We start from the raw sequence: 72,089 nt of genomic DNA on the forward strand, positions 1-72,089 counted from the left end.
AAGAAACTGAGTGAGAACTATAAAATACCTAAGACTCTAAAATGACAATGATTGCAAGATGCATCCAATATTTATATATCCCCAATAAAGAAAAAAATACTGCCAATTATAGTTGTAAGATCTTGCTGATTGTAAAGTATATCTTGTTTTTAGAAATGTTGAAATGTGAAAGACAGGGTGCATCTTAGAATAGATAAACTATGGTAACATTGAGTAAGCATCTATGATGGTTAGGCATTGGGGTTAGGCACTATTTATGTTATCTCAGTTAACCTCTACCTTCTGTATCCCTAATGATCAATATCTGCATAACTAAGACATATTCCATTTTTTGCTACATCACCAATAGACTGACCTCTTAGTTTAGGTTTCTCCTAAAGCAGAGCCCAAGTCAAGGACTTACAGAGGAAGGTAGGTATTTGTGAGGTGATCCCAGCAAGCAGGTATGAGGAGATAGGGAGAGTGCACAAGGAAAAGGAAACAGTCAATCAAGTGTGCATTGTCAAGGTCACTGCTTTAGGCTAAAGGGGCTCAACTCTGCAGGGACTATTGAAGCCTCCAGAATTGTCCACCTATAGGAGGGAAGGTTGGGGCATTTGCCTAATGGCTCCTGTTCTTCTGTGGTTGAGAGTTGTCCCTGGGGGCTTTGACTACTCTCTCTTTCTGGCTGAACATGAGTGTGGGCTGAGTGGGCTCCCGTGCTTTTCGAGAAAGTCTTGTGGAAGAACTGAGGCAGGGTACACTCGAAGTGACGCTATTCATCACAGCTGCAGGTGTGGGTGAGGGGATGAGATGCAGGGCAACAAGGGCATCTGCCGCACTCGTGAGAAAACACGGGTGTGGCTTAAACTTCTCCTTGTGCCTGGGCTAGTTATTGGGATACAATTCTATCACTTGCAACCTCGAGTTCTGATGGACCCAATTGTTTGATGAGTCAGAGGACTTGGGATTCCCAGTTTTAGTCTTGCCTCTGTGTGGTCTTGGGTAGGAATAATCACTTCCCTGGGCCTCAGCTTTCTCCTCTGCTGAATGAGGGAGGTGGACTTCAGGACTTCACGGGTTCTGAGGGGTCCCTTGGTCAATATTCTATCACTTGACTGCAAGTTTCTATTGGTCGTGACTATACTGATGATGAGTTTCAGCATCAGCTACCTTGCTACCCACCCTTTTCTCTTCTTAAATAGCTCCTTGAAGGCTATACAGACAGTAAGGGGTGAGACTAGTAGTTACGTGCAGGTTTGTCTGACTACACCAGATGACCCTGGTTCCACTTTGTAACACAGAACTCAAATCAAATTTTCATCTTTCTCGAATCCATTCATTCATTTAATGAAATTTTACCAAGTGCCTACCCTGTGTCAGCTACCATGCTAGACTCTTGGTATATGGCAGCAAAAGACAAAGTTCCTGTTCTTTTGGAATTTATATTCTAGTGGAGAGGGACATATAATAAGCAATTGGACAATTAAGTACTGAGGAGAAGGTATCAGAATAAGAATGAAGAATAAGGCAGGGTAAGGAGATAGAAAGTGATGGAGTGCTATTTTGTATAGGATGCAGGCTGGTGGCCAGCAAGGTCTTTGCCTATGACCTTCATTTGTATGGCAGATGTCTGAATGCCAACCTCTGAAGGTTGACAACACTTCCCTAATCCCTCCCACTGCTCCCCTCCATTTCTAGCTGGATCCTTGCGTGGAAGGTTGTATTTTCCAAAGATGGCTATAACAGTATCTCCTACTCCACATGCTCCTCTTAGAATGTGGCTTTGATGCTCCTGTCCTCAAGAGGTGGGACCTCTGCTCCTTCACTTTAAATATGGGTGGGTTTCTGACATAGAAAGAAGTATTATTTTGTGACTTCTGAGGCTAAGTCATAAAAAGTGATGCAACAAGCAGAGAATTGAACAGATATTTGCACACCTATATTCATAGCAGTATTATTCACAATAGTCAACAGGTGGAAGCACCCCAAATGTCCATCAACAGATGAATAGATAAAATATGGCATATACACACAATGGAATACTATTCAGCCTTCAAAAGGATATCCTGTCACGTGCTGCAGCATGGGTGAACCTCAGGGACCTTGTGCTGGATGAAGTGGATCAGTCACAGAAAGACAGATGCTGCATGATTCCGCTTCTATGAAGTATCTAAAGTAGTCAAATACATACAAACAGAAAGTAGAACAGTGGTTGCCAGGGGCTTGGGAGAGAGGAAAATGGGGAGTTGTTTAATGGGCATAGAGTTTCAGTTTTGCAAGATGTAAAATTTCTGGAGATTGGATGCCTAACAATGTCAATGTACATAACACTAGTGAATCATACACTAAAACATGGTTAAGATGGAAGATTTTGTGTTACTTTTTTTTTTTTTTTTTTTTTTTTGAGGTGAAGTCTCGCTCTGTCACCCAGCCTAGAGTGCAGAGGTGTGATCTCAGCTCACTGCAACTTCTGCCTCCTGGGTTCAAGCGATTCACCTGCATCAGCCTCCTGAGTAGCTGGGATTACAGGCCTCCACCACCATGCCTGGCTAGTTTTTGTATTTTTAGTAGAGACGGGGTTTCACCATGTTGGCCAGGCTGGCCTCGAACTCCTGACCTCAGGTGATCTGCCTACCTCGGCCTCCTAAAGTGCTGGGATTACAGGCATGAGCCACCATGCCCAGATAATGTTACAGGTTTTTAACCACATTAAAAAGAAAAAGGTGATACAACTTCCACTTTGCTTGCTGTAAAACCTGCACTTGAGTCCTGTGCCACCATGAAAGTGGTCCAACTACCCTGAGGCTGCCATGCTAGAAGGAAACCCAACTCACCTGTGCAGAGTGACCACAGGAAGCTGCCCTGAGATTACAGGAATAAAGAGATGTATGGCCAATCTCCAGCTTCTCCAGCTACCACCTGACTACGATCTCATGAGAAACCCTGAACCAGAACGACCCAGCCAAGTTCTTTCCAAATTCCTGATCCACAGAAACCTTGAGAGACAGTAAAAGTAAAAAGTTCATTGATGCTACTAAATTTCGTCATAATTTGTTCCACGGCAATAGCTAACTGGACACCTTGTCTCAGTCTCTCAGGTCAATTCTGACCACAGGGAGAAAGGATTTAAGTAGCTCTAGCCTATCCCTTTCCGTGGCTGATGGTCTGGCCCTGTAGATGCAAAGCTCCTTGAGAGAAGAGCTCTGTGTCATCACTGTAGTAGTTGTGGCCTCATCCTCCAGGAGTGCTTTCTATATTTCATTCTACAAATATTTACTAAGTGCCTAATAGACTTCATTGAGCTCTAGCACAGTCCACAGTCTCTAGAATATATTAAGCATATAAGATATGCTCCTTGTTTTCAAAGAATGTAATTTAATGGAAGAAACAAACATATAAGCAAATAATTCTTCCTAATTCTTTTCTTTCGTTGAAACACAATTAACACCGGGGCATAATTTAGCCTGGAGGAGAGTCAGGGCAGGGACCTCTGAGACAGTGACATGTAAGTTGCGACTAGAAGGATGAGAAGGCATTAGTAATATGCTTGATAAATGTGTTTACCTTGGCTTGCTCTGAGCTGCGGGTGTGGTCCAGGTCTGCTCCACAGGTCTCTCATCCTGTTTGAACTAGTGCTACCAGGGCAGACATTTCTCATGGTGCTGGCAGAAGCCCAAGAGGGCAAGCCCAACTGTGCAAACACATCACAGGCCTCTGCCTATCATGCCTACTAACATCCCAAAGGACCAAGAAAGGCACGTGGCAGAGCCCACCATCAACGGGGCAGCCGAGGACACTCCTCTCATAGAGGTAAGAGTAAGGGGTATGTCTACCCACTTTTTGGGGACAATACAGCGGTCACATGTCCTATATCCTCAGCTATTAAGACCTTTGCCTGGGCTCCTGCTTTTTAATCTATGCTATTGCTTTTGTAGATTGTGCTGACAACCACCAGGCTGTTCTCCCAGGCACTTCTAGCTGGGTCATGCCCCCTTGCCTACTCCCTGCAGCCCTTCACGTTGGCCCATGCCAATGCCTTGTTTGAGTCTCCATCCTTGTCAGTCTGCTCCATTTCACAACACTTAACTGTCTGTGCCAGCTGTATCCAGCTACGACAAGAAAATCTGATGAAAATGTAAGGTGCTGGCAAAAATCATTTTACGGAAATACATTAAAAAATCATCTAAGCTGATTACAGTATTGAAGAATTGAACTGGAGCAGGATCATAAAACTCACTTACAGGGATGCCATGAAAATTAGCTAGTCAGTGTTCATGGTTTGAACATAAAACGAAAATTGTTATTGATTTACATATAATGTCTTTGTTGGGTCTTCCAAAAGCCTCCTCAGCTAATACATAACAGAAATGGGGAAACCAAATGTTAAGTGTAGGATCCAACCATCTTGCCTTTAGTTTTGTTTGTTTTTGTTTTGCCAGTGGTGGTAAAGATAGCAACCCTCCTCTCAGCAGAGTGCTGGCTCTGGACCTAGACATTGTGAAGAATTGCAGTGTGGATTGCAAAACACCATCGCATTCATAAGTCATGGCTCATTAGATTTTTGGTGAAAAACTTCAAGGGGCATCTGTTTTCTCCCCTCTGTTCTTGCCCCACCCCTCATCACCAGGAGAGACTGTTTTATGGTAAATTATGGCCAGTTCTCCAGGCTGACTATTCAGGGCCTGCTTGACTTGGCAACCATTTTCCTCCTGCCAATGGGCATTCCTTCATTTCACAGCTTCTTAGCCCTAGCTGCTGAGAGTAGAGAAGTGGAAATGAAGAGGTGGGACTCAAGCCTGTTCATTATGCCTCTTGGTGGTGGTGCTAGTAAGAGGTTGGTGGGGAAAGGAGACTGGAACTACGGCCCTCATCAGCAGAGGCAAGGGAGGAGGGCTCCCGTGGCTGCTGTTCAGCTCTACGTCCTAGTGTAGGGGTGAAACCTCTTTCCCCTCAAGCCTGTCTTAGCAAGGCCAATTGCGAAGGGCTTTTTCGTGGGCTTTGGCTGTGTTCAGAGTTAGATGACATTGTGGTGTAATGATAATGGTCCTAGGTCACAAGAGGATGTTCTCAGTGAGTGGGCACCAGGCACCATGCAAAGTGAATTATTTTGCTCAATCCCCACAAAGACTCTAGAGTTGGGAACTATTATGGCCCTCCCTTTAAGGAGAAGGGGACGAACTTGCCCAAAGTCATGCCTCAGAGCAGCAGTAGAAACTGTGGAGAAGGAGCAAGCTGTTAGTTCTCCTGTCATCTCCCTGGCCCACCCCATGGACACACCTTCCTGTTCACAGCCCTCTTCCTCTTCTAGAGGCACTGAAGCATGTGTGGATGTCTCCGTCATACTCTCCTTCACCTTTGTGGAGGGATTCACCAGAGCTCCTGTCCAGCCCACTCCCCACCTGCTTGTGTGTGTGATTTCCATGTGTGCATTGTGGGAGCTGCCTACACAGCAGAGTCTCTGCCCAGCCTCGGGTCCTCTTCCCAGTTGTCAGGCAACTAAAGGTCCACGGGCGGTTGGTCACACTGACTGTGGATCCAGACTGCCTTGGGTTCTAATCCTGCTTCTATCACTTATCAACTCTGTGACCTTGGGAAGTCACTTAACTTCTCTACGCCTCAGTTACTTGAGGCTAATAATTGTGCTTACTGCCTAGAGCTGCTGTCGGGGTCCAGTGAGATCATGTGTGTACAGCGCCATCAATCACATGGTAAGTGCTCAGAAAACATGAGCTATTATTATGTCCTACTACATGTTGGTTACTGCCCTGGAACTAGAGGATCATAGAAAAGCCTGGGCTTGGAGAAATTTAGGAGTCTTCAACAACTCTGCACTGTTCTGGGTTTGGCTGCACCATCAATTTTCAGGCACATTACAGATTAAGTAGACTTTGGGGCACTGACCTAAGAGCCTCATCCCCATTTATATTACATAAAATGTACTCTGTGTTCCAATCAACTGACTTTCCAAAGAACCTTTGGACAAGTTACTGATAGAGCTGAGTAGACTGGAGGCAGAATAGAAGAGGTGCTCATTTCCTATACCAGGGATGAGGTTAGAAAGAGTCTTACACTGAGAAGGGGCTTCTCAGCCCATTGTCAATACCATAATAGTGGGTGCCACATGGGTTTAAGGAACATGAAGGAAGGGATATCAGTTCCTGGAATAGCACCCACTGGGCAGAAACACCAAACTGTGCTTGAGTTGTTTGCTCAGCTGTATTTCAGAGGCTGTACTCTACCTTGGTTATAGAAAGGTTAAGTCTCTGCTCCTATCCATTTTAAACACTGGCCATTGGCCAAGTTAAATGGTATAATAGTGCATCGGGGAGTCCTCTGTAGATACTGAGAGCAAGTCTTTTGGAATTAGGGAGCCCTGGGTCAAAGCCCAGGCTCTACCACTCTACCAGGCTATGTGATTTAAGAGCCTTCACTTCCCCTTTTGTAAAACACAGGTAAGAGTCATACCTACCTCTCAGGTTGTTAAAATGAGATAATGAATGTAAATCACTTTAAGTACAGTGTCTGGTATGCAGCAAGTACTTAAGTTACTGCAGCTTTTATTCTTTCACTTTTTGCCTCAGGTTGCAAGGTCTCTATTGATAGGACTTTTGGGAGAGAGGAACTGCGGACTGGGGAAGACAGGCAAAAGAATCCCTGCTCAGCCACCCTGCCCATTACTGTAGTTCCTGTGATCAGTGATGTGAAGCTACCGCAAATATAGCCAATGACTGAAAATAGAAGGTGATCTTTCAACTGTAGCCAGGTGGTTTTTAATACAGACACATGGCGGATAAGAGCTTAACAAGTTTCTGGGTTTATTACCAAACTCAGATCATTGTTTTAGTATTTTGCATTGGAATGGATGGAATGTATGCACCAGTGGTGGATATATGTTCTCCAAACTAGGGAAATATAGATATGACCAGTGATCTCTCCAGTTCTGAAGTAGTGAACAGATAGTTGTGCTGTGTGTTCAGCAAACTCTGTAGTATAGCATTGTCACAGTAATAAAGAAGTTCACTATTCCAGCAAAATAATCCAAACCCAGAAAGTTAATCCAACCCATTTAATAGTATGCACCCTAGTTGTTGTGCTGTATGGCAGTGAAACAAAATTGATAAACTATTTACAAATATGACCATATTTTCCTTAGTTCCTCCATTGAACAGTCATATTATCAGCCATTCTCTTTGCTAGTTCAGTGTGTTCATGGTCAGTATCACTGTTGACACATTTCCCCCATCCAAGCCATGCCTTCTGCTACCTACTGCCCTTCTTCTTTTCCCTCCAGGGGCATTCTTTTCCCCCAGGCCCCATAGATCCTTTAGTCTCAGCAGCCCACCAAGCTCAGCTATCTGGGTGTTGGGGAGCTCAAGTTTGCAGAAAATGGTCTTAAAATTAGCTAGAGTGGGCATCATGCTGGGAGTCAAAGGAAAAGTGGGAATGGGCCATGAACAGAGGTCTAGAGTGCTGGCTTCCTGCGCCTGACAGTCTTGGGATAAAGGAATGATGCATTAGTATCAAGAGAAAAAAGAAAAGGGAGATGTAACTCAGGAAGTCTATTTTCTCTAGAGACTCAGGAGCATTGAAATGAGCTTAGCAGATTTACGCTTAATGTCTCTATCTAAACTGGTTTTCTCATCTGCAGAGGAAGGGCAATCTCTACCTCATAGCATTGTTACAAGAATGAAATTAGAGAATGTGTAAATCACCCTACACAGTGACTGGCATGTGGTAAATGCCAATGATTGGCATCTATTTTTTAAAATAATGTGCTCTTGTCCTGCGGAATAGGGTACATAAACTCCTCAGTGGAAACTGAGACACTGGCTAAAAACAATACAATTATATCACTTTCTTGCCTTGATAAAAGACAGATACATAGAACATATTCCCTTACAGCTGAATTTCAAAATAAACTTCCAATCCATGGACTCTTTTCCCTGTTCCTGGAAAAATTATTTCCTGAGCATGCTCACGTGCTTACCAAATTACTCATTAATGAATGCTCTATTTATTGCATAGAGTCAGTAAAATGGTATTACATTTTAGTTAAATTTGATAGCTTGGAGTAATTTTGGAGGGGCCTGTCATTATCCTCTTTCATTGTTTCTGCAGGTGAGTCAGCTTTGAGGTGAGAGACAGGTGGCTTCTCTGCTATATGTAAACAAGTGACTCTCAAACATGTGCATCAGAATCACCTGGAGAGCTTATTGAACCACAAGATGGCAGAGTCCCACCCCTGACAGATTCTGGGGCCTGCATTTTGAGAAGCTCTGACTTACACCAACACTGATTTCTCTGCACTTTCAGCTGTGGCAGTGATGGGACTGGCAGCTCCCTGCTTGGCTTGACGACCTTTGTAGGTTTCTTTAGTTGGTTAAGCAGCAGTTTATAGCTACTTTATGTTAAGAGCAATACTTTTTCTGCCCCAAGGAAAGTTACTAACCTGGGAAGAGTGCAGGAAATAATTGGCCATTGACCATATTTAGGCGGCACACTCCAAAAATAGGTGTCTGTTTTCCACACTGATTAAGAGCTTGGGCTTTGGAGTTGGGAAGGCAAGCAGTGAGACTGCTTTGCCATTTTTCTAGCTGTGTGGCTCTCTACATTTTGTTTTCTCATCTGTAGAATGGGGAAAATATACTTTCTTGACAGGTTTCAAGAAGGTAAAGCACATAAAGTGCTCAATAAGTGTTAGCAACTTTTTCCAAGGGGATGTGAAAGCCCAATGATGCCTAAGACTGTGAGTACCACTGTTCATATATACTCATTAGAATCCACTAGAACGTCTGAGCACAAAGTTGGTCCTTTTGAGGTCTAAGTCAGCCCAGGTAGAGAGGGATTTCTAAAGAATTTCTCACAAAGTGTTATTCAGCCTTTTCTAGAAAGTTCAGACTGAAGAGCTTTATACTCTAAAATATAAAGAAAACAACCCCATCAACGAGCTGCTAGTAGAACTCTGCATGCTGTTCAAATTAATTCATAGTTAATTAAAACATGAACAACTTTGGCTTGTTTAGAACATGGTACGATGCAAGAGCTGCTCGGATCTTAGAGATCATCTGGTTCAATCCTTTTATTTTACAGATACAAAAATCTGTGGGGCTGAGAAATTAAGTGAATAATTTGCCTGAAGGTACACAGCCACAAATTTAATTTCTACTGGACTTGCTGGGTAAACGATCTCAGAAAGAATGGCTTGTGGACGATTGTAAAACCACAATCATTTCAGTCTTCTGTAACATGTAATTGATTTACATTCAAACAGCCTGGGTAGAAGGTAAATTCATTTAGTTTCCTAGGGTTATTATAAAACAAATTTATCTTGAGGCATTCATCAGGAAGTTACATGAAATAAAGCTGGTTATTTTATGAGTATATGATAGAAATTGTTTTATAATCACACCATGCAATTGGAAGCATATGCTTTGAAAAACTTCAGGTGAATATCATGGTGATATTCTATGATGTGGCAATAGTTGTGGCAATAATGGGGCTGGCAGCTCCATTATTGAAGCTTCAATTGTCCCATTTTTCCATGTGTAGAAGCAGACCCTGACTGTATTCTGAGAAAAATCTTGACCCTTTCCCCAAGTACTGTTTTTTTTTTTTTTTTTTCAGAGGTGCAGTGACTTTCTATATAGATTTCAGTTAATTTTTGGTGAAAAGAATTTAAACTCATTTTCTACATGACTGGTTAAAGTATAAGGATGTGTACTCCATATTCTTGAGATCTTAGCCTCCAGCCTTCAGCTGCCAAATGTCTATGAAAAGCTTTGTTATGAGAAATATATATGAAACTTTGCCCGAAAAGTGTGTAGTTCATTCATTACTTTAGAAATTCTAATAGTGACAATAATAATAGTTAGAAATTGTTAAGTATTTACTATATGCTAGTTACTGAGTCCAGCCCTTATGTGCGTTATTTCTTTTAATCCTCGCAACTGGTGTTTCACCAACTTTGGCATGCATCAAATCACACGAGGGCTTGTTAAAACACAAATTGCTTTGCCCCATCCTTAGGGTTTCTGATTCAGTAGCTGCCTGAGAGTGCATGTCTAATAAATTTCTAGGTGATGCTGATGCTGCTGGTCTGAGAAGTACTGTTTGCTACAAACCTAGGAGGTAAGCATTTTAATCTGTATTTTGCAGATGAAGAAACAGGTTAAGGTTGTATCACTTACTGAACACATAGCTAATAAGGTGGTAGAGTTGAGATTTGAAAATTTGCTTCTTTGATTCCAAAGTCTATAGTCAGATTCTGTGCTAGGTGGTTTTGCAAGAAAACATTCTGTCTGGGCAGAATAGTAATAGTAACATTTTATAGCTTAGGAATAGAGGAGGACTCTATTACTCCTAACACTGGGCTCCAAATATATTAAAGCATATAGATGTCATGAGATGGTACTAATCAATGCCAGAGTGTGGGATAAAGTAACACAGCCCTTAAAAGGGACTTTATCATGAAGGTAGAAATAGGCAGGTAAGCAGCTTCCTGACACCAAGGGGAGCTATGGGACAAAGGGGAGCCTTGGTTCCGGGACTGCAAAGTGTCCAGCAGTGGAATTTATCACCACACAATCTGGTGAGGGCTTTCTCCTGGGAGAATTGGCTGTGTGTGTGTAAATTTAAAGAGCCCTTGCCCTTAAGAGAGCTGTGCTTTCTGGGAAGTCTGCAATTGAGCGTTAATAGGGAAGAAACGGCTCTCATCATGCCACAGAGCTCTGACTTTCTGTTTGAGGCAGCAGTGAGCCAAGCACTGTGGGCTATAGGTAGCCTTGAAGGGGGCGGGTTAGAAGTCAGCAAGAAGCACAACGTCTGGGTAACACACTTGTCATCACGCGGTTGCCTAGGCAGTGGGCCCCTGTTGCATCAGTGAGGAAAACTCTGACATGTAACTGAGGTAAGATTTTGAATCCTGATGAGCAACCTTATTGCCTCCAGTTAAACTATATGAATTAAAACAGCATTCCATACCCACTTCTGTAGAATGCTCTATCAGATGCCAGTGGTGACCTTCCAAATTTACCAGCTAAACCTCAGATTCACTGGCAGTGACCGCAGAAAGTTTTTGAGGCAATTAGGTTAGGAGTGTGAGCTGGGATAGAAGGCCCTTCTTTACTAGCAGCTAGAAAGAAGAGGATTGACTTGTGGATGTGTCTCTGGAGATTCTAAAACATACGCAGAGGAGGGGAATCCTCCACTTGCTGATGATCTGACAGGCCAAGGCTCAGCAACATTGTGTTTCCGGGCGTCAATGTGAGTAATTTTGTGCCTATTTACACTCTCAGTTTGATGAAAACTTCAATGCAGCAGCCACATAAGATTGAATCGATGAATCAGTGCCAGCACTGATGGCCTCTTAACTCTGCTTTGGTGTTGGTGTCTCAGTGCTCTCTTGATGAGTGCTTCTTTATGAGTAGCTGTCTCCTGAGCAACCAGCATGTTTCTATATGTGAACCGTCAATCTGAAGCCGGATCATACATCCTTCTTTGGTTCTCAGAAATCTGGGCAGAGTTGTCATTCACAAATATCAATTGAGCAATATCTTCTATTATACATTTTGTCATGTAAATTTTTTGAAAGAAGGGAGAGGGAGAATGTATAGAAATGGGAAAAAAGCAATGTGGAAAAGAGGCAAGAAAAGGAGAAAGGAAGGCAATTTAGCCCATTTTACAGAAGACATCTGTATAGAAAAGCTCAACAATGGAAATACCCCAATCCAACCTTGAGGTGACTGACCCTAAATCTGAAGTAAAGATGTGGCCAGCAAAAGTCCAAGCTGTAACAAACTATTATTTTGCAAAGTACGAGTCAGTGATGAGCACTGTAAAATTAACCAGAGCCAATGAGGTAATAACCATGATGATAGATTCTGGGGATTACTCTCCAAGAAAAGTAGATATGTGCTTTCTGTAATATTGATGTCCGAAAGAGCCAATGTTTCTTAGGGCAAATATACATAATAGCACCAAATCTGAATCATTGATTTTTTTGTAAACACAATGCTGTAAGCAAGCTATGGGCTTGCCAAAACTCAGCTTTAGGTGTGCTAGGAGTCAGGGGACACAAAATTCTGTTCTGGAACTAAGTTGGCAAGTAATTGTGATCCAAGGCAATGCATGTCATAGTTGTGTGTGTGTATGCAATTCTGCCTGCAGAATCCAGAATCTCTTAATAGAGGAAGGAGTGTTTGAGTTTATTCTTGACAAATGAGGATCTTCAGGTGAAGCTGAACACAAGAAACTATATAGAAAAGGCAAGCAGGTGTCAAAATGCCTGGTTGTCGGGAACTGCCTACTACAGCTCAAGCTTCAGAGAACTTTACTAGAACATGAGACTAAGCAGAAACATGTGTCCCAAACCCTGGTGCATCAGACTCTCTGAAAAGTTGTTTATAATGGTAGTCCATCTCTTCTCACCTCCAATTAGTTGTTCATCTTGTTCTCATAAGCCTGAAGCCTTCTGTATAGCCTTCCTTACTGACAACCCCCTTAAGTTCTCTTACTACTAATTCTTTATTGGTTGAGTAGTTTGAGTTATAATCAACAAATAGATGTTAATTTAAATGTATTATGGTTCATCCAAGTATTAAAATGGGTTGGTCTCTGGGGTTTTGCTATGATTACTGCAGTTCAACCCTGGTCCATCTATCTTTTTGAATACTGCTAAGCAACTTTTATAATTCAGATACTTCTTTAAATAAATTTCCCTCACTATAGATGAATCAATTCTGTGATCTCCAGTCCTGAAGATGCGACTGAGACTTAGCTAATTAAAAATATCGTTACTGAGCTGAGTCGCCTGTCCTGTGTCAGGCTCTCATGTAGAGGTACAGCCCCCGGAAACACTAAGATCAGCTATGGGCCAAGGGTGGGGGAGTATCAGAAGGGGCAGTTTGGCAAGGCTCACCACTTAAAAAGACTGTGGTTACCACTTTCGTATACTGTTGTTAAGCATGGTAATGTTGAAATCTTCCACTATACATGTTGTCTGAGAGTTTTATTGGTTAGATTACTTGAATACCTGACTGGAAAAAATGAGCCGGATTCCCTAAGAATGAGGATTGTGTAGGTATAAGGATATACAAGACAATGCCCATTCACTGTGACAGCTTTCAAGGAAGATTTTCTTTGGCAATGGCAGTGATATTTACTCCAGAGGTTGACAATAGCAACTGCTCTAACATACTTATCTATAAATCCTAGTAAGCCATAATATTATCCACTAGGTGCCAGCCAGTCTCCATAATATGGTTAATCCTTTCAATGCTACAAGGTAGGTTTATATTATTCTCATTCTAGAGATGAGTAAGGAGGCTCAAAGTGGGAGAGGTTTAATGACTCACAAAAGGCCAGGCAAACAAGTGGGAGAGTCACTGTTCTGCCTACCTTCCAAAATCCTACTTTCCCCACTAGGGCTACATTCCCTAAATCCATAAACAGTAAACCTGCATTAAAGATACTTCAAGATTCAAGTCTAGTTAAGATTGTTCTTCTACTGTCTCTGCAAGCATCAGAAAGGTAATAATGCTTCCAGGAGACTGAATAAAAGCAAGAGGCAACTAGTACTATAAACATTTCCAAAGTAACACAAAATATATGATAAAGAGGGAAGAACAGTAAATGATGTCATAATTTAAGAAAAATTTAAGACTGGTCTTTTAATTTTGCAGGATCTTTTAATCTCCCTCTTACCCTTTATTTTTAAACCAAAGACTCCAAGAACATTCTAGTTGGAAGCCCTCCAAAAGAAACCATATTCTCTCATATACTGCTGATAAAAGTATAAATTGCTTAAAGTTTTCTAGGGGGCAACATGGCAGTAACAAAAGCTTTTAAAAACTGGCATACCCTCTTCACTAGCAATTCCACTTCAAAGTATCTTCAGAAAATATGAACACATACGAGATTTATCAAGACAATGTTCTTTAAAGCACTTTATTAATGAAAGTTGGAAACCTAAAAATTCAACAGTAGTTTAATAAAATGTGGCACATATGATGGAATATCATGCAGCCATTAAGAGATGTAGAAATATACTTGATACAGCAAGACAGTCATGGTATTGTTGAGTGAAAAAAAGTTACAAAACAGTATGTACACTTTGATCCCATTAAAAAAATCTATAAATGCACAGAAAAGTCTGGAAGGCCATATACTTAAATAACAGTGGTTCTCCCTGGATGATGGAATTATCAGTGATTTTTCTTTCTCACCGAATTTCTTTTTGCCAACATGGCTATGACTTGTATTATAAAAAAGCATTAACAATTCTTTAAAAAGTGTCCTTTGAAGTAAGAATGAGAGCAGAACTTAGCAATCTAAGAGGCACAGGGATGTACACATGGTTTCTGATACTGTTTTAACGGTTTGTTAAGGTGTTTTGATGTTAGTCACCAATTAAAAGGCACTGTGTTGAGTGAAAACGTGGACGGTGGTAGTGCTTACTTCACATTAAGCAATCCGTTTCTAGAAACCTTCCACAGCAAACAAGTACTGGCATTCTAAGCAATACTTCCCACTATGTATATCCTTATACCTTCATACCCACTTGTAATATAGCCCAGAAGTTTCCCCTACATGGACAGGGCAATGTTGTTGGTAAGGGTTACAGAAGGCAGAGCGGATTTTTCAAGTGATGTCAGAGAATAGGCCTAAAGGTGAAATGCATGTTCTCTTAGTTCTATTGCAGTGGTTCTCAAGCTTTAGAGTGCAACAGTATTACTCAAATAGCTTTTACAACAGATTGCTGGGCTCCACTCTCAGAGTTTGATTCAGTAGGTCTCTGAAAAGGCTTAAAAATTTGCATTTTTCTTTCATTCAACAAATATTTATTGAGTTCATATTATGTCCTAGGTCTTGTGCTAAGAGTTGGGAATGTAACTGGCATAAAAAGAATTATAGTTTTTATCTCAGGGAGCCTACATTCCAGAGTGACAGATATACACTAAAAAATAAATTATAAAAATAACTATAATTACAATGACTACTGCTAGATTAGAAGACTCAGTTTTTGTCTTAAAATATTTAAAAAGCTATCACATGGAAGACTAATTCCATGAGCCCTTGAAAACAAAAAATAAGTACAAAAAATAAGTACAAATGAAGGTAGAAAGTTCTTGAAAGTAATAATTAGCATTTTAAACAAGTCTCCAGGAGATGCCAATATTGCCGGTCTGGGGTCTCACACTTTGCGAATCACTGCTCTATCGAGTAGACTTTTTTTCTTTTTCTTTTTTCCTTGAGACAGAGTCTTACTCTATCACCTAGGTTGGAGTATAGTGGCACAATCTTGGCTCGCTGCAGCCTCTGCCTCTGGGGTTCAAATATTCTCCTGCTTCAGCCTCCCGAGCAGCTGGAATTACAGGTGCATGCCACCATGCCTGGCTAATTTTTGTATTTTTAGTAGAGACAGGGTTTCCCCATGTTGGCCAGGCTGGTCTCGAACTCCTGACCTCAAGTGATCCACTCGCCTCAGCCTCCAAAGTGCTGGGATTACAGGCATGAACCACTGCACCGAGCCATTAGACTTTCTAATGAGCATAATATGGGAGAAAAGGCACGGGTGGTTGTGGAACTTCCTCTCCAGCATTTGAGACTCACATGAGGTAAAAGCCACTTCATCTTATCCAGAAGTCCTGAGGCAAAGTTGGCTATAGGCTAAGCTATGAAGCTATCTCTCCATTACGGCACCTCATCGAAGCTTAAAGTGCTATATAGTAGGGCAATATTTCAAAATTTCAGGTGCTTGGGATATAGGGAAGGAATTTTTCCGGAATTCTGTCAGCACGGAGGTGAGTGGGGCTTCTATCGGTAAACAAGTCTGTGAGTTTTTGCCTTGCCCTCCATTGTCTTCTCTACTCCACAATTTACAACAGAAATGTTGTCCCAACACTAGCTTCCCAGTCTCACTCTGTTCTTTGTTCAGGGGGAGGATACCAAGAGACTATGAAGATGGCTCTACCCCACTGGTGATCCTGGCCTCAGGATTTCTCATGTGACGCAGACTGAGGAGGCACATTCCCATTTTTGAGACCCGATTTCTTGCAACATGAATTTTTCTGATTAGCACCATAAAAAGTTTTAACACCATGACCTTTTAGGTTAGATTACTTTGAGGAAAAAGGTAGACACAATCCAATCACTTTTTTTTCCATTTGTAGAAGAGCCTACAATTATTTTAGTTTTTCATTCATATGTGCATGCTTCACATGTCACTATACTTACAGATTAAGCTCAGTGTCACAGAACTTAAACAATTCTGAATTGCACCATGAATTAATAGGCTTTCCAAGCTTTTTCTTCCACGCCTAAGAAACTTCACAGGCCTTTACTTGAGTAAAAACTAAACTTTAAGCCAAAACCAAAATAAAACCCAACCAACCAAACCCCATTAAAATAAAAAGCAATAAACCTAAGAACAAGCACATACATTGCGGTGGTTCTGTGGTAGACAAATGTACCAGAAGCCTTTGAAGCTTAACATTATGGAGGGCTTCTGTACATTACTGGGTAACTAAAATCAACTTTCACTTGATGGAAAGCTGAAAGTTCTGAAAAACGATTTATACTGACTGTGGGAAGGTTAAACTTGGGGTCTGATTTAAAGAGGGTGGAGGATAGGACTGATAGTAAACAGAGCCCAGATGTAAAAGAGGTATCTCCAGTACACAGCGATATGCAAGACCTATAGACTTGGTATGTCAGAGTGCTACAGCGGCTAACAAGGGGAAACTGATATTTACAGGATGTGTTTACTATGTGCCAAGACTTTCCCTAAAAAGCACCTGAAATACAAGATAACATTTGCTATTTAATCCTCACAACCACTCTAGGGTGTCATAATTATTGTCCTCATTTTACTGGTAAGGAAAAGGTAGTAACACATCTGAGTTGAAGCTTAAAAAGCACAGTATGTGAGGAAGACTGGATTTGAACCCAGGACCATTTCACTCCATTACCGATATTCTTTCCCCTGTATTACTATATTTCCCATAAACCTAATTTACAGTTGCTGTTTAAGTCAACCTGAAGTTTTGGTATGATCTTTCAAAGCCTAAATCTGGACTTACAGAACATAATAGCTGGTACTCTAGGCTGCAGAACTTCCTTTCTCAAGGGAGAGAAAATTTCATTTACTTGGTTTTATAGAAAACTGACCAGCTTGAGCAGCTTTTGAGGGTTTAAGAATATGGCAATTCAGAGTGAGTCAAAACATCTTGTACAACTATAACACTGCAGAAGAATTTGTCTCATGGCACAGAAATAAAAGGGTAACAACTACTTTTAAAGTTTAGACTGTGAGTTAAATTGTCAACATGTTTACCAAGCCCTTATTAGGAGCTCTTAACACAAAATATTAAAATCGTGTTTAAGTATTCATTTTTTTTAAAGTACCAAGAAGTATCATTTTAACAGCTTAACATTCCCTCAATAAATGAACTATACTTTTGTACTTCATGCTTAAGTTAGAGTAAATTACTTTAGTTCACAGAATGTGCTATGCTGTCTTGGTTACACATCTCCTTATCTGGAACAGTTCTTCCCCAAACCATCTCCCACTCCCAAAACTGGAGTTATGTGACTCCCAAATACAGTACCCTGTATCTTCCCCATCACAACACTAATCCTATTATAGGACAATTGCTTGTTTAATTTTCTGAATCCTTTAATGGTCTTTAAGCTCTGCAGGGGCAAGAATTGTGTGCATATTGTTCAGGATAATATCCCCAGTTGACCAGCACAGTATCTGGCCCTCAACAAATGTTTGTTGAATGAATGAATGAGAACAGAAATTACCATGGAAACAATCTGCCAATTTGCTGATTTATAGCAATGGCCCAAACTGCAATTTTCTAGCTTCCAATGTGTCACTAATAATTTCATTAGTATGTGTTTCATAACCAGAGATCCTCATCAAGATAGCCTGTGTTCATTAATAAGTTTTCAATGTTTTAATAGTAAGCTCGGAGTGACCCAAAATTTATTTTGTTTGTATACAATTTATAATGTAGTTGCATTATTCCATATTTTTATACAAATTTGTTCAGAAAGAACAAATTCTCTTTACTGTACCACAGTATGTTATTAATGGATCCAATCCCAATTATGCATTAAATTGTGCCAATTGAATAATCTTAAAAACTTTGTTTAATGAAGTAAATTTGTCCTAGACTTTCTAGAACCTTAACTACAAATTTATCTGAGAAATATGGTATTGCTTTTCAAGAACTAGTTGTTCTTAAATTTAAAAGGAACCATTCTGTAGTGTTTAAAAAACCAAACAGCTCTCAAAATAACCCATCAAAACACAGTATTGAAATCATTTGATTTCTGCTGGAAAACCAGGTAAACATAGTATAACTGCATTTTTGTCTATGAAAGCATTCAGAAAATTCTACTTTTCACAAAAGAGGTTTATATCCTACAGCTCTTTTTAAGACCGAAAGTTTAAAATAAATTTTAATTTTATTCTTTGGCTATTAATTATACCTAATAAATGAGTCACTGATATCAATTCACAATAGATTTATTTTACGTAAAAGAAAAAGCTTGCTGTTAATGAAAAATCCAGTAGAAAACAGTTCTGCTTTAAGTTGAGGCTCAAAAGTAGAAGCTGCTTATTAGTGAAACCTCAATAAAAAGAGAATTTTGTAAGAAAACATTCTTGGCATGAAAGCTCTAACATAAATTCTGTAATGAAATATTTACCATGCAACTTTATCGGCAGAAAGGCCGGTTTCTGATGGCTGCTATTTTCAGTCTCTTAACACATTAACATGGAAGATACTTAACCTGCTTTATTTAGAGTTAATTGTATATAAATACAATGTCATGATGGGTAACCTTTCCATAGTCCACCTATTTAATTGAGCAGTTCTAAGTAGGTAATTGGCACCTTGCCCTTCTGGTTTCCCCTTTCCCCCATTAGCCAGTCTGAATCCATTCCAACAACACTGAACACAGTGATCACCTGCAAAATAAAATACTTCCAGTCATTAACTACATTAAAAAATAAACATGTAGAAAAACAATCAGATTTGTATTTAATCTGTTTAAATTATTCACCAAAAGGACTTCAAACATTATTATCAATTGTTCTGAAAAACAAAGGATTTACTTGTTGTTATTATTTTTTTGAGACAGGGTCTCACTCTGTTGTCCAGGCTGTAGTGCAGTAGCATGATCATGGCTCACTGCAGCCTTGACCTCCCGTGTTCAAACGATCCTCCCACCTTAGCCTCCTGAGTAGCTGGGACTACAGGCGCACACCACCATGCCCAGCTAATTTTTCATATTTTTTAGAGATGAGGTGTTGCTATGATGCCCAGGCTGGTCTCGAACTCCTGGCCTCAAGTGATCCCCCTGCCTTGGCCTTCCAAAAGTGCTGAGATTACAGGTGTAAGCCACCATGTCTGGCCTAGATAAAGGATTTTATTGGAGGGAGTTTTATACATCTTCAAGTTATTTGGCAGTTAAAAGTTTTAAATATTTCTATGATATTCTATTACATTAAAGAATATTAATTACAATTTTATGTTAATATAACTATCTGTAATCTATGAAACTGTTTTCAAATAACTAATGAGGAATTTGCACTGTTACAATATTAGAAGGTATGTCAATTCCTGATATATTTTCCTTCTCATACCCACAATACTCACCTCATCTGCCAGAAGTGATAATTCAGTACTGTTTGCTGCATCATAATCATAGAGAACCCTGGCCTTTCTGCTGCCACTACACTCCTTAAGGTCACTGAGGTTGGAAGGAGAGGTGATTACTAGGCCACTTGTTGAAGCCATGGCGGAAGAACCAATCGCATTTGGTAAAACTGATGGTACAGGTGCCACAGAAGTCTGATTATTGTTACTAAGATAATTGGATGGAAAACTGTTGAAAAGAAAACAGTGAATTATCTATTTCCAAGTGACTAAAGTTCCTTAATACCACCACTTGGTGGTGCTGTTTACTTTCTACCAAACTTCGCACTGGAAAAGATTTACAGATATTACTTTAATGACAGAGTGTATCTATCTTCCTTTTCCCTCTTGGGCCAATTATACTAGAGACAACTCAGGTGGTATTCAAATATAAATCCTTGAAAGTTTGTTTCAAAACTGTCCTTATAATATTAACTTAAAATTAATGGCTGTATTTTTTTCCCCAGGAAAAACAGATGGTTTATTATGGTTTATTTTGAAAGCACTGCCCAAAAGCTTCCATTAGAATATTTTCTTAATTTTTTCTTTATGAATTATTAAATAAAAATATTGATGAAAAACTACTTAAATATTAGATACTACAAGTATGAGGCTTTTTCAACTTAATTCTTTGAGAAATATGTGAATAACTAAACCCTTTTTTCATAAACTGGTCCAATCACATTTTCCTATTCAAATAAAATATTTATTGTCATTTATATGTAAATATTATTTATTTGTATCTACATGTTCAGCATGACTATGAGAAGCAGAAGACATAAAGAGGAAATGATACTATTCCCTTAAGGACATACACACAATGAGAAGGTAGATATTCAAATAATATGACTGCTAATTATCTCAATGAAATCGAAGACTCAATGGTAGAATAGGACACATTTTACAAGTTCATTTGTTCTATTTTTTAGAAAAATTTTCTATTAGAAATCAGTGATTTTTGTGATTAATGTGCTCATAAATAATTTGAAAATAATTAGAATTTTCAGTTTATTTTAAGGCTAGTTTCCCCAATAATACTAAATAGAAAACAGTTCAAAATAGCTGGTCTGACATCATTCTAATTCAACCATTTCTAAGCTAAAAAAATAAAATTATCTATGAAAATTCGTTTTTAAGTTTTAATAAATTCATTAAACTAGAAAAGTCCCTTTTTCTCTTCATGACCACCATACCATCTGGAAATCATTTCAGTCATCAGCAAAATTCCCTGTATCCTTAACCTCTTCTCTAAACCTTCCCTTCATCCTCCTGTGCTAGTGTTTATCTCCCATACTCCTCTTTTATCACTGAACCTAGAGGTCAATGGAGGAGTCTTATGTTCTTCATCACTGTTATTTAGACTCTTTTCTGTAAACAATTCTGGCCAATCCTTCAACTTCATGTTATTTGACTATACCACATTATTTTTCCCTCCCACATTATCATATTTTATCATATTATCATATTTCATCATATTATCTTTCTTTCCCACATTATATTTTCTCCATCTATTGTATCATTCCCATCACTTAAAGAAAAGAGATACCCAGTATCTCTTGTAATCACCTAAAGATGCCTCATTCCCCTACTTTCATTTCTAGAAGATTTTAGCACCTGGCTCACTCGACATTGTATCTTACTTGGTGACTTTAGTATCCATATGGACAGTTCTTCCAACACTTTAGCCTCTTAGATCCTCGAACTCTTCTATTGACTTTATACCTGATTCTAGTTCAGCCACCCATTCTCACAGTCACATCTAGATCTTACCAATTCCAGTAACCACAACCCTTCCAATAATAATAGTTTCTACTATCCCATTCTTTGACCATCGCCTTTTTCTTTCAAGTGCTCTCACATCAACAAGCCTACCAGGGTCTATGATCCTACCAACACCTTCATGTCCATAGTTAATTATAATAACCCCTTACATATGCTCTCATTTCTTATGCCTTTCACTTCATTGTACTGATTTGGTAAAAACCTCCCTATTTACCTACTCAGTATCCATGCGTCTATTTTAACAGGAGAAACACAGAAAAGCTTTGTTTTACATTCAATTTATGATTAGGAACCTCAAGTGGGTCCACATGCCACCAGGCAATGATACTACATTTCTCTAGTCTGTTCACTTTCACTTTCCATTCCCCTGATGACTATTTCATACCCTCTTGCCCATCCTCAAAATTTCACCAGTTCTCCCCATAACCATTATACTCAACTGATGAGCTTGCTTCCTTTTTTTTCCAGATGGAGTCTCGCTCTGTTGCCCAGGATGGAGTGCAGTGGCACAATCTCGGCTCACTGCAACCTCTGTCTCCCAGGTTCAAGCGATTCTCATGCCTCAGCCTCCTGAGTAGCTGGGATTACAGGCGCCTGCCACCATGCCCAGCTAATTTTTGTATCTTGAGTAGAGACGGGGTTTTACCATGTTGGTCAGGCTGCGTTCGAACCCCTGACCTCGTGATCCACCTGCCTTGGTCGCCCAAAGTGTTGAGATTACAGGCGTGGGTCACAAAAGAACAATCAGGAACTCTTTTTTTTTTTTTTTTTTTGATACAGGAGTTCACTCCTTTTGCCCAGGCTGTAGCGCGGTGGTGCAATCTCAGCTCACTGCAACCTCTGCCTCCCGGGCTTAAGCAAAGAATTCTCTTGCCTCAGCTTCTTGAGTAGCTGAGACTACAGGCATGCACCTCCACACCCAGTTAATTTTGGTATTTTTTGTAGAGACAGGGTTTCGCCATATTGCCCAGGCTGACCTCAAACTCCTGAGCTCAAGAGATCCACCCACCTTGACCTCCCGAAGTGCTGGGATTACAGGCATGAGCCACTGCACCCGGACAGGAAACTCTTTAATGAGCTGTCTATGCTCCTGATGTTAATTCCTCCACATGTGCACAAAATCTCATCCCTTTTTGCCTATCTAGGATATCACTCAACCAATTCTTCCCTTTCCCCTCCCACATTATCATATTTTCTCCATCTACTCTATCATTCCCATCAGCTTACAAACATGTCCTTATTTCTCCTATCTTAAAAAACAAGCAAAAAATTGCTAGACACCCCTTTCTCCTCTGGCTACTGCCTCATTCCTCTGTTCCTCTTTACACCAAAACTTCTTGAAAGATCTACCTAAACTTACAGTCACAATTCCTCTCCTCCCAGTCTCTTACATTACAAACATTACTTTGCGCCTACTGTTTCACCAAAACCACTCGTCAAGGTTAGCAATGACGTTAATGTTCCTAAATCCAATGGTCCTCTCACTTGACCTATGCAGTGACCACTCTCTCCTACTTTCACACATGTTGTTCACTTGGCTTCCAGGCCATACTCTTAGTTTCCATTTTACCTCACTGCCTCATTCCTTATCATCCTCCTTGCCTTGTTCCTCAACTCTCCATGCTAGAGTACTTCAGGGCTCAGTCCCTGATCCTCTTCTTTTCTCTATACTTACTCCTTCGAGGGTTTATCTAGTCTCACAGATTTAAATACCTTTGATATGCTGACAACTCTCTAATTTCTCTAATTCACCCTGCCCCCAATCGAAGTCCAGACCTGCATATCCTAAAATTGGATACCTCCACTTAAATGTTTAACAGACATCTCAAACTTAACATATTTAAAACTGGACTTCTAATGTAACTGACATACTTTCCACACCTCCATCCCTGAAACCTTTGCCTCCTCTGGCATTCCCCATTTTAACTAACCACAACTCCCCATTCCTTCATTTTTGAATAAGTTATTCAAACTTATTGCAATAAATCTGAAACAGATCTGTCAGCTTCCACCCAACACCTATCCTCAATGTGGCAGCCAGAATGATTCTGTTAAAGCCTAAAATTATGTCACTCCTCAGCTCAAAATTTCCAAAGGCTCCTCATCTCTGAGTAAAGACCAAAGTCAAAGCCCTATATGTTTTGACTCCACATTTCCTCTGTTCGTCTCTAGCTAAGCCCTCCTTGCCGTTCCTTGACCATACCAGCTATGTCACGCTCTCAGGGTTTGTGTACTTGCTGCACCCTCTTCCTGGAGCATCTCTCAGATGCCTGCATGCGTGCTTTCTCACATCTTTCTCTACTCCGACCAAAGTAGTTTCCTGCTACATTTTTCGGTACACCATTTTCACCTTCTAATATACTATATAATTTATATACATATTGCTTTTCTGCTCCCTTCTGCCCCCATATAGAATGTAGATTCCAGGAAGGCAGGAATTTTGGTTATTTTATTTATATACTATATCCTCCACATCTGGAACAGTGCATTTTAAAAATGAAAAGCAAATGTTTCTCTGATGGATAAAGGGTTTTAATGATAAGAAGAAATAGTTTTAAATATAGCTTTTCCTCTCTAAAATTAAGACCACCTCTCCTAGGATCCCTTCCTCAGTGAACTCGGTTCTTCAGCAGGGATTAAATACATACATTTCTGAAGGTAAGAAAAAGCTCTATTTATATGAATATGTATATACACATAGCTTTTTTAGTTCTCTAACCATATTTTACTTTCAAATCTACTAGTATGATTTTAGCCTTTGATTAGCCACTGAAGTCTACCTATGTCAATTTTGCAGAGTTAAAGATTTAAAAAATGAACTGAAAGGCCACTTTTGCCTTCTAAGAACTTGTACTGATACATTAAAAAATCATACCAATTACTCATTCTACAAAAATGTCAATTAAGCCACTGGAGCGTGATATGTAAAAGCCTTCCAATTGTTAGAAAAATTGCTAATCTTGTGACTAGTACTTCTGCTTTCTCATCTTTAAAATATGGATAATAATAGTACCTACCTCATTTGGTGGTGAGGATTATAAAGTTAATAATACACATGAGGTGTCTGGTAGAGCACCTATGCACAACTTAGGCTCAGCCAAAGTGATTGCTATTATTCAGTTACTTCTACTACCTGTTGGTACTGTTATTGCAACCATTAACGATACAATCTGGTTCTATTCTTCATAAATAGCTTTTGAATGTGTTAGTGTAGAGCTGGATGATTTGTCAAGTTCTATATTTGAATATTTCCATGTATTATCTTAAAAACTTCCCCCAGTGTCATTGGTCATTAGCAATAATATAATTGAGGGTGGAGAGACAAGCTAGACTTTCTTTTCTAGAATAGTAGCACTGGTTTTACTTTGTATTGCTGGAGCTTATCTCAAAGTGCAGTAATAACGTAATAACTGGATTTTGTTTAAATGGCCGAGTCCTAAGCATAGGGTGGCTTTAAGTAGAATGCAAGTATAAGCAACCCCTATGCTGCACTTCCAGAGTTTCAGGATAAAGTGGAAAAAAGTACTAAGGCTTCTTGGGCTTAAAATAATTATAATGATGTGAAGATACAGTGGTGTTCTGCCTTGGGATATTACCACTAATAAAACCACAAAAATATACAGATATGTAAATGCTCCTGTATATCCTATTAAAATAACTAATGATTAGGCTGCAATTCATTTTTGAGGTTCAAAATTGGTTTCATGGATGTGCCCAATTTTGTTATAGGCCAAGTTTTGAAGTGTTAATGTGCAGAAACAAACACCAAAGTAACTTTATTTACCTTATTCCCTGAAACGATTTTTTGATATTCTTCCTGCAAATGCTACACATCACTCCCCTGTTTTAATGGTTCCTCACTATATAAATTCCAAACTCCTTACAACAACTTACTTTAAAGGCCATTCATGGTATGACCTTGCTTACCTCCTCTAGATTCATCTACCATTCCATTCTTGAACACTATGCTCCAGCCTGAATGGACTACTGTCAGTTCCCTGAACTTGCCCTACTCTCTCTTTCTTCTGGCTTTTTTATATACATATTCTTCCTTGCTTAGAATATTCATCCCTGTCCCTTTTTTCATCTAGATTCCTACCAAGATAACTTCACCTGGGAAACTCTGCTAGATGTACCTCAGTCACAGTTAGATGCCTTCATAATACCAGGCATCTTCTATTTTTCTGCCAACCCCGTGGCCTGTCTACCAATGGCTTCCTTTGTATTTCTACCTAGGCTAAGTATTGTGAGAGCAGAGACCACGTTTGCCCTAAACATTATTTTACTTTCAGTGTCACCCTATAATGTGAGCTCCATAAAGGCAAGCATCTTTGCCTGTTTTGTTTGCCCAGAATATGTAACAGTGCTTGGCACATGGCAGACAGTCAATAAATATTTGATGAATGAATGACTGAGCTATGTGTTTTACATACTATCATTTTGCTTTAAAGTATGTTATCATACTCAAAATAATCACATCGGTAGATATGAGGTCTTACAAAATATTCTAAAACTTTTGTTTTTTTCAATATAGTAAACAAATGAGTAACGAGTAAGTATAAATTAGTTTATCTTTAAGGGTAACTGTCAATTTAATTATATCTTCCTCAACCAATAGCAAAAAGTATTCAGTAGCAGGAAAAAAGTGAACTTTGAAACACTTTTAACCTTACAGCACTGAAAAGGTATTCACTTTTTTTTCTCATCCCTGTTAACATGCCTCTGTGCCAGAAGAGCTCAAAATATTCTGTTACCTCAGAAATCTGATAATGACTTTCCTAAAAAAAAAAAAGAAACTATTTCTAAGAAAGCTAGTAAGAGCCTTAATTCCTCTAATCTTCATCCCTACTATTAGTTCATATGCAAACATTTGAATTTCTCCTCTTTACATGTGAAAAGTAAATTATCACCTTCCCAGTTGTTTCTGGAGGTCCAACATATACTGGTAACACTGTGCGTAGTAAGTCATCTGGGCTTCTACAAAGTCATTCAGACAGCGAAGGTGATGGGCCTGTGAAGGAAAATTATAGTCAGTTCTTATCTCTATAGTCAACTTAAATGGCAAATGCAAGGGGGAGACAGACCACAATATTGTACTGAGGTAGACTCACCAGTATCTAACATCTTACTACAAGGCTTATTAAGATTGGCCTTGGTGAACAGTACACTAGCAAACTCTGCTTAGCCAATAAACACTAACTGTATATTTAATGAGGGTGGGAGAACTAGGTGACAAGATGTAAACAAAAATTTTAAATATTTCTTCGGATATATTGGAAAGTAACATAATTTAAATTTCCTTGATGAATGACTGAGAAGTTCAGTTTTTCCTCCCACAATTGCCTTAGGACTACAAAGTCTTGTTCCAGATGAATTTTCAATGAATGAATACTCACATGTGTACTGCTGATTCCCTCTAGCAGAAGTCTGGTAATCTCTGCTTGACGATCAAATTCACTTTGAGTTATTCTTAATTCCTGTTCAGACTTAAATAAGAATATAGTTTTAGAATCTCTTCAGAAGACTCAGTCCATCTTATATACATTTATTTTAGATGGTTAAAAAAAAATGCCCCAAACAAACCTCAAGTTATAATCTGGCAATTCCCCAATTCTGCTTTGTATCTAAAATGGTTCCCTGGTTTCTAGACCTTAGCTTTTCTGTATTACTCCACATGGACAACTGATTCCAGTACTTTACTCAAAAGAATATGTTACACTAAAGCTTAATAATACACTCTTAAGAGCTTAGAAAAACTACTAAGAGAAAGTCAAGATATTTTCATAAATTTTCTAGTATCAACTTTGCTAAATTGTAATATTTTACAAAATTTTAATATGATCAGTTTTACAAGTATAAAATAATATTGCTGCAAAAAATTCTCAATTATTACTATAGTTTTTACTTTGAAGTTCAAGAGTCTTCAGTCTCAAATGCAAAATACTTTAGAGTGAAGCCATAGGATTTTCACCTTGCGTTTAGTTGCCAAACACTTGTTGCTACCCCCAGTTTTTAGGTTCATTCAAAGGAATTTTTGTCCTACATTTTAAATGTCTTCCTTTTAAATTTTCTTTTCAAACTATGCATCAAAAATGCCTTAAGCAGAATACTATCTATTAAGATACACTAGGGTTTTAAAAAGCTTTTTAAGTTATGATTGAACTTCAATCAGTGGTGTGCTGTTAAATTCTTCTCCAAGAAATAAAAAAAAAAGCTCTCATATCCAGATTTTCATGACATAAATACTACCACCACAGCTGATTTACAGCTACTAAGGTGAAGTCACACACTGTGGAGCTGGGAAGAGATGTAAATAATAGTATGCCACTATTGGTTTCAACCATCTGATAAAAGAGGCTTACTGTTGTGACAAAACAGTTCACTGAAAAATCAACAAGATCTAAAAATAGCAAATAGTGGCAAAAAACATTTTCTCAAACCTTTAGTCAGAGTTGGTTGTTAATAAGTGGGAAAGAGAAATAAAACCTCACAGCTTACTCAGAATAGTTAGCTTGTTTCCCACTGGGCATTATCATTGGTAACATCATCATTATAATGATATGTTTGACTACCTCTCCAGCACAAATAGCATTTTCCACCTATGCAAATGCTTTATGACATTTCCAAGATGTAATAAAAGTAAACAACAACAACAACAACAACAAGGTATGAACTTTTTTCTTTCAGGCCTCATCTCCCTCTCCTCACCCTTTGTTAGCAATAGTTAACCTAGTAAGCCAGTCTACAAGGAAGAAGCAGCAAAGTAGATAATCAGTTGCTGTAACAGCCCACTGGCAACAACCCGGGGACTAAGAATTAACCTCTAGCTTGGACTTACGGAAATAAGCTTGAATCAGTAAGTCAAAAGTTGAAATTAAATTTACTTGACTAAAACCACAACCCATGGTTTTTTGATAGCAGGGATAAAGTAAGCTTCATTTGGAAGCTAGTATGAAGTAGAAAAAAGTCCCAGAAGAAAGAAGCAATGTTCTTCCTAAGGAGAGCATTAAGGAAAACCAATCACATCAATGTTACACATGCACTATTTACTGCTCTGCTTGAATACAAAAAGGCTTTGAGTAACAGAAGTAAATACAGCAAATCAAAAATAAATGCACTTCATAAGTAAACTAGGCTAGTCTCATATAGTCTTTGATTGTGAAAGTATGGTTTGATTTAATGGTCTTTAGTAGAAATGGCAGAAAAATCCTACTAGTTGACATTATTTCTAGGTAAGGTGTAAGCAAATAAACTAGGTAGCAGATTAAGGTGACCAGGAAGATTGAAACTAAAGTGGAAATAATATTTTAATGCTAAGTACACTGAATAAAAAATATCAAATGATCTCATTAAGGATGAGGGATCAGCTTTCTAGGTTTGAGTAAAATTTAATCATGAAGAAAGGCACCATGTTACAAAGCTTAGGAGGTCCTTCTGTATAATCTAGACTTTATTTAGAGAGGGTAGACGATAGGGAAAAATGCATCTCATTTCTGGAACAAGTTTTAGTGCATGTTGGGTGGTTTCAAATAGTCAAATGTCCCAAATCATCTATACTTCTGGCATATATAACTGTTCATAATTGATCTGAGAGGCGAAAATAATTTAAATTAGGTTTAGCATAATCAATTTACTTCGGAAGAAAATTATCCACATTAGAAAGATAGATAAGAAAGGGCTGATATTCTGTTGTCTAAAAAATCTCAAGGGAAAAGACTTTCTACTGCTAAAAATAACTGCTACTAGACTACATGATAGCATAACACGGGTTAGGTAAGCTAGAAGAGTTGTTTTTTAAATGTAACTGGAAGATGGGCAAGAATCTGTTGGCCCATGATGTCATGATTGGGTTATCTGTAAGCCATAAATTTTGGTAATGCTTCTGAGGCATTTGCTGTGACTATCTTGATCAGTGTTGCCTACTATTCATATGGATTAAAATCTTAAAATACTCCAGGAATATAAAGTTTTAACATTTATACATTTTCATTTATTTATTTATTTTTTGAGACAGAGTTTCGCTCTTGTTGCCTAGGCTGGAGTGCAATGGCCGATCTCGGCTCACTGCAAACTCCACCTCCCAAGTTCAAGGGATTCTCCTGCTTCAGCCTTCCAAGTAGCTGGGACACCACGCCTGGCTAATTTTCTATTTTTAGTAGAGGTGGGGTTCCACCATGCTGGTCAGGCTGCTCTTGAACTCCTGACCTCAGGTGATCTGCCCATCTCAGCCTTCCAAAGTGCTGGGATTACAGGTGTGAGACACTGCGCCCGGTCATTTATATACTTTTAATTATAAAAATGTCGGCAGTGACATGTGTAGAAGGAAAAAACCCCTCAAATCCATTTTGATAGGTTTCTTTAGATTTTATATGTATGTATATAATATGTCTCATGAGTTTCTTCCCATGTATTGTATCAATTTCCTAAACTTGCTGAGACTGCAAAATCAAGTCAGAAATTTTCTGGCGTATCTTTACGCCAAAGAGGAAGACATTCTAGTTTTTTTGTTCAACCTATATTCTCTTCTGTGTTGCTCTGCCCCTTTTCATGCTAGAAGTTCAGGAAGAAATCAGAATCCAGTGTGGAACCATAACTAAATTGATTAACAGACTTCACAAAGGAGGATAAGAGCTTAAGGTAAGAATTTCATACTAGAGATCCAAGTCATAGAATCAATAGCTCTATAACCTATGCATAAAACAGACTGTATAATCAATCCTACAAAGCCAGAAAAGAAAAGTTAACGTTTATAAAGCTATTACTTGTCAGGGGCCACAATCATCACCTGTCCTCAGCCCCTAGTGTTATCCTCATGTGGATGTCAGAGTTTGGTAGGCCCTAACATAAGAAGGAAATGAAAAATGCTTCTGAAGACTTCAAAAAGCATTTGAAACAAGTCTGCATGTTCTACAGTTTCTAACTTTATTCCTTAAATTCTTGTTTAATTACTTGCTTTCCCAGCCCACAGAAGATTAGAAATGGTAACACAGACAGAAGAACTGCTAGCAGCAGTCATACAGACAACTTCTACAAGAAACAAGTCTGATACTGAGGGAAGAGACAACATAGTTGAAAAACAACAAATTCAATTGTAAACAGTATAATAAATGTTAATAATGACCTTAACTGTAGTAAAATCAAATACTTGCTATCCTATATTTAATGCAGCAGTAAAATACATCTTTACAGATTTTTAAACTAATGTGACCGAGAAAAATTAGCTTTGGTGCTGGAGAGAACAAGCTTCAGTTACCTAAAAAATTCACTTGTGGCCGGGTGAGGTGGCTCATGCCTGTAATCCCAGCACTTTGGGAGGCCAAGGTGGGTGGATCACTTGAACTCGAACAGGAGTTCGAGACCAGCCTGGCCAAAATGGTGAAAAAACTGTCGCTACTAAAAATACAAAAAATTAGCCAGGTGTGGTGGCAGGCACCTGTAATCCCAGCTACTTGGGAGGCTGAGACAGGAGAATTGGTTGAACCCAGGAAGCAAAGGTTGCAGTGAGCTGTGATTGTGCCACTGCACTCCAGCCTGGGCGACAAGAGCAAAACTCCATCTCAAAAAAAAAAAAAAAAAAAATTCATTTGTGCAAAATATGATATATCCCATTCTCTGAAGATACAGGACATGGTGCTAACTGTATTTTACATTTTAAAAATTGTCATTAAAAAAATAATAAGCATTTCGCCTGCCTTCTATAGTATGGAATTGTAAGATTACCATTTAGTACAGGTATCTAAGATGTATCAGTGTGTGTGCAAACCACATCTCTGCAGCATTGTTCAACTGCTTGGTGGAGCTTCTATTAGCTAAAGAGACCTGAACATATCCATCATTTTCAGATTTTATAAGGTATAGTAATATAGACTGTGACTGGACCCATGGTTGTTGCCCAATAAATATTTACTGAATCAATGTCAACTAAATTCTTGTTTCACAGTTCTGTAGTTTAATAATTTACTTACTTTTGTCACCTCCTCTGCCCAAATCTAGCCAGCATTAAAAATTAGAGAAAAATATAGAGCATGAAAGTTGGAATTTATTTTCTACAACTTAGTATAGATAAGTATAAATACTTGTTTAAATGGCATACTCTTTTTCAGAATAATATTAATAGATTAAACACAGTAGTAACTAAATCAGTACAGCTTAACATACTGTGAAAGTATGACTTTTATATGTATCATTACTATCAATTCTAAAATCTTATGCTAAATCTATAAATTAACAGCTTTCCCAAATTGAGAACACCTAATCTTTCTCAGCTCCAGTATTCTCATCTGGAAAATTAGAGATTTGGACTAAATGATTTCGAATTTCTCATTTAAGTATAAATTATAAAATTTTAGGAAATGAAGCAAAGTAAGGATTAATGGCTGCTGATACAGCCTTTTTGGAGAGAAACAATAAGCTGGAGATATAATAAATATAAAATTACCAGCTGTAAATATGTTTTATTATAAGTAGATTACATTAATAGTAAAAACAAATGATTAATGAAACAAAGTCCTGTTAATTGTTTATAATTATGTTTTTACCTGAGACAAAAAGAAAAGCTATGCTTTATATGTTAAATTAGCAATGACTGAAATATTCTCACCCTTTTAATTTACCTATAGATAGGACAATGGAAACACATTAATGCATTCTCTTGCTATCTAAGGTAAGCCCTAATTCAGCCAGGGCTTCAGTAATTACAGTTTTTAAAAAAAACAAAAACAAAAATGCATTTTATATATTCTGTACAATAATCTTTCCTATTACTTTCCTGCTTTTAGTTTAATGCTAGTGAATGAAAGCAGCCAATTAATTGCCAATTTATTAGCTGTACTGCAGATCCCTTGACACTTCTAATGAAGTAATATATCTAGAAATAAAATAAAACACACTATATCTATACATTTTTATTGGCTAATGTGCACAAACTGTTGGCTATGTTCAGATTTTACAAGTTTCTATTTTACTAAAATAAAAAACTTCTAATAGTTCAAACATTTTCTCAAACTAAGCTCAACATATACATTGGATACCATAAAACAATCTGCATTCTCTGTTCTTTCCCAAGGCTATCACCATTCCACCAAAACTTTTGTAAGTGAGTTAGCAGTGGATGGAGAACAAGCCTGGCCATTACAGGAGTACCTAATCTAATAGGGTCTGTCTTGGCCTGAAATGGCAGAAGAAATTAATTCTATGTTGAGTTTGGGTGAAAATAAGGTAAATCTTGAAGCTACTAAGCAGCAAAGTCAAAGTGTTTACCTTACACCTTTCTTCAAGTATATTTTGTTAATTTTCTTTGCCAAAAGTGAAAATATAAATGCCAGCTTAAATTAGCATCTTTTACTCAGTGCAAAAAGGCACTATATAAAGTTCCAGTATCACTTCATCTAGTATTTTTTCCTCATATTTTTATTGTTAAAGATAATGAATACATAGTTTCAATTATTTCAAAATTTTACATGCAGCTAATAGCAAGAGAAGGCACTTTATTCAAGATGTAGAAAACACAGTAGGCCAACAAACCTTCAGCCATTTTACATGCAGGAAGTTGAGCATGTAAGAGAAATTTACCATAATGTTATCTCCTTCAAGGCGAGTTGAGTTTAGTTGCTTAAGTGCATAGTAAGAGACAAAGAACACATTATACCAATGAACACAGTGAAACAAATTACTTCTGCACAATAAATAACACATTAAACAAGTAAAAGAGCCAATCAAATTTTTTTCTACTTAAAAAAACCCCACTACATTTATTGTTCTATGAAACTGCATATAGTGGTGCCTATTCATTTTTTTCCCCAAAATTCAAATTTTCAAAACAAAAAAATTTGTTGATGCTTGACTTTAAATGAGAATCATTTAGGGAAAATGTATCATTTTTAAAACTGTCAGTTACCTACAATTTTTATTAAATTTTCACTAAGAAAGTCCTTCTGCCTACCCCAAATTTTCCTATTCAAAGATCATTTCTATTTTATGAATTTATGATGCCTTCAACCACATTCTCTTTCAATCAGCCTCAGCCAGGTCTTGGCACACTCTGAAGTCTTAAAGGCATGTCAATCCTTGTATTTCTAATAAACCTTAAATTCAAACATGTGTTCTTAAAGGCTGTATGATGGTGCTCTAAATGTATTGAGTTTACAGATTAAAGATTTATGCTGCTGTGGAAATGCTTAGGTTTGCTGTGTGATGTTAAAAGAAATGTTTTCCATCAAATTTGGACGTCCCAAAATAACAGAGGCCTAAACCACTAAACACCGAAGAGCTTTGAAACCGGCTGATTTTTATCTTTAACATTACTACAACTGTAAAATAATTTTTAAGTTTAGATTAGACTAAAATTGGATTAGTAAATGTAGGTGCCTTGTAATTGAAATGCGTTACAGTTTTGTACCCCTTAGGTGAAATGCCTGGGACCAGAAGTGTTTCAGATTTCCGGTTTTGGATTTGCATTATACTTACTGGCTGAGCAACCCTAATGTGAAAAGCTCCAATAAGCATTTCTCTTGAGCATCATAAAGGCACTCAAAGAATTTCATATTTTAGAGGATTTCAGGTTTTCGGATTAGGGATACTCAACCTGTAATTATTTTTGTTCTTGCTTCTCTGGCATGTTTTATCATATAAACAATCTATTTTTCAAAACTGTGTTTTTGTTCATTGTGAAACACTAAAGTTGGCTTTCTGCTTAATTAGTATATTTCTGAGAAATGCCTCTGATGTTGTTTTACCATTCTTCAATATGCTAACTGATAAAACAGCAATATTAGATACAAGCAGACATTCTTTACTGATAGGGCTAAATCATCAAAAAGTGTGATTTGTTATACCAGATAGTGAACTGAGAGCAGCAGATATTTTACATCATTTATCTATGAACTCCTCAGTAGAGTACCTTGCACAAAATTAGCATTTAGCAAACATAGAACTCAAAAAAAGTCACAAGAAACTAGTAAGTAAATTATTTAAAAAGTGCCAATATGGGCCGGGCGCGGTGGCTCAAGCCTGTAATCCCAGCATTTTGGGAGGCCGAGGCGGGCGGATCACGAGGTCAGGAGATCGAGACCATCCTGGCTAACATGGTGAAACCCCATCTCTACTAAAAAAATACAAAAAACTAGCCGGGCGAGGTGGCGGGCGCCTGTAGTCCCAGCTACTCGGGAGCCTGAGGCAGGAGAATGGCGTAAACCCGGGAGGCGGAGCTTGCAGTGAGCTGAGATCCGGCCACTGCACTCCAGCCTGGGCGACAGAGCGAGACTCTGTCTCAAAAAAAAAAAAAAAAAAAAAGTGCCAATATGGATAGATCCCAAACCTTACTAACAGAGTAACTAGTTACAAAATAATTAATCCATGGAAATTTATAAAGATGTGAAATCAAAGTAAGTCTAAGGTTAGATTAACCACTTCAGTTGCCAACTAGGAACCAGGAAATGTATCAAAGAAGGAAAAATAGCAAACCCAAACTCCTAGTGATTCTTCAAGTAAATGGAAGAGAAATACAGGGGGGCAAAAAAAAGGATCACCAAATACAGGCATACCTCCAGGCTTTATGTAATAATAAACTAAGAGAACTTTTTCTTCCCAAAGTATTTCAAGCTACAAAGTTTGAAGAAAAACGAGTTGGTTATCTAGGGGAAAAATACAATTAAAATCAGGAAATTGAACTTTCTGTCTAGACTAAAAAAATAGTATTTGGCTACAGTTAAATTTTGCTTTATGTAATACATAAGTTCTAGAAGAGCTGTGTATAAATAAAATTGTTGAACTGAATAAAATCATTTGTATCATCTTTTACTTTAAACATAAATTCCCATAGGAAAAAAACCTTTATCCTCAAAAATACACAGCAGAGAAAAATTGCCAAGATCTTTTCCAGATATCTCAAAAAGGAAACATCTCTCAAAATTGGTCTACTATTATATTTAGGTCCCATATATTTTAATAGCAGTGGTAAAATAATTTAGAAATATTAAAGGACTTTGTACACTGTTAAATCTATATGTGCTTTCCGGAACTTTTCCAGGTAGAAAAGCAGACTGTCATTCCTATAATAGTGCTTATTAAACAAAATTTTGTACTGAAACTTGGTAACAGTATTTTTATTCCACAATTATCACTGGGCACATGTAGGCATCTTGAATAAAGACATTCTGTCCCAGTTAAAATATTTATTTCCAAATGATCCTTATGTTTGTTCCTGATTATGAAATTATTATCTTTAAAAACGAGTTTATAATTTACTTTTCAAATTCATTATTAGCAACTAGAAACTCATAAAAGAATTCAATGTCTCCTGCTATCTATAGTGTTCATTTTCAAAGTTCTGATGCTGCAGATAGTCTGTTTAGGGAAGTTTTGCTGTTTGTGATGATGATGTAATGATAAACCGTGAAGTGACAATGCCAGTAAATTTGGAATTAATGTCTTATCAAAGATAGCTCTTCTCTACCAGTAACTAATACAGTGTCTCCAAAAAAGAAAAAAACCATAGAAAAAAATAACTTATTCTGCTCATACAAGGTATTGGGGTAGTCTCATAAGACATTACTATCCAATACCAAGTTAATCAGTTTTAAATTTCACTCTAAACCAATTTTCAACGTTTTTATCCCCCAAACAAGAGAACTATAAGACAGTACCAGCACTGTGGTAGTATGCTCATGAAGGCAATGATTCGTGATGTTGGCAGTGGTAGTGACTTCAAAACAGAAGGCAGGGGTAATATACCATAGCTCAAATTAAGTATTAACTTATTAGCTTCTTCTAAAAAATTCATACATGGCTTATTTTGTACTATTTTAAAGTTTTACAATTCAAATCTGATGTTTGCAAATTCTGGAATGACAATATAGACAATATAACTTGGATTAACTAAAAAGCTTATACATAAATCTTTAAAGAAAAATTTAATTATTATATTTAATATATACCTACTCAATATTCTGAGGTTTTCTGGAATATATACTACAATTTATTTATCCAAATGAGTTTCCTCTCACTCAACATCTTTGCCTGAAAGTCCATACTGCCACTGTTCGTTTGAACGGTTTTGGAACTATTCTTGGTGAATATTCTTTTAGTTAGTTTGAGCAGTGTGTGGAAAGGGAAGTGAACTAATGTTTAAGTCAAATACAAGTATTCTCAAACTTGAGTCTCATCTTAATTACTATCTTTTTTGCTATTTCCAATTATAATAAATCTATCTCCAAAAATATTTGTCACCACTGAGGATATTTAAAAAAACATGACACAACATTAGGAGCTACCATAATTTTTGTTTTTTAGCAGCAGCTGTACAGCTAAATATCACGTGTGTGTATATATATACACATATACATATATACATATATACACATATACATACACATATACACACATATATACATATATATACACATATACATATATATATGTATTTTTTTATTTTAAAGACAGGGTCTGGCTCTGTTACCCAGGCTGGAGTGCAGTAGCACAAACTTGGCTCACTGCAGCCTCCACCTCCCATGCTCAAGAGATTCTCTCATCTCAGTCTCCTGAGTAGCTGGGACTACAGGTGGGTGTCACCATGTCTGTTCATTTTTGTACTTTCTGTAGAGAGACGGGGCTGTGCCATGTTGCCCAGACTGGTCTCAAACTCCTGGGCTCAAGCCATCTGCCTGCCTCAGCCTCCTAAAGTGCTGGGATAACAGGCATGAGCCACTGTGCCTGGCCATGAATATCACCTTTTTGATATGGCTACTTTGCACTGATTTGGATGTATTAAATTCTGATAAATTTGTTTAGAGAGCACAAAAACAAGACCTTAAAGTTCATAGTCTGTATCTTTCATGGTATATTAGCAAAATATTTTACAAATGTTAAAGTTATTAATCAAAAATATTTTTCTATTTACTTACTGAATTTCTAGTTTCTGCAGCTTTTGCCTTTTTTAGTCTCGTTTTTGCAGCATCCAAATCCAGTCTCTTATTTTGCAATAGTTTCCTTTCTTTCTATAAATATAGAAAAGAAAAAATAAAGGCTAAAGATGCTAAAATTTTGTAAGAGCATACACATTTAAAGTATTATTCCCTAGTAAACATATGTATCATTTGATAAAGATCTATGATTACAAACTTGGCTATAAAGTTACCATTCAGGTATCTGGCCTCCCTTGCATCCCCTTGTTACTGTTTTAAATTTTAAAATAATTGAAACATTATAAATGTCTGGGAAAGATGGCAGGCAATGATGGAAACAAAGGAATATCAGTTTTAATATTTTGTGATCCTATCCCACGTCGGGAAAATTTGGCAATACCTTTTTGGTTGTCACAACTGGTGGAGGGATGTTACTGGTGTCTGCTAGCCAGAAGCCAGAAATGTTGCCAAACATTCCACAAGTCTATCTCTACAAGGAATCTGAAGAAAGGAATCTGAAGCCCAAAATGTCATTAGTGGCCAGATTGAAAAACTGTTTCAAATTGTGACAGATTATCCAGAAGGTGCCTAGAAAGAAGGAAGCATAGGCCTGGGGCAAGGTTCCCTGATGCCTGGTGTCCTACCTCAAGGATTGGGCAGCCTGCACTTAATGTGTCATAGCACCAAATGCAACCCAACCACTCCAAAATGGAATTTCAAATTTATAGAATAATGAATAAACATTAGTATAGTATCTTAGAATTATTCAGGGAATTTCTAGCTTCTGTATAATATGTAAGTTTATTATAATTCAGTTTGCTTTAATCTTAAGATTCCATACGTCAAATTTCATTGCACTAAGCTAATTTTTATTTTATTTTATATTTTATTTTACGTTTTTTGAGATGGAGTCTTAGTCTGTCCCCCAGGGTGGAATGCAGAGGCACGATCTTGGTTCACTGCAACCTCTGCCTCCAGGGTTCAAGAGATTCTCCTGCCTCAGCCTCTCGAGTAGCTGGAATTACAGGCACCTGCCACCACGTCTGGCTAATTTTTTCGTGTTTTTAGTAGAGACGGGGTTTCACCATGTTGGCCAGGCTGGTTTCGAACTCCTGACCTCAAGTGATCCACCCACCTAGGCCTCCCAAAGTGCTAGGATTACAAGCGTGAGCCATCGCACCCGGCCGCTAATATCTTTTAAATCATACTTTAACTTGGTAGTTCTTCTGTCTCAGGCCAGATACTTATTTATACAGAAACAAATCCATTGTGAACATATAGAAAGTTTCTATAATATACTGTAATAAGAAATTTGTAAATTAACGTTTGAAGTATTCATAATAGCAGCTTTGTAAAAATCTTAGAAAATTTTCATTCTCTATCACTAAGAAAATAAGTTAAAATCCTAAAAAATGAAGAGCTACATGGTATACTATGGTGATATTTTAGACCATATTTTCATAATCATTCCAGGAACCTCTCTGTAGATTTTAGTGTTGGTAATGAATGAAAAGGGATATAGGCATTTCAGTAACATTGTATGACACACAAATGGAGTAAATGTATCAGTAGTCCTTTATTTTGGTTTAATTTTGTGTTCTGGTGAACATGTACCGACCTAGATTATTTAATTTTGTAATCCACTACATCTACACAGTCATGAAGAGGCCAAATTATTCATCAAAAAAGTATAAATATATATCTAAATGATTTTACTAAATAAAGCAGACACTTCTCAACTCACAGCAATTGTTTTGTAATCTCCTTCTATAAAGTTTCTTAAAGGAGTAAGAAAATTTAAGGCTGACGTTTGAATCAGTTCTCTGTCTGCTGTTCCAATTCTTTTTTGGGTTTCTCCACATTTAATAAGGGCATTACCTGCAAAGGAAAAACATTTTTAAAAATCGCTGTCTGGTAATATCAGAAAATAAAATCATGTAAGATAAATCAGCAATGTGATCTGTTTAAAAGTTAGCTGTCACTTGTAAGTAAAACCAAATAGAATTAACTGTAATTAAGGCAGTTTTATTTTAAAAGTAAATTTAAGAGTATAAGTGTCTCAATGAAGGAGACAAAGATAAACTTCCTATTGTAGTATAGATAATTGTACCAATTCTCCCAATGGGACTAAAGAAGACAGATATACCCCAAAATATTTATGGTCACAGCTCAAATAGTGTAGTCAGCCCTCTATATCTACGGGTTCTGCATCCATGGGTTCAGCCAACTACAGATCAAAAATATTCAGGAAAAAAAAAAAAAAAAGGGATGGCTGAGGAGCCAGGCACAGTGGTGGCATGTGCCTGTAGTCCCAGCTACTTCGAAGCTGAGGCAGGAGGATCGTTTGAGCCCAGGAGTTTAAGGCCAGCCTGGCAACACAGCGGGGCCTGTCACTATTTAAAAATAAACATATAAAAAATAAAAAAAAGATGGTTGTCTCTGTACTGAACATGTACAGACTTTTCTCCCTTGTCATTATTCCCTAAAAAATATAGCATTACAACTATTTACATAGCATTTACATTCAGATGATTTAAAGTACAAGGGAGGATGTGCATAGGTTATATGTAAACACTATGCCATTTTATATAAGACACTGGAGTATCCATGGATTTTGGTATCCTCATGGTGGGGGGCCTGGATCCAATCCCCCATGGATACCGAGGGGTGACTATGATTATACTTATAAAAGAATAATGCTTCCAATAGATCAAATCACAATTTGTCCTCTGTTTCTACATCCTTGCAGTTATCATCTCAAGTGTCTATAAATAATAGTGCATACTGGTATCTTAAGTTAAAAAAAAATCCATGCTTTTGCAATACATATACTCTGATACTTAAATAGGGTAAGTACAGTAGAAAAGTAGAGGTAGAAAGTAGAGTAGAAAGAAAGGGAACCCCAAGATCAGAGTTCCATTCCTAGTTCTACTTTGAATAAGCTTTAGCTCCGAGGTTCTTAATCCCTTCATTTTAGAATAAGCTTGGATCTGACTGATAAGGAAGGTAATACGGATAGTAGTGAAGAGCTCCCTCACTGGATACAAATAGATCTTCATTTGAATTACTATACTAGCTGTGACTGTGGATTAATTATTAACTTCTCCAAACCTGTTTCCTTGTCTTTAAAACGAAAGTAATCTATCTTAAAAGCAGGATATAAACGAAAATTTACTTAATATGTAAATATATGCTATATAATGCTTATTAGCCCACGCCTGTGATACTCAATTTTTAGTTATTAATTACTAATAAGGTAATAGGTTCACAAAGCCCAATTCTGATAACCAGAGTACATTCACTAGAATTACTAGAGGTGCAAACAGATTAAGCAGATTTAAAAGGGAAGAAAATCTAGAAGCCTTTACTAATGTTCATGCTCTGCTAAAACCTTCTTCAGCCTGGTGAAGGAAGGGGCTGCTGGGTCTCTTTCACATAACTTTACGATCCCAGCATGTAACTGAGCCTGGCACAAGCAGGCAATAAAACATCTGTTTAATGTATAACATATTTCTAAAAATTAACAGTTAAAATTCAGAAATAATTTTATTTTGAAGTTCTAAGCATTTTCAGACTTAAAAATTAGATTTTGAAGAACACAATGTAGAAGTTTCAAAGTTGTGTATCTAAAAAAGCCTGTCAATGGATTAGTGGCATTCAACAATATTTAGGTTACTTCTTTCTGACATAAAGATAACTACTAAAGTTTAAAATTCATTTAATCCTAGAATGTATAAACTATTCTGTAAATCAGAACTATGTGTAGAAATTAATTTAATCTACCTACCATTTCATACCCAAAGACCATTATCTTGCAGATATATAAAGAGAATTATTATTAGACGTAAACAACAGGAAAAGAAGCTACTGAAAATCTCATGAGAAAATCAGATCAGAGTGACAATAAAGATGGGTAACTTTGAGCTTCAGGGCTATACATTTAAAGTCTGTACAGCAACTAATAAGGCTAGTGTAACTAAACCACGGCTATAGAAAAGTTGAAATACAGAAGAGAAAAACAGAAATGAAATGTAATCCAAACATCCAGAGATAACAATAGTTAGTATTTTTTGGTTACTGACATTATTGCAAAATTATAACAAAAGCACTGATTAATTCAAGCACTATGTGCCAAGTACCTTTAACATAAAATAAGCCCCAAGAAAGCTTTTTCAAAAAATGAAGAGACATATGCAAACAATTGCAATATCATAAGTATTACAACATAGGTATTGTAAGATCACTGGGAGAATAAGTGAAGAATTCATTTAACTTTTTAGAACTAAAAAAGATGTGAATTCTCTGAATAACTAAATATATGCTTAAATATATTAAATAATGAATTATTAAACAATAAATTTATACATTTGCCTATATTTCTCACTTCATCGAAAATTTTTAACATAAATTTGAAGTTAAAACCAGTTCTACTACTTTTTTTTTCTTTTTTTTGAGACGGAGTCTCTCTGTGTCATCCACGCTGGAGTGCGGAGGCGAGATCTCGGCTCACTGCAAGCTCCGCCTCCCAGGTTCACATCATTCTCCTGCCTCAGCCTCCTGAGTAGCTGGGTCTACAGGCGTCTGCCACCTCGCCCGGCTAATTTTTTGTTATTTTTAGTAGAGATGGGGTTTCACCGTGTTAGCCAGGATGGTCTCGATCTCCAGACCTCGTGATCTGCCTGCCTCGGCAACCCAAAGTGCTGGGATTACAGGCGTGAGCCACGCACCCGGCCTACTAATATGTTAATGACATCTCTATCTAAACATAAAGATATGCTTTAACAGAACTTTTTGCTTTTTACTTACCATAAGCCGTTCCTGGGCCAAACTCAGTCCCTGCGTCAATCATATATTGTCCCAGAAGTTCTGGGTTGTTAATACGACTTGGGGCTTTTCTATCCAGTTTCTCATAAACAAATTCTTCTATCCTGGCATCTAGGAGAAAGGTTAAAATTACCAACGATATCTAAAAGCAAAACTAATTAGAAGATTGTTTTTTTTCCCCTATCAGCAGCCATTTATCATCTCCTAAAGTTAGCATTCATTCAAGCACATATCTTAATAAATATGTATTTTATATTTTATGTTAGACCATTATATAACTAAAAAATTACATTTTAGAAATTTGATAAAATATCTTGGCACAAAAGCATTTTAAAATAAAATAAAATTATTATTTGAGTATTCCACAAGATTTTAAGTTCCAGAAAAGGACTGATTCATTCACTTAATATTTACTGAAGGTGTCTTTGCCCTGTTTGTAGCATTTTAACTCTAATTTTTACTCTGAATGTACGTTCATAATTTCAAAATCAGGATTTCTGGCTAGGAAAATACAGATATAAAGTACCTAGAAGAACCCAAGACTTACATCTGACAGTTTTAGCATGAGCATTTGCTCTCTCTTTTTCTTGTCTAGAGTCTAAATATAGACACAGGTGCTTAAGGAATAGAACAATTCAGGCTTGGAATAGTCTACAGACAGATCAGCAATATGATGCCTTGGCTTTAGTTTATGTTTAAAGTACACAAGTGTATAGATATTATCTCTGAGCATGCATTCACTCAAAATATTTCACCATTAAAAATAAATTTAAAATACAAAAGGTTAAATACAATAACAGAACACTAGAACAAATGGAAAGGGGGAAAAAATAAAAGCTGAATAAACACTTGGTTAGCAAAATGCTTAAGACCAAAGATATTAACATTTACAATGCTGTCCAACCTAGAGGTATTTCAGGAACAAATGAAAAAATGGCTTAAGTTTCCAGAAACAATGATTAAGTATAAATCGAAGCTAAGTCAAATAGGTTCCCTCTAACTACCTCACATAGATTCCTACGCATGTGGAAGTTTGACACAGTGCACTGAAAATTTCAAAAATGAGCTGAACCAGTAACAGAACACTTCAGGAATTGGTAAAAGGCTTAGTTATAATACCTAAAATAGAGTATGGCAATAATTCTTGCTTTTGTGCTAGATTCTAGTACAAAATCAGAAGTTTTAAAGCACAAATATCTCTAAATAGTTAAAACCAAAAAGAGCTTTTTAAAACATAACCATTTAGAAGATACTAGTTAAATTTCAGAACTTCATTTTGGCCCGGTGTGGTGGTTCACACCTGTAATTCTAGCACTTTGGGAGGCTGAGGCAGACAGATCACCTGAGGTCAGGAGTTTGAGACCAGCCTGGCTGACATGGTGAAACCCTGTCTCTACTAAAAAAAAAAGAAAAATTAGCCAGGCATGGTAGCGCATGCCTGTAATCCCGGCTACTCAGGAAGCTGAGGCAGGACAATCATTTGAACCTAAGAGACGGATCTTGCAGTGAGGAGAGATTGTGCCACTGCACTCCAGCCTGGGTGAAAGAAGAAGACTCTGTCTCAAAAAAAAAAAAAAAAAAAAAAAAAAGGCTTTGTGTTTTGACTCTGATTCTTAATTTTGACTGCTTTTCACCTATCTGGTCAAAAGTTTAAAACGGAATCTTATGTTGACTTCGTTCAGTTAATAAAATATTTGGTATATTAATAAATATTTAATTTCAATAGGTTATAATAAAATCTTAAAATATGCAGGCAATTCTGCTACAATGTAATATATATTTCTGCATAACATATTTTTGAAAAACCCATTTCCAGATCATCATACATTGAAAACAACACAGGAATTACAAGAAAAGGAGTGTTGGGTTTGGCCAGTCAAAACCTGTGTAACTTAATAACTAGGGCATTGACTGGGCATGGTGGCTCACACCTGTAATCCCAGGCTTTGGGAGGCTGAGGTAGGCAGATCACCTGAGGTCGGAAGTTCGAGACCAGCCTGGCCAACATGGAGAAACCCTGTCTCTACTAAAAATACAAAAATTAGCTGGGTATGGTGGTGGACACCTGTAATCCCAGCGACCCTCAGGAGGCAGAGGCAGGAGAATTGTTTGAACCCAGGAGGCAGAGGTTGCAGTGAGCCCAGATCGCACCACTGCACTCCAGCCTGGGTGACAAAGCAAGACTCTGTCTCAAACAAAACAAAACAAAACAAAACAAAACAAAAAAACTAGAGCACAAAAAACAAAAACAATTCTTATTACTACTTCCTGGCACAAAACAGGGGCAGAAGGGAATTGTATTTTATTTCCCTGTTTACCAACTGTGAATGAGCTTATTTGCCAATCAGAAAAATATGTTTAGAACAAGAGGAAAAATGTCTATTACTTTTAATAAAAGTGCCAGAATGTAGAATTTAAATGGCCTTAAATGAATAAAAAATATTACATGGTGTCCAAGGACATCAGGACTCACTCAAAGTGCAAAAAGCTTATTTTGTTTATTTTTAACTTTTATTTTAGATTCAAGGGGTACACATGCAGGTTTGTTACCTGGGTATATTGAATGATGCTGAAGTTTGGGGTATACATGAACCTGTTACCCAGGTACTGAGCACAGAACTTAACAGTTAAGTTTTTCAACCAAAAGGCATATTTAAACAGTCACTACCATTTAACTAAAATGATAGAGAACTGCTAATATTTGTATAGTGCTTGGAGTTTAAGTTAGTATCTAAAAGCAAGCATATGTCATATCACAACATGATCCCAAATATTGGGGAAAAAAAGAAGGAAAGCATACATTGTATCTTTGTTCTTCAGTTTTGATATGCAAAGCTCACAGTGAAAAGACTGGATGTTGATAGGTTCTAGTCCAATTTCCACTTCTAATTAGCTATGCTGCCTTGGACAAGATGCTAAATCATGAGTTTCATTCACTAAACAATTATTGTGCACCTTAACTGCAACGTTATTGAGTTGACTAATCTGAAAATCTAGTAGTTGTTTGAATCAAACGAAGTAATTTACGTGAAAATGTAAAACTTAAACATAGGCTGGGCACAGGGGCTAACGCCTGTCATCCCAGCACTTTGGGAGGCAGGTGGATCACGAGGTCAGGAGTTCAAGACTAACCTGGCCAACATGGTGAAACCCCATCTCTACTAAAGATACAAAAAAGAAAAAAAAAATTAGCTGGGCGCGGTGGCATATGCCTGTAAACCCAGCTACTAGGGACTCTGAGGCAGGAGAATTGCTTGAACCTGGGAGGTGGAGGTTGTACTGAGCCAAGATCGCGTCATTGCACTCTAGCATGGGCGACAGGGCAAGACTCTGTCTCAAAAAAAAAAAAAAAAAAAAAAAACCACACGCGAAAACTTAAAACAGAAGAAATGGTACCTAGTTAAGCATCTATATAACTTTGTCTTAATTATCTAGGGACAATTCTTCCCTAGATGAAAAAGGAAAACATATTTATATACACACCTCCTCATAAATATTAAAATTCAAAGTCACCGCCTAAAACTGAGATTTTTTATAAGGATTCTATATAAGACTGAAAAAATGTCATTTTAAATTTGTTAGGTACGTAACTGTTTATATCACTTCCTCTTCACAAAAGCACACACAAAAAACCCCACAGACCCTGAAGCTACAATAAAAAAATCCTATGTTTTCAGATGGCCATTAAAACTTTTTTTTTAACATTAAAAAACCCACTAATAGTACTTAAGGTACACAAGAGGTAGAGTTTCTTACTTGGATTTGGCTGCAATAACACTTCAGTTTGTTTCATTATTTTTTCTGTCCATATTTTGGTACATTCAGCTTTGCTAAGGAGGTTCTCTAAGTGAGCATCCAATTCTGTCTTCTCAGCCTGGCCAAGCTTTTCTTCTGTGAACTGTTATTGGTTGTAAAACAAAAATTAAATATACTGCAAATAAATTTTAGGGAACCATATCAATAAGTAAAAAGCAAAATTCAAAGCTAAACAATCCTAAACATACAAATAACCATACTCCAGCTTTGTAAGCCACTGCTTATGAATACTTTTTTTGCTCCTATGTAATTTATCCATACCTCTTTTGTGGATGACCTTACCTTATAGTCATCACATACCCTTAGTTCTGCTAAAATGTATGGTATGAATTCTATAGAAAACCTAAGTGTACTTCTTGGTATATAAAGCATGCAACTATTTCAACTACCTATTCTAGGTAGACTAGGATTAATGGTAAGGAATAAGAGCTTTGAGTCAGTTGGATCTGAATTCAAATCTTAACTTTGTTGCTTGCTGTGTGACCTGAGCAACGTATTGAATATTTTTTCTTTAGTACCCTCTATTATAAAAGAGAGACAATACATATTTTATAGTGTTTGGGGGATTAAGTATGATTGTGTATGCAAATCACTTTGTTTGGTGCCTTGTAATTATTAAGTTTTAAAAGAGCTGTTAATGTTTATTGTGGTTTATATCTTATTAGCTCTTTAATAACACCTAGTTAGATAGTTTCCCAGAACATACCATAAAACCTGTCATTTAAGCTGCTGAGGATATGTTCCAGCAATTTATTTATAGACTAACTTTTGGAACATATCCTATTCATACTATGAAGACATCTTTTAAAGGTCATAAAATATGGTTAAACATACTCAACGAATCACTTTTTATTATTGAATATACTGGTATTTGAGAAAAGGTAGCATTGCCTATACAATAATAAAGAGGTAAAAGGATTCTGTGTAGATCTAGAGCTTTCTGGATACTTTTAATTAAACATTAGAGGTGATGACTCAAGCTGTTTATCATGCATTATTTTCCCCTAGAATATGTGGCTTTCTCCCATCTTAACACAGGTATATCACTAGCACTAATTCTGTGCTCAGTAATGACTCACTTATGGCTGACAAAACAGTGTTCACCTTGCCTTTTTCTCCTTTTGTTTCTTAAAAATTTCTTTTGCTACTCTATTTTCTGAGTTTTACTGCTTCTTTCAGCATCTTTCTTCTTGGTTTAATACTTTCAGGTTATTATCAGCACCTTAAGCTGAAGGGTCCTCTAGAATTCTATTCTTAGACTTCTGGTTACAATCTCCACTGAGGATCCCTGTTTAGGGGCTAGAAATAACAGCTTAAATAGCTTTTGTAAAGCCTTGGGTCTTTTTGAGAATGGTCTATAGCCAGCCCCTGACCCAGTGGGTGGAAGCAAATGTAACAGTTCCAAAGCTATTGCCTAAGCCCATAAACTTGCAGTGTAGCTGGAGGATTGGGCACTGAGCAAAAGCAAACCCTGATCTCAAGGCCAGCTGGATAAACTATGCAACCTCATTCTTAGGAGAGAACCCTGTAGTCTTTACAGATTCCTGGAGATTCTAAGCAACAGACCTCCTACTAGACTTTTACATGTTCAAAGTCTGCCACCAATGGCTAGATAAAATAACTCCCAGATGAAGCGATCAATAGGAAGGGAAGAAAGGGAATACCTTTCACTCAGGTGAACATCACCTATAAAGAATGATCTAAAAAAAATTCTTAGCAGCTTAAAAATTGAAACTGCATGCATAAATTTCCCTTTAATAAGCAAGATTATCCACTTGTTTGTTCATTTTGTTTATTCCTTCAACAAATACTTACTAAGCACCTACACATGTGCTAGGCACTCTTCTAAACACATGGGTTTCAGCAGCCAACAAAACAGACAAGGTTTCTGTTCTTAGGAAGCTTACATTTTAATGGCAAAGACAGACAATAGATAAATAAGGATATAAAGACACGAAGACAGTAAAGAGGACTAACATGGTTGGTTTTATTGTTTCTGAATGACATAAAAAATCCAAGTACAGAGAAAGAATTCATTCTTCAGGGAGAGCAGGAGAATCATGGACGGCTTTAGTGGGGGAGGGATGGGCAACTTGGGCCTAGACAGGGGAGCAAGAGTTTGAGGAGTGTGAGATGGGGGTAGTTAGAGAAACAGCATCTCTGAGTAGGTAACAAATGACCTGTGACTGAATGATATGAACTACGTTAAGATCCAAGGAAAGAGTGTATAGTCCTGATGATTTATCTTCCAGTTGCACAACTTCTTTAAGCTCATTTGCATCATCCTCATACATATTAAATATTAATTTATCTGTAGAAATCCTTAACTTACAGTTAATAACCAATAATAGATTAATAGAAAAATCAACACATCAATAATTTAAAATCAGCACTTATGGCCAGGAGCAGGGGCCCCCGCCTGTAATCCCAGCACTTTGGGAGGCTGAGGCGGGCAGATCACTTGAGCTCAGGAGTTCTAGACCAGCCTAGGCAACATGGCAAAACCACGTCTCTACAAAAAAATACAAAAAATTAGCCAGGCATGGTGGTGCACACCTGTAGTCCCAGCTACACTCCATTGCACTCCTTTCTAGGTGACAGAGCAAGACCCTATCTCTAATTAATAAGTTAATAATAAAATAAATAAATATAAAATAAAATAGTCACTGAATTTATCTGATACCAACTGGGGTTCAGGGCAAGTTTTCTCCTGACAGTATTTCAGGAAAATCAGCAATTAGAAAGTTAATTATTTGGAAAATAAAACATTTCAATCTTCAGATGAAAAGGACTGTTTGCTTAATTATTTAATATTTTCTTTGTGACTCTCATGATACTGCCTCCCAGGTATCTCACTAAATAAATATTCTTTTAGTGAAAAGAGTATGAAAGTATAACAGAACAAAGATGGGTATTTGCACGAAGCGATTTATTTGTATGAGTCTGAGGAAGAAAGAAAATATGTGAACTGGTAAAGATTCTACAAACACATACAATTAGTAGGTTTTTTCTTTCTTTTTTTTTTTTTTTTTTTTTAACTATTCTAGTTCAGAAGATATATGGAACCCTTACACGAGTCAGATAGTCTGATTACAGAAAACCTGTTTGGAAAATAGCAGTACTGTAGGAAGGGTCACATGACAATGTTTCTATGTTTCACATTTCAGCACATTATATAGAGTTTTATTTTCTAATATCTTTTTTTAATGTTTTATTTTTTCAACAAGACCATTTACATCTTTCTTATACTTCTGTGTCAAGGTTTAGTGTATGTTCAAAAATTCCATTAACTAAGCTGTGCATTCTACATCAAATACTAGAAAGAATCTTAAAATATAGGTAAGAATAATTGTAGAGATTAATAAATTGAGACTCAGGGTGATTAAACACTTTGTCCAAGCTGTCAGCGTTGGGATTCAGTGTCACATCTGTTTGAGTCATAGTCTCATCATGCTATATTACCCTTCCAGTAAATACTTGCTGATTTCCAAAATTAGTATTTTCTATTCCTATTACTATTATCCAATCATATTCTGTGCCTCCTTTCTCCTGTGTCTGTTCACAGCACTCTGGACAGCTTTCTCCTCCAGATCACTTCTGCTTCCTACAAGATATTCAATAATTACTCACCAAAATTAAGAGTAAATTAAATCCTATCATGAATGAATAAAGTGGAGGAAGACACAAAATATGGACATTGCTAATTCTATCATATTTTAAAATTGAAATTATAAACTTAAATCTTATTACTTAAATATATAATTATAAAATACATAATATTTCCCACAATTTTATCATTGTGGAAGCAAAAGGATTTTTCCATAATTAATCAGAAGTACACTGTATTAAGATAATAAATACAATATTTAATATTTTCTCTAAAGCATTGTAAATAATGCATCTACTACAGACATTATGAGTTGTCTCAATTAATATTTAAATTACTAATCAAAAATATTTATGGCTTATATATATTTTCTTCTACTGCAAGATGATCAGCATATGATGTGCTTCTTGCCTTCAAGGATTTTATGATCTACTAGAATACTGCCTTGACACAAAACAAAATTACAATAATGGCACTCTTTTCAGAAGGGCAAAAGACCTATTATTTCTTTTAAAAAAAGATCCCTTCCTAGTTACTAAAAAATTGTAAATTAACCCATAAAAATTTTAGTTTGCAACATCTCAAGTTCAAAATCATTACTGACTTTGTAATCTCAATAATAGGTATTAATCAGAAACTAGTTGATTTTAAGCATATCTTTTAATGAATAGATGGCAGTATAGTTTAATAATTAAGAACTTTGTGTAAACAACCTAAAAGGCAAACTGTAAATAAGTCATCTTCTTAATAAGTTATTAAACTCAATGTTTTCTAAAATATAATTTGATACATAATTTTTTCATATTTCATTTGTAATACAGCAAAGTGACATAAGAACAGAAAGTTTAATCCCCTCTCTTTTATATATTTTCTCTAAATATTGCTTTGCAGAAAGAATTGTCTTTGAGTCGGCTACATTATACCAGGCACTGTAATCCTTCTTTTACTACAGGATAGGCACATAAGCCACATTATTAAATAAGGAGCCTGGATTCCAAACTCTACTTTTAGGAAAAAAAAAAAAAAAAACACTGCAAGTAAAATCGGTGTGATCAAAGACATCTATTTAACGCAAACTCTAATCACCAGTATTACTAAAGAGTAGTACTCTAAAAGAAATTTAAATTTCTTGGAAAATATGTAACTCAGACACTGAATAATGTATTAGTAAACTGTAAAGTGGATCTTTCTCCGTTGGTTCTAAATTTTGGCTGTTCTTTAGAATTACTTGAGAGAGCTTTAGAAAACACTGATGTCTGGTCTGATCCAACCCCTAAGATTCTAATTTAATTGGACTGGGGTGCAGCTCATATTGGCATTTATAAAGATTCCCCAAGTATTTTAAGTGCAGCCAAGACTGAGAACCACTGTTCTAAACTCATTCATAATTATTTAAATATGTATCACTTGATTTAGTGCATGCTGCATTACTTTACTTTCTTCTTTTGCCCATTTAGGAATGTCAAGCTGTTATTACTGTTACTTCACTGTGCTGGAGTTTTGCTTCAAATACATTATCTGTGTTGAGGTTCTTTCAGTAAGTTGGTCTCCAAAGAATATTAAAGAAATTGACTTAGGTGTTTGAACATTTTAAATATAGTAGCAAAGCAACTAGGAGTACATCAATTGGGTGAGGTTAAGACTTTAGGATTAATTTGTAGCTCTGTCATTACCTTAAAAACACTTTTAAGAAAGGCCAGGTGTGGTGGCTCATGCCTGTAATCCCAGCACTTTGGGAGGCCAAGGCGGGTGGATCACCTGAGGTCAGGAGTTCGAGACCAGCCTGGCCAACATGGTGAAACCCCGTCTCTACTAAAAATACAAAATTGAGCCAGGCATGGTGGCACATGCCTGTAATCCCAGCTACTAGGGGGGCTGAAGCAGGAGGATCACTTGAACCTGGGAAGTGGAGGTTGCAGTGAGCCAAGATCATGCCACTGCACCCTAGCCCGGGCAATAAGGCGAGACTCTGTCTCAAAAAAAAAAAAAAAAAAAAAAAAGAAGTATTTCAAGAAATATGACGAATTGAAAAGAGTTTTATAGATTTTCTAATTACCTTACTCATGTAGTACATAAGTGTGGATTTTAACATCAGGTTAACAAACTATCTTCTATCTACTTTACCAAAATAATGCAAATAGCACCAAAGGATTTGAAAACAGTTTTAAGTAACACTAAACATGTAAAGTTTTTATGTAACAAGAAAATGTATGGATTTCGAATGTGACATATTTTATTTATTAGAATTTAAGAAACATGGTGAAGTTGTCACAGTGTGAATTTTGTAAAAGAAATAGGATTTCAGAAGCGCTTGACAGAGTTGTTTGGCCAAGCTGGAACTCCAGCAACAGTCTGACAGGAGCTAGTTAATGGCAACATCATATTCATCTTTACATCCTTAGCTTAGACACACCATGACAGTTGCCGAAATAAATGGGAGATCAAGGCCAAGCTTAAAACTATATTTTAAAAACTATATTCCTTAGAAAATAGGTGGTGTTCATGAAATTCATAGTATGACTTTAATAATCAGTTTAGAGGAAATGTTAGAAAATTTAAAATGAACTCCCTAAGTAATTTGATTTGAAAAATTCTTTTTAGAAAGTCTATGCCCTTATTTTAATGATGGTGAGCAAAGTTTTGCTTCAGTAAGAATTCTGAATTAAAAGCACATCTCTTGTTCCTTTATCCACCTGAAAGATTGATCAAATAAAGAGTTATTCACAAAATGGCTATTACTACAAAGAATATTTATGACAAATTTGAGACTATTACTATGAAGTCTTTGAGGGCAGGAACAGGGTCTCATTCAGCTTTGTATCTTTCAACACCAAGCACCTAGGAGGTACTCAATTTAAATACAGGTTGAATGGTTTATTATTTTATACTGGTATTAGTTAATTTCAAGGTCAGCAAACATAATGTTAGAAAATTCTAATAAAGACACCGTTATTTAACATGCTTATTGTTGCCCTTCAAAGATTAAACTTCACATACGGATAGTAATTTGCCTGGCTAAAATGATATAAAAGTTAAAATGAACCATGTTAGATGTCGTGAGAGGGGAAGAACAGAGTTGATGCCTTAGCACATACAAACTTATTAAAGATGTGAAAGAGTAAGAGAATTTTAGAGTTCTAAGAGATCTAACACAATAGTTCATTAGAAGAAAAGTGCCACCTAATCATTCGGAATTGAAAATGATTCAGGATTTCACAGCAAGCTCTTGTGGTCTAAGAAGCCTTATTAGCTGAGATGGATTTAAAGCTCTTATCTTCAAAAAAAGTTTCTGTATTTTACTTTTATTTTTTAATATTTTTTTTTTACTCTCTCTATTTTGGAGATGAATAAAGTTGTATCTTAAGGAAAGGAAAGAATAGGCAGACAGGACACTTAAGAGGAGTTTAACTATACGAACAAAAGCCTAAAATAAGTACAAGATATTTTGGAAATTAAAAAATAATTTGGAATACAGTGTTTATATAAGTGAGGGAAAGAACCAGATTGTAAGGGAGTATTTAATGCTCAACTAAGAAGTTTGGACTAAAAAGATGGATTCTAAGAACAAATGGCATTTAAAACTCTAGTAAAATAACAATTAAGCAAGGGTGAATTACCTGATACTTTTGTATTTTACCATCTTGAGGTACTTAAAAACAAGCACCCAAATGGGCTAGTTAAGAATAAACATTCCTACTCATTTATACATTCTAGTTTAACATTCTTTTTAAAGTACCAAGGCTTAAAAACAAATTTTAAAAGGAGGGAAGTGGAGCGGTGATGGGACTCATCTATGTGCTTTACTAATTTGAACTGACCTTTTTAAAAAACAAGAAATATGTTTAATTTTTAACTTAGGAATTTTTAAGTAAAATGGAAAACAATGTATGGCATTGGCCAACCAAAGATTGGCACATTCCTTAGGGTACAATTTGATTGGAATGAAAATTATTATTTATAAACATGAATGTTTAATTCTCTCTCTACTATTCTTACTGCTTATAAAGAGACACTGGCATAGCTCTTAAGCTATTCTTAGAATGAAACTTGGTACTTTGGCATTATACTGATGCCAATGCAATTTAATATAGGAACTCAGCGACGAAATAAATACTGAGATGAGAAAGCAGTGTTTTGTTGAAAACCACCACACAGCATTCCAAATTTCACACGTTCTATTTTAGAAGCATCCTTTGTTTTCTTACAAATTTTATCTTTAAAAAAGTATTGTGGAAAATGTCAAACATACAAAAGTATAACAGTACAATGAAACCTCATGAACCCATAACCAACCTTCCACAACTATCAACATTCTGTTAATGTTGTTTCAGTGACCTCTGTTTTTTTTTTCTTCTGAAATATTCAAAAGCTAATCTCAACTGGTGTGGTAACTCACGCCTGTAATCCCAGCACTTTGGGAGGCTGAAGGAGGTGGATCACCTGAGGTCAGGAGTTCAAGACCAGCCTGACCAACATGGTGAAAACCCATCTCTATTAAAAATGCAAAATTAGCTTGGCGTGGTAGTGCATGCCTGTAATTCCAGCTACTTGAAAGACGGAGATAGGAGATTCGCTTGAACTGGGGAGGTAAAGGTTGCAATAAGCCGAGATTGCGCCATTGCACTCCAGCCTAGGCAACAAGAGCGAAACTCAGTCTCAAAAAAAAAATAAATAAAACAAAAAAAACCCTACCAAAACCAAATCTCAGATATGGTATAAGTTTATCCATAAATATTTCAGTATGTGTCTATTACAGTTGCGGACACATTAAAGGATCCTGTTTCTCCAAAAATTTTTCCCTTAATAAATGGCTCAAGCCAAAACCTGGGAGTCATCCTTGACTCATCTTTCTCTCATACCTCACAGCCAATCCGACAGCCAATACTGGATAATTTGGAACCTTCACTGGATAATTTGGAATCTTCCCTGCTACCACTGTAATCTAAGTTACAATCGCCTTTTACCTGTATTATGGCCACAGTTCCTTCATTGGTCTCCTTAATGCCCCTGCAACTTCAGTCTTTGTACTTCTTCCTGCTGCCTGAAATACTTTTATTCCAAAAAAATTAGGTCTGTCTCTTCCTTGAGGTCTCTTGGATTTCATCCTATTAGAAAGACTTGCCCTGACCATCCTATCTATACCACAATACTAATGTTAGAAAATACTAATAAAGATGTTAACAATCACCATCCCTGCCATTATTCTATTCTTCTGGCCATGATTTTTACTACCACCTGATGTATTTACAAGCTTATCTTCTGCTACAATGTAAGCTTCAGGAGAGCAGACACTTTGCTGATTTTATTCACTGCTGTATCACCAGTGCCCATAGTAGCCGCAAGCAGACATGCAGTAGACACTTAAATATTTAAGACTGAAAAGAAAATTATTTGATGGCTAACAGATTAGCATAAATTTTAAAACTTTTTCTTAAGGAATTTGAAACAAGGAATTAAAATTCTTTGGGAAGTACACATTTTGAGAGCTTTGCTAGATTTAATTTTTTAAATCGAGTCTATCCACAATTTAAATCAGACTAAATTCTAGTAAATGTGTCCTCTTTAAGGGGTGTGAATTATATGTCTGAAACATATTTAACTGTACTTAAAGGAGTAGCATTGTATAGTGTCAAATCCTCATAAGCATCTAGAATTACAGGTAATGAGCACTAGGACAAAAAAGTACCACAGGCTCTAGTCCTCTATTGCAGTCAATGTTAAAAGCATACAAATGTCTCACACATCAAAATTCATTTCAGACCTTCAATCACTCATTCTTCTTGCACCTTGTCTTTGAACTATTAGAAGCTAGTGAATTTAAATCAAAACATTATTTTAACTATAAAGGTTCAATGTCTTTACAATATATCATATTTTAGGGAAGGAAGGGAAGAAAAGGGTTAAGGCAGCTAGCTTATTACTCACCATGCAGATTTTAGAACTTAGAAATCAAAAGCTAGAAGGAATTTCCCATCTCTAAAGTGTTACTTGCTTGTTGATATGGAAATGCTCAGATTGTACCAGATGATTTTTAAGGTCTCTCTAGGCCACAACATTCTATTATTCTAGCTATCTTAAATCTGGAATGCTTATCCCGGAAGAAAAAGCAGCTTGGAGTACTAGGTCAGACAGCACCTGGTTATTTACTAGCTGTGTAAGTTTCTTAACCTCAGTAAGGGTGCTTCCTCACATATATAAAAGGGGTTAATAACATCTATCTGGCAAAGTTATGGAAAAGACTGGAGATACGTCAAATGCATTGCGAAGTGCTTGACAGGTTTTTCATAATACAGGCAGCTATCACCTTGCTCTAGCTCTACTATTCTTTTGCCAGGGATAGTGCAATGTAGGCTCAACTGTGCCAACAAAATTGGGGCAAAGGTAAGGAAAGTAGTAAAGCCACAGAACAGATTTACATTTTAGCACCAATTTGGTATGCATATTAGAAAATTATTTTTGTTTTCTTTTTACAAAAGAGAATGTTGTTGCCACCGTGACTATGCCATTAACTTAAACACCAGATTGTTTACAATTCATGTTGTGAAATTTACATCTGTTCACAGATTTACTGAGTTGGCATAATGGGGGTGATGACTGTGGGAAACGGCCCAAGTTTCTTAGTACTGATACTTCTTGCTTGCAGAATATCGAGAGGTAGTCAACTTCTTCCCTTAAAGTATATTTGAAACATACTACTGTGACTATAGCCATAACAATTTCCCCGCATCTCTCCTTGATCTACAGCCGGTGCTTCCCATTTTGAAAAAGAGTGAGAACCCCCCAACCGTAGGTTTCTCGTGGTCTTGGCAAAGCCTCAACGCCAACTGGCGATCTCCATTTCCCCCGCGGGCTGCCAAGCCCAAGACAGTCCTTTCAGGGAGAAAGAGGGCCGGAGGGAACTGTGTTGGCAGCTCTCTGGGTTGAAGGACAGGAAAAGGAAACTCCCTTCTTGGACTCGGAGGGGAGGGTGAGAGACGAAAGGAAAGGGTGGGGGTAGTGCAGAAATGGCCTGTGTCTCGATTACCCCAACGGACTCGTAAGCCTCCGCCAGCCCCGGGGTGGAGCACTGGCGCGGTGGGATCAGAAAGGCGGACAGTGCTGCCTTAGTGTCCTGCAGGGGTGGGAGGAAGCTCCCGGCCGGCCCCACCCCGCCTCGCTTTCCGTGGAGCGGCGGTTGGGCAGGAGCGGGGCAGAAAACCGCCGCCGGGCCCGGGGAGGGGACCAGGCCGCGCCCATCTCTCAGGCCTCTGGCTGCAGCAGGCCCGCTGGGTGGTCGGCGAGGCCAGGGGCGCCGCGTCGGACTGGGGTTCCCTCCCTCAACCTTCCCGGGTGCCGCCACCCCTTTTCCCCCCAGCACCAGGGTACCTGCACCGCGCGACTGAGGAAGGTGCCTGCGTCGGCCGCCAGCTTCTTCACGTTGAAGTCCATGATGTTCATCCTGGGCGGCAGCCCGGCGGAGCCGGCTGACCTAGCGGCGGCGAGGCGGAGGCGCCGCGGCCGGGCTGGGACGCAGGGCTACAGCGGCAAGGGCAGACGTGGTAGGTGGAGGGAGGCGGCGCCAGCCCCGCCGCCGCAGCTGTCGTTTCCGTGAAGGGGGTGGATGAAGGCGGGGCGAGGGAGGAGAACGAGCGCCCGCGGCGGCGGCACCAAGGATGGGTCAGTCGGTCGGGAGAGCGACCGCTAACGTCGACGATGGGCCCCGTGGGCTAGCCGGAGATGGACCGGCAACCCGTCAGTGTGGAGCCGGGCCCCAAGGGGGAAGCGAGCGCGGACCGCGGGTGGAGCCTTTCTCGAGGTTATCGCGGGAACAGCGACCCCTTGAGGATTGCGGCGGCGCAGCCCCGGGACGCATTGGGAGCTCCGCCCGACTCCTGTGGAGGAAGCCGCGAGCGAGAGCCGCAGGGTCTCGGCGCCTCTGCGTGCTTGCACTTAACCTCCGAGAACCCAGAGCGAACGCGACCCACATTTCTCTTTTTGTTTTAAGAGTAAATATAGGAATTACAGCATAGAATTACAATTCTGGAAATTTGAACTGAGAGGTCCCAGTCACAGTATGGCACCGCGCGACACACTTGGTCCCTGAGGCCTGGATGCCGCACAGCGAACGTTTGCGGAATAGGGTTGGATATAGTGTCCCCCACCGAGCCGGTTGCTCATTCATTCAGCATAACTGAATACCTCCTGTGTGCCAGGCACTGAATCGAGTGTCGGTGATACCACGCTGCATAAGACAGTGTCCTGCCCTCAAGCTCCCGGTCGGTTACTTGACAACCTTCCGGGACCTCAACACTACATGCCTACTGTGTGAAAGCAAAGTGCCAGGCGGAGGACACAAAGATGGCGAGCGACACAGCATAGCCCTTAAGCGTGACTACTTTTAATAACAAATGAGAATATTATGTGACATCCGTTCCAAATCCTGTCATTCCAATTAACTTCTTAAGCATCCTTCACGATACAGCCTCTGCTTGAAAGGAATTAAAACAGGTACAAGCATGGAAGGAGACGTTGCTATCATATTTCAAGAATAAGAAAATGCTCTCTCTGTTTTGTGTGGTTGTTCAGCAGGCAATGAAATGAGCTCACATTCAGGCTTCCGTGTTTCACTGAAACAACAGTCACAGATGCAATAGATGTTAAAGGTGAAAGACGAGTGCAGTAAAAGCATTATGAGGACAAGAAGAAAACATGTAAATATTTGTGTTGTTTCATTCTTTGTTGTGGTGGCAGAAACAGCCCCCTCTCTAAGGTAACTCCAATGTAATGGAATCTCCCAGCTTTGAAATACTCCATGTCTCTAATTTTCCAGAAATATGGAAAAATAAATTTATAATTAAAAATCCTATTTCTCATTTATTGTCTATTTTAGATTTTTATGTGGAAAAGCATTTACCCTCTTCCCAGAGCGCTGTTTTTAAAGTAGCTATAGTTGCCGTAACCTATGCTCGTCTCTACAAAAGGATCACACCACCGTGACCACCATTAAAGAATTTCCCCTTGGCAAGATGGCGGCCTCGGCAGCGCTGTTCTTGCGCTTGCGGAGCGGGCTCCGACTCGGCTCGCAGGGACTGTGCAGGAGGTTGGCAACGCCGCCCCTCCGGGCCCCAGATCAGGCCTCAGAGATCGGGAGCCGCGGGGGCACTAAGGCACAAGGGCCATAGCAGCAGCCAGACTCAGAGGGTCCCAGCTATGCCAAAAAAGTTGCGCTCTGGCTTGCTGGGCTGCTTGGAGCTGGTGGGACCGTGAGCGTCGTCTGTGTCTTTGGAAACAACCCAGTGGATGAAAATGGTGCCAGGATTCCTAATGAGTTCGACAATGATCCAATTCTGGTACAGTAGTTGCGCCGGACATACAAATATTTCAAAGATTATAGACATGATCATCGAGCCCACCAGCCCTTGCCTTCTCCCAGACCCTCTGCGGAAGCCGTACTACCAGCCACCCTACACGTTCGTTTTGGAGCTCACCGGCGTCCTCTTGCATCTTGAGTGGTCGCTGGCCACTGGCTGGAGGTTTAAGAAGCGCCCAGGCATCGAGACCTTGTTCCAGCAGCTCACCCCTTTATATGAAATTGTCATCTTTACGTCAGAGACTGGCATGACTACGTTTCCACTCATTGATAGCGTGGACCCCCACGGCTTCATCTACTATCACCTATTCCGGAACGCGAAGATACATGAATGGACACCATGTAAGGACATTTCATGTCTGAATCGGGACCCAGGTCGAGTAGTAGTTGTGGCCTGCAAGAAGGAAGCCTTCCGCCTGCAGCCCTATAACGGCGTCGCCCTGCAGCCCTGGGACGGCAACTCTGATGACCGGGTCTTATTGGACCTGTCTGCCTTCCTCAAGACCATTGCACTGAACGGTGTGGAGGACGTGCGAACCATACTGGAGCACTACGCCCTGGAGGATGATCCGCTGGCAGCTTTCAAACAGCGGCAAAACCGGCTAGAGCAGGAGGAGCAGCAGCTTCTGGCCGAGCTCTCCAAGTCCAACAAGCAGAACCTCTTCCTCGGTTCCCTCACCAGCCGCTTGTGGTCTCGCTCCAGACAGCCCTGAACTCTGGGCCTCCTCAAACTCAGTGCCGGGGTCCAGAGCCCCAGTGCTTCCAGATCAAAACTTGGGCCACCACTGTCCAATAAAGTACATCCCAGACACCACACCTGCTGTGTCCCGAGAGTCTCCAGATGGGGGCATCGGGATGAGGTCCGGGACTCTCGGGTCACCATCCCACAGTGGCTGATCGGCTGCCAAGCACAGAGTGGGGGTTTTGTTGGATCAGAGCGGATTTTTCACCCTGGTCTGGGAATGTAAAATCCCTCGCTGTGTCCAAAAAAAAAAAAAAAAAAAAAAAAAGAATTTCCCCTTTAATGGTGGACACGGTGGTGTCCCTGAATCCTCATCCTCAAGTGTTTCCATCTTCCCGGTCTTGGAAAAACAACGTTACTTCTTTCTTTTGCACCCTCTGTAGCTGTAATCCTGCTTCCCCATTCTCCATAAAACACTTACCTTATTTTCATGTATCTGTATTCTTAGCCTTTGATACTTTTTTTTGTTTGAGAGAGAGTTTTGCTCTGCCACCCAGGCTGGAGGGCAATGGTGTGATCTCAGCTCACTGCAACCTCTGCCTCCTGGGTTCAAGGTTTCTCCTGCCTCAGCCTCCCAAGTAGGTGGGATTACAAGCATGCATCACCACGCCCGGCTAATTTTTTATATCTTTAGTAGAGACAGAGGTTCACCATGTGGGCCAGGCTGGTCTCGAACTGCTAGCCTCAAGTGATCCACCTGCCTCAGCCTCCCAAAGTGCTGGGATTACAGGTGTGAGCCACCGCGCCCAGCTGATTGGCTTTCTTTACAGAGAAAGTATAAATCATCACTCTGTTTGGCAGAAGCCTCTTGAATCAAATTTCCTTATTTCCACCTCCTGTTCTCTCCACACTCTTTCCTCTATCATTGCCAAATGTTTCAAAGGAATAGTTGTCTCAGGTGTTCTGAGTAGAGCCACTGCTCCCTTAATCTTGGCTGCACATTGGCATCACCTGGAGAGTTTAAGCAACCACTGATGCCTGGATCCAGTCCCAGAGTGCAGACTGGGCATTGGGATGTTTTAGGAGTTCCTCTTGGTGTTTTTAATGAGTGATCAAGGTTGAGAACTAACTTGTCACCCTCTAGAACTTGCTCCATCAGTCTCTACCCTTTGCCTACAGATTGATTCTATTTCTCTTACCAGATATGAGTCCCTTAAGGGCAGTGTCCATTTCCTATTTATTTTTATATATTTTATGGTTTGCACTGGAAACATAGTGAATTCCCAAATGATTTAGTAAGTGAAGAAAGTAATCAAATCACGATGTTTACAGTGCTAAGCTCTTTTGTGACACCATCACCCCCAACCTCAATTTCCAACTACCTATTTATCCACAGATTCAATATTTCCAGTGGCAAGTCTCTTGTAGTTTGCTTTTCCTGAACATTCTTTTCTTGGGTTTCCTATATTGATAAATTGAATCATACACACCAAATCACCTAAGCCAGAAATCAGAGTCCCCTTTGATTATTTCCCACCACCAATTGATCTATCCTGGCAATTTCTTCTCTGAAACTGTTTCCTATCTCTCATTTTTATCCTTTTTTTAAAAAACAATTTTTTTTATCTTGAAACAATTTACAAACTAAGAAAACTGTTGCAAGAATAGTACAAAAACTTCTGTGTACCCTTTGCCTAGAAACCCCACTCAAACTTTGCCAATTATTCCAATGTCTTTACAGCAAAAACATCCCAGCCAAGAAAGATCATGTGCTGCATCCAGTTGGCATGTTGCTCAGTTCTCCTTCAGTCTGGATCAATTCTTCAGCCTTTTCTTGACACTATTCCTTGCCCAGAGTTAGCCACTATTTTTAAATTGGTATGATTAATATCTATTATGTTTTTGTACTTTCACTGAATTTGTATGAATCTATAAAGGGTACTACTATGTTATATTTTTAAACTGCATAAATGGTATCGTATAGATAAATCCTTTTGCATTTAGGGGTCTAACACTTTTATTTGTATATTTGATGACTTTTATTCTTTGTGGATTGATTCCTTTTGCTTTGTACATTGATTCCTTTTTGCTTTTTTTTTTTTTTTTTTTTTTTAACGGCTCATTTTTAGTGACGTAGAAAAAAAATGTTTCTTCTGTCAGAGACCCCTAAGGTTATCACTGGCTAGTGAGCAATTTTTATATGAATTTCTTTCTTGGCTTGGAAGTTCTAAGATCATTCAGATATTATAAATTTGAACCCAGATCAGTAGGAGTACAAACTATGATTCAAATTCTCAAGGGAGATAGATCTTCCTTTTTTTTTTTTTTTTTTTTTTTCTCTTTCAGAGCTTGTGCCATGACAGAAAAGCTTCTTGCTATGCCAGGGAGTGAGTTTTATCTAGTCTACCATTTCATTGAGGGTACAGAATTGCATGGGTTTTAAACTGGTGTGTGTGTGTGAGGTTATGAAGTTGGGGGACAGGGTGTGCTCACACTTAACTGATTTCTGCTTGCACCAAGGGCCCATGATCTTATCACAAGTTACCATGTATTTTTAAAAATTATAAAGGCTGGGTGGCTCACACCTGTAATCCCAGCACTTTGGGAGGCTGAGGTGGGTGGATAACTTGAGGTCAGGAGTTCGAGACCAGCCTGGCCAACATGGTGAAACCCTGTCTCTAATAAAAATACAAAAATTAGCCGGGTGTGGTGGTGGGTGCCTGTAATCCCAGCTACTCGGGAGGTTGAGGCAGGAGAATCACTTGAACCCAGGAAGCAGAGGTTGCAGTAAGCCGAGATCATGCCATTGCATTCCAGCCTGGGCAACAAGAGCGAAACTCCATCTTAAAAAATAATAATAATTAATGAAAATTGACAAATGAAAATTGTATATACTGTATTATATACAACCTGATTTGTAATATGTATACATCTTGGAATGGCTAAATTGAGTGACTTAACATATGCATTACCTCACATACTTATTTTTATGGTGAGAACACTTAAAGTCAGTTCTTAGTGATTGCGAAGAATACAACATGTTGTTAACTATAGTCACTATGTTGTACAATAGATCTCTTGAACTTATTCCTCCTATGTAACTGAAATGGTATATCCTTTGACCAATGTCATCTAGCTCCCTCACTCTCTCACAGCACTTGCTAACCACCATTCCACTCTTTGCTTCCATTGAGTTCAACTTTTTTAGATTCCACATTTAAGTGAGATCATGCAATATTCATCTTTCTGTGCCTGGCTTATTTCACTTAGCATAATGTCTTTAAGATTCATCGGTGTTGTCACAAATGACAGGATTTCCTTCTTTTTAGAGGCCGAATAGTTTTCCATTGTATACATATATCACATTTAAAAAATCCATTTATCCCCACATGGATTTAAACATTCAAGCACCATCCTCATTCAATCCTTTCCCCACTCCAGACAGGGTCATATTGTGTGTTCAAGACCCTGGTGTCCAGTTTGGTTTTTTATTTCTGCCACCTGAATTTTTCCCTGTCTTTTTTTTTGTAAGCTCAAGTATGCATTATTATTAATTTATTTATTTTGCTGTTCTTTTCCCAGCATTTCTAAGTATTTATAGTAGAAGAGTTTTCATGTTATCTAGTCTGTGTTGGTTAAGTATTGGTTGTGTTCAGCTCAAGTAACAGAAACCTAGCTGTAGTGACTTACCCAAATACTGATTTATTTTCTCACCCTCTAAGAAATTCAGAGGTAGGCAGTCCTCTGTGTTTTTGTCTTTCTATTCTTATCAGGTAGCTTTCATCCTCATGTCTCAAGATGGTTCCTGTAATTCTAGGCATTAAATATGTTTTTAAGGCAGAAAAAGGATGAAAAGGCGAAGGTACATGTCAACTGAGTCTGCTTCTTACTCCTTAAATCAACAAAAGAGCTTTTTCATAAACCCCATGCAGTAAACTTTGGTTTACATCTCATTAGCTAGAATTGGGTCGTTTAGTTCTCCATAAATGCATTAGAGACTGATTAAGGAAATGTGCCCTGTTAAAAAATAAAGTATTTTAATTTTTTATATCTTTAAAAAAATCCATATCAAAAATACATACATATATATATCTATATGTATCAATACATATAAATTCAATTGAAAGTACACAATCATAATATAAATTAGTATTTTATTTTTAAATCTTTATTTTTTAGACAGCACTTATTGTCATCCTGAACAAAATGGGGTTTCTGTTAGCAAGACAGAAAGAGAATAGTTATAGGGTAAGCAACTATCAATGTCTGCCATGCTGCTGTAAGGCAAGAATTGAAAGTCTCCCATGCTCACTGAAACTTCCTTTCAGTTTTTAGATTGATAAATGGGGCCACTTACATAATTTGCAGGGACCAATGCAAAACAGAAGCATGGAGCCCCTTTGTTCAAGAGCAAAAGGAAAGTGCTGTTAAAAGGAATTAAAGTAAAACTTTTTCCTTTATTTTGTGATTCTCTTTTGACTTGTCATGTTATTTTTTATTTGCTGTTTAATGTCATTCTAAACAAAGAAAATATTATAATTTATTAGAATGAATTTTACCATAAATCTTCATGTTGTACAAGAACAGTTTTATTTTATTTTATTTTATTTTATTTTGTTTTGTTTTGTTTTGTTTTATTTTTTGAGATGGAGTCTCACTCTGTTGCCCAGGCTGGAGTGCAGTGGCACAATCTCGGTTCACTGCAACCTCTGCCTCCCGAGTTCAAGTGATTCTCCTGCCTCAGCCTCCCAAGTAACTGGGATTACAGGTGCTTGCTACCACGCCCAGCTAATTTTTGTATTTTTGGTAGAGACAGGTTTTCGCCATGTTGGCCAGGGTGGTCTCGAACTCTGTGATCTGCCTGCCTCGGCCTCCCAAAGTGCTGTGATTACAGGCATGAGCCACTGTGCCCAGCACTACAATGCCAGTTTTAAAACAAATATAAGAACATTTCTCAGCACCACTAATTATCAGGGAAACGCAAATCAAAACCACAATGCAATACCACCTTACTCCTGCAAGAATGGCCATAATAAAAAAAAAAAAAGTAGATGTTGGCATGGATGTGGTGAAAAGGGAACACTTTTACACTGCTGGTGGGAATGCAAACTAGTACAACCACTATGGAAAACAGTGTGGAGATTCCTTAAAGAACTAAAAGTAGGTCTACCATTTGATCCAGCAATCCCACTACTGGGTATCTACCCAGAGGAAAAAAGGTGATTATACGAAAAAGATACTTGCAGATGCATGTTTATAGCAGCACAATTTGCACTTGCAAAAATATGTAACCAGCTCAAATGCCCATCAATTAACAAGTGGATAAAGAAAATGTGGTATATATACCATGGAATACTACTCAGCCATGAAAAGGAATGAAATAATGGCATTCATAGCAACCTGGATGGAATTAGAGACTGTTATTCTGACTGAAGTGACTCAGGAATGGAAAACCAAGCATGGTATGTCCTCACTCATAAGTGGGAGCTAATCTGTGAGGACATAAAGGCATAAAAATGTTTCAGTGGACTTTGGGGACTCGGGGGAAAGGGTTGGTGTGGGGGTGGGGCATAAAAGACTACACATTGGGTACAGTGTACATTGCTCAGGTAACAGGTGCACCAAAATCTCAGAAATCACCATTATAGACCTTATTCATGCAGCCAAACCCCACCTATTACCCCAAAACCTATTGAAATAAAAAAAGATTTAAAAAAACAGCGTTTAAAATGTATGTATCATCATTGAAATTGTATTTCATAGTACATGCATGCATATATATTTTGTTCTTACTAAAAGAGTGGAAATGCGGCACGAAACCAACTCAAGTTTTAAAATTTTTATTTCTTCATGTGTGCATATTTCACCAATACTCTACCTTCAGCATGCTGATGATGAGTAAGGAAGGACTGAAAGGAGGAGAAACTATGGGTTGTCTTTTCCTTCTGTCATTTGTTCAGCATAAGTGGTTGGCAGTTTTAAAAAACCATTTACTTTGTACTCTCATTGGTCTTCTGGAATTCACAACTCATAGATGTACTGAAAACACTATATATGAATGGGGCCTCAAAGAACAGCAGCAGACGTGTGTCTGTAAGTGCTGATGTATAAAGATTTCCAAGATACCATATTAATAAAAAAGTGTATGGAACAGTGTATGGGTGATTTAGTGTAAATAAAAAGGAATATGTGTTCTATGTATATGTAAGTACTTTGTATATGCATAACTTGTTAAATAAAAATAATTTTAAGAAACTACATATAGTAGTTACCTTTGGGGAGAAGATATGAAGTAAGGAGTAGAGCTTTCACATTTTCTTTTGTATCTTTCTGTACTTCTTGGATTTTCAACATGTGTATGTATGTGTATATACACACATGTATAACATTTCTTTCATGTTTTAATTTTTGGATTTCAGAGTAAAACCTTTATTGATTTAATAAACATGATGGATACTCATTAAAATATTCAAACAGCATAGAAAGTGACAAAGAAGAAAGTAGCCAGCAATCCAAGTACCATTATCCAGAAGTAGCCAGTGTTATCTGTTTATGTGTGTAAATACAATGAAAATTGAGTGAGAGAGAGACATACACAGAGGAAGAAGAAAAAGAGAAAGTTATAAAAGGTATTAAATTCAATTAATTTAAATTTAGCAGAAATAAAAGACAAGTAAAAAATGAATAAACCTCATGTTATTTCTTTCCCAGAGAGGTATTAGATCCTACAAGACCCCTCTTGGAGTCATTTTATGTGAGGTTTTCTTCCTTTTTCTTTTTTCTAAACCACCTGTTTTAATCTTAGACATCATCTGTTAACTTACCATGTTAAAGATGAGGTAATTAGAACTTATTTTTTTCCTTCATCTTGCCTTTGTCTCTCTACCAACTTACATGGCTTTTATTATTTTTACTTTCAGTTAAGCAGTGAGTCGCCAGTAATGTCCAGTGTTATTGGAGTATATAGGAAAACAAGCATTCTCAAACACTATTTGAGGACGTGCACATCGATAAAGATATTTTGAAGGGTAATTTGGCATATTAATTAAAATTTAAATTTGACCAAGCAATTCTACTTATAGGAATCTATCTAAAGCATATTTGTACAAAGATAAGTACAAATGCCTTTTGTGCAACACTGTTTTTAATACCAAAGAGTTGGAAATGTTAATCAGTAAGAAAATGGTTTTACGAAGTATGGTGCATTCACAACGTGAAATGCTATGGAAAAGTTAAAATAATTATGGAGACAAATCTGTACTGAAATGGAAAAAAATCTGAATTATATTGTTAAGAGAAAAAGTCATACAGTATACCTATAGTGTGATTCCATTTTATTATGAAATGATATAAATATATATCCACACATTCACACTGATACAGAATTGTACATATAGAGAAAGACTGGGGAGAGGAAAAGGACTGGGAAGGTAAAGAGGAAAGTTCATATTTAATCCCGTATACTGAAAATCTGCCTTTGTGTTTTACAATAGGAATGAATACATTGTATAAAAGGCAGAGAAAAGGAGAAAAACAAAACAGTCTCTTCTCCCCCCAATATGTGTAAGGAATCTAATTACTTTTATGTAGTATTTCATATTTAGCGATGGATATAATGGGTAAATCTCTTTCCATTTCGGATGAAAAATAAAGCAAAACAAAACAACCGAGCCTTTGACACAATCTGCCTGCCTTGCCATAGATGTTAGCCAACAAACCAAAACTCCTCACCTCAGAATGACACAATTTCTTTTCTATTACACTTAAGATCCTGGAATCATTTAGTTCACCACACTCTTTAATCCTGAATAAAAGTGTGAGGCTACTGGCAATGCTATTCTCTTTCAAAGAGCTTCTTGCCCATTATGCCCATGTTTTTACTTTGAGGACTGAATATTCATTCCACTTGAAAATAAAGCTTGACTATAATTTTATTTTATGCTTTAGTTACTGATATTACCTTGTGACTTGAGATGAAGACTCAAAGGAAAAGTGAAATAACAGGTTGGCCCACGTTGTTAGAATTTAGGTTAATATGACTCATACTAGCAATTAGCTTCTTGTCCTAAAAGGTAAATATCTGTTTATTTACTGACGCTTTGAGGTATGGGAGTAAGGAAACAACGTCACCAAATTATGTGGTGTAAGTTTAAGCTCTTAAGTTACCAAGGAAAAACTTAAAAGGATCCACTTGCCAGTTACTTACTAAACTGATCGTCTAACAAACACCTACTATGAGCAACTCCTATGCTAAATTCCATGAAGGACAGCAATATAAGTTATAATCTTTTTTGTTAAATGATGAGCATATGTGAGATAACATGGAAAGTTGAATCTAAGAAAGTCTGGCTTGGGAAGTATTCAAGTGGTTGTGGTAGCGTTAAAGATATCCAGAAGTCTTCTAAGAAGCACAAAACATGATTCCTGTACTCAGAGACATGCAGACTTATTCACATGCAAAGAGAACCTACACTGGCTATTGCCAAGTATCAAGTGAGGTGAATGTCATCATAAGTCACCGAATGGATACATTATATGAGTAGTCAGATAAACCTCACAGTATGAGTCATAAGACATCTAATAATGTCTAGAAAGCAACTGAAAATATGTGATTAAAGCTTGGGAGAGAACATTGGGTTAAAGATAGTGGCTTTGGAGTCATTTGCATAGCTGTGATAAATAAGATTTCAAATAGAAGATACATAGAATGAAAAGTGAAGGAAGGTTAAAACCTGAAGAAGGCAGCAAGACACTGTAAAAATAAAGACAGTTACAGAACTGACATGTTCACAACTATTAAGCAAAACAAGAGTTAACTAAGTGGACCGCATTCAAAAAGTTTAAGCAACCTTTTCAACTTTTGCTTGGAATATTGCTGATCCTTGTTTTGTTTTTCAGAGTCAAGGAAACTTATTTTAAACTAGTTATGGCCATTAATAATTGAGTAAGGTATACTACTGTAAACAAAATTTGGAGCATGTTCATTTTTCTCCACCTGGTTCCTCTAAAATTTGGAAACTACCTGTAAGGACTCTTAATTTATGGCAATATAGTTGTTTGCATCAGTGCAATAAGAATCCATTTTTCTTTGTCAACAGGACCCAATTGGATAAACTGGTTATTTTACCAAGGCTTTGGCTGAAACGGTGTGTTTCCCTTTAAGGAATCAAGCTTGACGTGCAGAGTCCATAATAAAAGCCCCTTGAAGAACTGGCCTCATACCTTGTCTATACGGTCCCTGCACACGGTTCCTAACCTGTGGTCAATAAAGAATGTCACTTTCTAACAGGTCTGGAAGCTCCAAGTTTATCTTGGGACCTCACGAAGAGAGGGTCACCCAACTCACAGGGATTTGAGGACATAAATCCACGTCTGGGCTTGGCTTTAAAGGTCTTATCTAAGATTCCTTGTGGAACAGAGTTTCATCAAAGCCAATCCAAAAGACCTACGTAGAAATAATCATTCTTACTGCACTTCATGCAAATAATCAAGCCAAGTATGAGACTAAAGTTTATTCACAATTAGTTTTTACCAAAAATGAGAACTGGAGAGAAAAATTTTGCTCCAAAGCTTATCATACATTTGTCATTAAATCTTAGTCTCAATTGTTTTTAAGATTTTTGCCTACATTTTAAACTAATCCTTCTTATTCCTGTGAATAAAGTAGTAATCTTCTGCAGCTTGGAAGAAATAAAAAGGGATAGGTAATGTAAAAATCTGAATCAATATACTAGTTTTGGGCAATTATACTGCAAATTCTGCCAGGTAATGAAAGTAAGTAGTACCCATAACCTGGAGATTTCTGTGTTTGGGAAAATAAAACCAAAGCTTCACAGACCGCCAAAGGGAAATTCTATCTCTTGGCAAGTAAAATTTTGTGTGGAAATTATCTACCACACCACACTTGTGGGAACTGCTATACTCACTCTACTATTTGCAATAGGGTTATACATGGTAGCACCATCTAACTGAAATATTGAAGAGAGTTTTCATTGCTGTTGTATTTTGCTTAATTATTATCCTTATAGCAGGTATAATAGCTACTGACAAAAAGGAAGCATAAAAGTTTTACTATCACTGAATTTGCTAGGATTTTTTATTGGGTTTAGTGATGATTAACACCTCTAGTAAAGTAGGGAAAAATCTACAGTTACTTAAAGATCAAATCAAAATTATTGACAGGCTCAGGGAAAATGCCAGCTTCAGCCCTGGATGGCTACAATTCCTCTTTAATAAATTCCCATCTTCTTTATGGAATTGGTTAACCTCTTTATTAAGCCCTCTCTTGCTTATATGTCTTGTTTTGATATTTGGACCCTGTATACTCAATACTATAACCCGAATTGTTTCTTCTCACCTAGAAGCAATCAAACTCCAAATGGTGCTGCAAACTGAACCCCACATGGACATGCCATTCTTCTGAGGACCCTTAGATCCACCCCAGGAGGAGCCCTAGCTGCTCTTCCCCATTCGATGCCCCTTTTCAGCAAGTAGCCAGAAGAAGTCGTTGCTCCAAACCCCCTAACAGCAATTACTGTGACCTCTCCCCAGTGGGGGGGAATGTTGTAGAAGTTATTAAGAAATTATTTTAGGCAAATAGAGAGGAAAAGGGGTCCTTGGGAAGTTTTCATTTTTTAAAGTATCTCTGGAAATGTTTCTTGTAAAGCCCCTGTTCTTAGAGCAAGGCCGGCAACCTTTGATATGCAAATGCAGGCTATTAGAAACTAGGTCCACCCAAACATGGGAATTCCTGTGGCCTTCTTGCCCTTGCCCCACTTGTTCCTGGCAACATGGCTGCCCCCATATATCCCCACTTGTGTAGAACATCATGGTGCCGTACATTTGCATATTAAAAGCCTACGATGAGAGGACCAGCTTTTTCGTGGGCTATGTGAATGACATGCCTAGTCAAACCAATCTCCTGAGCCCTATGCAAATCAGACACCAGCTCCTCCGGCCTCTGCATATATACCTGGCTGGTGTCCATTGTACTTGGGGTTTCCTCTCTTGGCTTTGGAGCCCCCCCACCCTTGGTCTCTGTACAGGGGAGATTCTTTCTTCTGCCTTCTCCCTTCTTCCTGGCCTATTAAACTCTCCACTCCTTAAAACCAAAAAACAAAACAAAAAAAACTATACTACAAGGCTACAGCAACCAAAACAGCATGGTACTGGTACCAAAACAGAGATATAGACCAATGGAACAGAACAGAGCCCTCAGAAATAATACCACACATCTACAGCCATCTGATCTTTGACAAACCTGACAAAAACAAGAAATAGGGAAAGGATTCCCTATTTAATAAATAGTGCTGGGAAAATTGGCTAGCCATAAGTAGAAAGGTGAAACTGGATCCTTTCCTTACTTCTTATATGAAAATTAATTCAAGATGGATTAGAGACTTAAATGTTAGACCTAAAACCATAAAAACCCTAGAAGAAAACCTAGGCAATACCATTCAGGACATAGACATGGGCAAGGACTTAATGTCTAAAACACAAAAAGCAATGGCAACAAAAGCCAAAATCGACAAATGGGATCTAATTAAACTAAAGAGCTTCTGCACAGCCAAAGAAACTACCATCAGAGTGAACAGGCAACCTACAGAATGGGAGAAAATTTTTGCAATCTATTCATCTGACAAAGGGCTAATATCCAGAACCTATAAAGAACTCAATCAAATTTACAAGAAAAAAACAACCCCATCAAAAAGTGGGCAAAGGATATGAATAGACACTTCTCAAAAGAAGACATTCATATAGCTAACAGACACATGAAAAAATGCTCATCATCACTCACCATCAGAGAAATGCAAATCAAAACCACAATGAGATACCATCTCACACCAGTTAGAATGGCAATCATTAAAAAAGCAGGAAACAACAGGTGCTGGAGAGGATGTGGAGAAATAGGAACACTTTTACACTGTTGGTGGGACTGTAAACTAGTTCAACCATTGTGGAAAACAGTGTGGCAATTCCTCAAGGATCTAGAACTAGAAATACCATTTGACCCAGCCATCCCATTACTGGAGATATACCCAAAGGATTATAAGTCATGCTGCTATAAAGACACATGCACACGTATGTTTATTGCAGCACTATTCACAATAGCAAAGACTTGGAATCAACCCAAATGTCCATCAGTGACAGACTGGATTAAGAAAATGTGGCACATATACACCATTGAATACTATACAGCCATAAAAAGGGATGAGTTCGTGTCCTTTGTAGGGACGTGGATGCAGCTGGAAACCATCATTCTCAGCAAACTATCACAAGAACAGAAAATCAAATACCGCGTGTTCTCACTCATAGGTGGGAATTGACCAATGGGGTCACTTGGACACAGGAAGGGGAGCATCACACACTGGGTCCTATTGTTGGGAGGGGGTGGGGGGAAGGATAGGAGATATGCCTAATGTAAATGATGAGTTAATGG

The 72,089-nt window shown here is 37.9% G+C and overlaps 1 protein-coding gene, 1 long non-coding RNA gene and 1 pseudogene across 3 annotated transcripts; 2 read left to right on the plus strand and 1 right to left on the minus strand.

Annotated features, from left to right (window-relative positions):
* Nucleotides 1-13,912: 13,912 nt before the first annotated feature.
* On the minus strand, nt 13,913-57,406 carry SH3GLB1 (SH3 domain containing GRB2 like, endophilin B1). The gene is made up of 9 exons (XM_023208301.2): nt 56,985-57,406; nt 45,953-46,094; nt 42,179-42,307; nt 39,117-39,250; nt 37,373-37,465; nt 26,870-26,959; nt 26,384-26,484; nt 19,653-19,881; nt 13,913-18,961 (listed from the first exon to the last, which is right to left on the minus strand). Exons 1-9 carry the CDS (start codon nt 57,054-57,056, stop codon nt 18,854-18,856), a joined length of 1,098 nt encoding a protein of 365 aa, XP_023064069.1. The 5' UTR covers nt 57,057-57,406; the 3' UTR covers nt 13,913-18,853.
* On the plus strand, nt 57,238-58,475 carry LOC111540190. Its single transcript, XR_003309541.2, has one exon. It is a non-coding gene; the product is annotated as an uncharacterized LOC111540190 (long non-coding RNA).
* Nucleotides 58,476-58,624: 149 nt separating this feature from the next.
* Nucleotides 58,625-59,782, plus strand: LOC111540182 (annotated as a pseudogene). Its single transcript, XR_002730911.2, has one exon. The product of XR_002730911.2 is annotated as a mitochondrial import inner membrane translocase subunit TIM50 pseudogene (transcript).
* The last annotated feature ends 12,307 nt before the right edge of the window (nt 59,783-72,089 follow it).

Source organism: Piliocolobus tephrosceles, chromosome 1 (genome assembly GCF_002776525.5).
Source record: "Piliocolobus tephrosceles isolate RC106 chromosome 1, ASM277652v3, whole genome shotgun sequence".
Classification (NCBI taxonomy): domain Eukaryota; kingdom Metazoa; phylum Chordata; class Mammalia; order Primates; family Cercopithecidae; genus Piliocolobus; species Piliocolobus tephrosceles.

What these genes read in the sequence shown, in the direction of transcription:
- SH3GLB1 (XM_023208301.2), bottom strand. Translation starts at nt 57,056, where the DNA reads ATGAACATCATGGACTTCAACGTGAAGAAGCTGGCGGCCGACGCAGGC. An exon ending in TCCTCAGTCGCGCGGTGCAG is followed by an intron (nt 46,095 to 56,984) that starts GTACCCTGGTGC and finishes AACCAATAACAG; the next exon opens with TTCACAGAAGAAAAGCTTGG. An exon ending in TGGCCCAGGAACGGCTTATG is followed by an intron (nt 39,251 to 42,178) that starts GTAAGTAAAAAG and finishes TTTCCTTTGCAG; the next exon opens with GTAATGCCCTTATTAAATGT.